This window comes from Notamacropus eugenii, chromosome 5, assembly GCF_028372415.1.
Source record: "Notamacropus eugenii isolate mMacEug1 chromosome 5, mMacEug1.pri_v2, whole genome shotgun sequence".
In the NCBI taxonomy this organism is placed as follows: Eukaryota; Metazoa; Chordata; class Mammalia; order Diprotodontia; family Macropodidae; genus Notamacropus; species Notamacropus eugenii.
The window spans coordinates 25,141,960-25,212,373 of NC_092876.1; the positions used below are offsets into that span (position 1 = coordinate 25,141,960).

Genomic DNA, 70,414 nt, shown 5'->3' on the forward strand with positions numbered 1-70,414 from the left:
CAACTCTTTTCATGACCCTACTGGGGGTTTTTGTGGGACATACCGGAGGCGTTTGCCATTTCTTGCTCCAGTTCATTTTACAGATGAGGAGTTGGAGGCAAATAGGGTGAAGTGACTCTCTTAGGCTCACACAGCTAGTAAGTGTCTGAACCTAGATTTGAACTCTGGAAAATGAGCCTTCTTGATTCTAGGCATGGTGTTCTATTGACTTTGGCATCACTTCGCTGCCCTAAGGTTTTATTTACTATGTTTCATTCACTGATACATACTGATCTAAACGGGAAACATTTTTCATTTTTCTCGGAGTGCTTATTGCTGGAGAATGAATACTGCATTTTATTCCATCTCTCAGGTATTAGGTATTGAATGATGCTAAAAATACTCCCTGAAAACAAAGGCATGAGTATCCGTGTCCTGTTGAGGGACTGCAGCAACCCACATACAGGCATAATATAAGCCATTTTCCTGGAACATCTGACTAATGGTGTTGTCAATAGCCAAGAGGCTGGGTGGGAAGCTTCACTCTTTAACCTTCAGGGTGGATAGAACTGAAATGTAGTGGTGGAAAGGTCTGCAGGGTAATCCAGATTTAGACAGACATTTCAGCTCTTTGCAATTCGGGTTCTAACTATTTTTTATGAAATGATGATTGTTACAAGTCAATTAGTATAAATATTCACTGATAGACCCATCATATGGGCTCATGAATTTTGTAATATACTTTTTAAACAAATTATTTTTATAGAAAGCCTCTCCTCTCAAAAAAAAAAAATTGCCCAGGGCCTGCACACCCTGGGAGTAGCCTAGGGCATAGTAAGAAAGTTCCTAGTTTCTTCTAATGAGTTCATGTCATTGGGCCCAGATGAAATACATCTGGAAAACTGAAGGAATTAGCAGATGTGTCTCATTGTTCAGCCATGGTCCAGTGTTTTGCAAAGAGTGTGGAGAATGGGGAAGGTACTTCAGGAATAGGGATGGACAAATATTATCTCAATTAAAAAAAAATGAAGAGAATAGAGTCTCTAAAACTATAAGCCAGAGAAAGTGAATTCAATTCCTGGCAAAAGTCTACAAGATGTTACTAAACAAATGATTAGTGAATGTCTAGAAAGGGATATGGCGATCACAAAGAGTCAGGTTGGCTTCTTAGCAATGTGCCCAGCTAGGTGGAACAGTGGAGAGATCACTGGGTCTAAAGTCAAGTCCTGAGTTCAAATATGACCTCGGACACTTACTAGCTACATGCCCCTGAGCAAATGGCTTAATCTCAATTTCCTCTTGGTATAAAACGGGGATAATAAATAGCACCTACCTCTCAGGGTTATTGTGAAGATCAGATGAGATAATAGTTGTAAAGTGCTTAGCACAGTGCCTGGAACATAGTAAACAATATATAAATGTTGGCTGTTATTAACATTATTATTAATATTTTAAATAATTAATACTATTATTTTAGATTGAGAATAAAGCTCGCTTCCCTCACGCACCTCTTCTCAAGACTGGCTCAATGGGTTCCAGGTGCCAAATGACACAACCATTTTTAGGCGTGGCTGATGTGTTGATGTATTTTCATTGATTCTGCTTGTGTTACGGGGGCAGAGGTGGAGACTCAAGAAATAGAAGGGAAAGATATCTATTAAACATTAAAAATACACAGAAGAAAGTAAAAAAAAAGTTGAGAAGGGAAAACAAAAATGGTAATTTTGTTGTTACCTTGTTAAATTCAATATACACATTAAGCTGTAGATAGAAGTTCACAGGTTCATGTAAATCTTATTTTTTAATATTAAAATGTTTGCGTGTGTTGATGATTGTAACATATTGTTGTTGTTTAGTTGTGAGCAACTGTCCTTTACTCCATGTGGTGCTTTCTTGGCAAAAATACTGGAGTGGTTTGCCATTTCCTTTTCAGCTCCTTTTATAGATAAGGAAACTAAGGCAAACAGGATAAAGTGACTTGCCCAGGGTCACACAGCTAGTCTGAGGCCAGACTGGAACTCTACAAGTGGAGCCTTCCTGACTCCAGGTCTGACACTAGTAGCCTGCCAATGAGGGTAAAGTTCAGACTAAAAAAGAAAATGGAAAAAGAAAAGAGGAACAAAAACCTACAAGATGCCCAAGTAACCTTGTGTTCTTGGACAGGGTAGTTAGAATGGAAGGTCAAGAAGATGACAGAAATACAGGATGGTTGGACTGCCACAAAATATTTGACAAAGTTTCTCAAAGTGTCAGCCAGTCAATAGTCATTTATTAAATACCTACACAATCCAGGCACTGGCTAAGTGCTAGGGGTACAGGGAAGGCATTTGACCTCAGTCTGATGAGGGAAATGGCATAAACGACTGTGTAATTGAAACTGAGGGGATGCGCTTCAGCTGGGAAGTGGCTAAACAAGTTGTGGTCTATGAATACAATGGAATGCTGTTGTGCTAAAAGAAATTAAGAAGAGAATGGGAAGCCTTGGGGTAGTTTAGACTTTCAACCTAAGTGCTTAATAAATAGAATTCAGATACCTCAATAGGACACTCAGAGCACTGTGAGAAAGCTTGGGAACCTCTGGGCTGAATCTTACAAGATGAAATTCAGTGAAGATAGATGTAAAGACACACTGAGGTTCAAAAAGTCAATCTTATCAAGACAGTGGGGGAGGGGAAGTATGATGAGGTGAATAGAAATGTATCTGGAAGAGATTTGGAATCAGCAAGCCTCTTAACACTCAACTAACATTATGGCATGGCACCTAAAAATGTGGATTCAGTTTTTAGATGGAATAAGCCAGGCAGTGTTCTGGAAAGGGTTGGGGGGCTGGGAGGGTGAGTAGTGATCTTTGGTGGTGGTGGTGGTAGTTGCTGTTGCTTCTAGTTGTTACAAAAGTTCTTCCATCATTCTTCCTCTTCCTTTCTCCTCACTCCTCAGCAATGTGACCTCAGACTACATCATTTAGCAGAAACTGTTCTCTCATAAGTTACCTCTGATTCCTTAATTGCCAAATTGAATGCCTCTTTCTCAATCTTCGTGTTCACGGTCAGACATTGAAGATGCCAAGGTCATCTACTGCATCCAGTTCATTGCCAGTCATCCGGACTTTTGTCTTGCTGCTGGACTTCAGTGTCAGCCCCAGGCTGAAGGGTTCCTAGACTGTAAACTCAGAATGTCAGTTCTGGTAGGGTCCTTAGAATATGTAATATCAGACTTGGGAAGGTACTTGCAACATGGGATGTCGGAGGTGGAGTGCCATTAGAATACAGACTATCCAAAATGAGAGAAAAATAATGAGGAATTTAAGAGCTGAGAAGGCTCTTAGAACCTAAAACGTAGAGAATGTCAGGCCTGGAAGGCTCCCTAGAACTAAGAGCATGGAATGTCAGAGCTGGGAGGGCTCTTAAAGCATGAGATATCCCAGCTAGGAGGCCTCTTGAACAGCATATGTCAGAGATGAAAGGTCCCTTTGAACACAGATCATCCAGTGTCAGACCTGGTAGGGCCCCTAGAACATGGAATGCTACATCTGGAAGGTCCTTGAAACATCAAATATCAGATCTGGGAGAACTCTTAGGAAATGCAGTGATGGAGCTTGGAGGACCCATGGAACATGGAACGTCAAAGCTGAGAGGCCCAATAGAACCTGGAACAACCAGTGCCAGAATTAGGAGGAAACCTGATCCACTAAGCATGGTTGCTAGGGAATCAGGAATAGGACTAGGGTGCCATGAGAAATTATGGCTTGGGGACTCAAGCCCACACCCCACCCCAAAAAGGTTAGTGGCTTCCAGGGAAGTTTTTCTGCCTTCTGACTAGCAGATGTTTGTTGGAAAAGGGGATGTGTTCTCTATGACCACAAGTTACTCAGTTCTGAGTAAGCCACAGGATGTCCTTTAACCCCTTTCCTTCACCCTGAAATTCACAGTTAACCTCAAAGAAGACGAGAGGCCACTACAGCATCAATACAGATGGTAAGTCTGGACTGGGGACCTCTGTACCTGGGGCATTGAGGGGGCAGGAAAATCAAGAAACACATATTCCTAAGAAGCTAAGGGGCTGAGAGAGTAGGACATCTAAGTCTCTGAGGGCCTGGAAAAATCAAGGTAGTTAAGTCTCAGAGGGAAAATGGTAGAGATAAGAGAGATGTTTAGAATGCACAATAAAGAGGGTATCACAGCTGAAAGAGTCCTTAGTATGTAGTAGCCAGAATTGTCAGTTCTGGGATGACCCTGAGAACACAGAATATCAAAGCTGGGAAGGATCTTAGAACTTGACAGAATGTCAAATGTGGAAAGGTCTCCAGAACTTAGAGTATGGAAAGTAAAGACTGAAAAGGAACTTAGTACATAGATGGTCAGAGTTGAGAACAAACTTTGAGCACAGAAAGTCCAAGCAGGGATGTCAGTGCTTTAAGGGCCCCAGAAAATGGGATGACAGAGCTTGGAGGACCCAGGGAAATGGGACCTCAGACTGGAAAGGCCCATTAGAGTACAGGACATCCAGTGTCAGTGGGAAGGGCCCTTAGAAGAGGGAATGTTACATGTGGAAGGTCCTTGAAACATTAGATGTCAAATCTGGGAGAGCCTATAGGAAATGAGATGGCAGAACTTAGAGGACCCATGAAACATGGAACATGGAATGCCAGAACTGGGAAGCCCATTAGAACATAGGACATCCAATGTCAGAGCTAGGAGGGCCTGCAGGACATGGAGTGCAAGAGAAAGAAGAAAAGGTGTAACTTAGAATTTGGGGCCCAGACCAAATTTCCCAAACCATAACCCAGGCAGGAAAGATAATGTTCTAACTCAGTAAGGGAGATAGGGCACTGACTCAACAGCCCTAGGAGAGGAGGCCAGGAGGCAGACAGACCACCATGGACAAGAAGGAGCCATTCCCCCTGATAATGTTTAATATAAAATTTTGGAATAATCTCTTTGTTCTCTCTGAAGTAAACTCAGAGAATGCCTCTTCCTATGTCAGCAAAAGCCAGCCAAAGCTGACTCTGCATTCCTTGGAGACCTTTAACCTATGACATACCTTGAATAATGGGACTTCCCTTTGTATCTTATTATCTATAGACACATACTATGTTATGGCATATTAATGATAAGGAAAAAATAGGCATCCTGGGTTTCTATTGAACATTGTTTGCCCCTTCCTGTGTCAGTTATCTGTTTAGGGCAGGAAGCCTGCCACTCACTAGTGGTGGGATTTCCTTCCTTGTCACCGAGACATGTGTTTGCCCAGCTTGGAATCCCAACGTTTGATTGACATTGCTTTGTTGGTTATCTTATCTTGCTGAATTTGTGGTTTGCTTGGTTGGGAGGGTTTCCTCCTCATGGCAAAATGTACTTAAGACAGTCAATTTCTGTACTAAGGCAGCCAGAACATTTCTGGCTCCATAATGCATTATGTTACTATTGTCTTTAATAGGGAATTGATCAATTAATTAATTAAATCATAAAATGTATGCATTTAGCCATGTTGCCTTTTCTCTAACAAAGTTTTCAGGTCAACACCCCACACCACCCCTTGGAGCTTCCCATCCTACCTGACACTTTTGTTCATTTCTCCCTTGACTCACCCATTCAATTCAAAACTCTAGCCTATCTTGGGTCACCCACCCTCATCACGGTCCTGGAGGGAAGGGACTTTAGAAGATCAACCAGAGAATGTCAGGATTGGGAAAGACTTTGGAGAGAATCTGGACCAATCCCTAGATTTTATCCATGAGGAAAATGAAACCCAGGTGGAGGAGAACAGACTTCTCCAAGGTTGGGCCAGAGACAAGAGAATGGCATGGTTCAGGAGACCTTGGACACAGTTCTTAGTAGTGGCAAGTGAGGGGAAATGAAGCAGGAGAAGGATCCTGGCAGGATGGGAAACCAGGCCCTGACTAGAGCAGACAGAGTATGCCAAGGAAGCAGGAGAGACAAGCTGAGAGAGGGGCTTAAAGTAGAGTCAAAGAATGAGTGCCAGGCTGGGAAATGGGGACGATGGATCCTGCCCGATGCTCTTTCACCCCCTGCACATACACTTCAGGAAGCTGTCTCAGGAACTATGGGCACACAACTTGGAAGCCCATCCTGGGTTTGAAGCCTGACTCCATTAAGCTACTTAAGACCTATGGGATTTGGGGGGAGGATTTCAGTTGTTTGGGCCTCAGTGTCCTCATCTGTAGCATGAGGGGTTTGGACCAAGTAGTCTCTAAGTACTCTCCAGCTCAGGTATCCTTAGACATCTTTGGATGTCTCAATCTAGGTCACAGAATGCACCACCTTAGTGGTCATTCTTTTCAGAAAACTCATTACATGACTGGGAAAACTGAGATCCAGACTGTAACCTAAGGCTCTCTGAGGGTATGTAAGAGGCTTAAGAAAGAAGAGGCCTGGGGGCAGTGATCCTAGGGCCCCAGAACCTAAGAGGGGAAGGGTCTGGGCAGGGTCAGCCATGGCTAACAGGGGAGACTCTCATGGGGAAAGTGACCAGAGTCAAACAGCCAGATCAGGGAGAGCATGGGCTTGAGTGACTGGAAGCCTGGAGGAAAATCCTTGGTCAATTCCAATCAAGTCAACAGGTATTGATGAAAGACCTATTGTGTGCCAGGCACTGTGCTTAGCACTGGGGGAGGGGAAAATAAAGGCAAAACCAGTCCCTGCCCTCTTCTAAGGGCCTTATAATCTAATGATTTTTTGTGTGTTCCAGGTGTCAGCATGATGGAGAACTCCTCAGTGCTCCCTTCAGAGGCTTCAGATGGCTTCTTCCCCATAGAACCACCACCATCTGCCATCTACCAGGCATTCAGGGTCATCTCTCTCATCATCTTCTGCTTCTCCTTTGTCCTGGGCATAACTGGCAATGGGCTGGTGATCTGGGTCACAGGCTTCAGGATGACTCGCACAGTCACCACTATCCTGTTCCTCAACCTGGCTTCAGCAGACTTCACCTTCACTGCCTTCCTGCCATTCCTCATCATTAGCACTGCCCTGCAGTTCCACTGGCCCTTTGGTGGGCTCCTCTGCAAGCTCGTTAGCTCCTTGGCCATCTTAAATATGTCTGCCAGTGTCTTCCTGTTGACCCTCATCTCTCTTGACCGCTGTGTCACTGTGCTCTGGCCAGTGTGGGCCAGGAATCACCGAAAACCTTGTGGAGCAGCCCTGGGGGCTGCAGGGGCTTGGATTTTTGCCCTGGCCTTCTCTTTCCCAACACTCATCTTCAGGACCACAGACACAGAGAATGGGACCACCTATTGCGTCACTGAATTTGACCCCTGGGATGAGGCAGGAGATGATGATGAGTACTATAATGCCCTGACTGAGAGCCGCCAATGGTCCCTGATATTAAGCCGCTTCATCCTTGGTTTTGTGATTCCACTTCTCATCATTAGCATCTGCTATGGCCTCATCACGGTCAAGCTCTGGAGCAGAAGTAAGACCATCAAATCCACCAGGCCTTTCAAGATCCTCACAGCTGTGGTGGCTGCCTTCTTCCTCTGTTGGCTCCCTTATCACGTGGTGGGCATCATAGAGGCTTCTGTGTACCGCCATCCACACCTTGCAGATGTTGTGCCTTACCTGAGCCCTCTCTCTTCTTCCCTGGCCTTCATCAACAGTTGCCTCAACCCCTTGCTCTATGTTTTCATAGGCCGAGACTTCAGGGAAAGACTGTTCAGATCCTTGCCAGCTGTGCTGGAGCGGGCCCTGAGTGAGGAGTCTACCCCAACAGCCATCACAAGCAACAACAGTTCCACCCTCGCCCCTCCTGCCACTGATGCTGGAACTTAGGATCTATGAGGAATTGCCTTATCTTCCATGGTCTTTCTGTGGGGCCTGTTCTATTAGTGTCTGACTCTCTCTCTTCTTCTGACAGTCTGTGGTCTGCATTTCAATTTCTAAAATGCTTTCCGGCTCTTAAGCTTCATTATTGGCTGTCAGTGTTCTAGGTACTCTTTTGATGATAATTTTCTATGCTCTAAGCCAACTGACTCACCTGCTCCCACTTGCTTGATAAACTATGCTGTCAACTCCATATAAAAGCCTTCCTGAACAAGGCATAGACCTAGGTCCCCATTGGGTCTAGTCATCCTCAACTCAGTGCTAAAAGAAGGGCTTTCCCCCTCCTCTCTGGCCCCCTGTGACAGGTAGAGGTGCCACCCTGTATTCTAGGAGCCTCATTCACCCTCTCTTGAAACCCTCTTGTTTGGAAATCTGTTCTCATAATCACTCACCTCGTCTTTCACAAAGTTCCTTCCTCCTGTTCCTTTGCATCAGCAGAAATTGCCCCATTCCTTCCATCAGTACAACAAACACTATTGAGAACTATGAGCAATGCTTTTCCTTCTCCCTCAGGCCCCTGCTTCTGCTTTGGGGTAGGAGTGGAAGGAACTCTACAAGGAACTAGGACTGAGAGGGGGAGGGAAAGAACCTGTGGCCAAGAACAAAAAGATCTGCGATTGAATCTCTCCCTGTTCCATCCCTGTGAGACCTTGAGAATGGGATTTTTTCTCTCTGCACCTCAGTTTTCTCCTCTGTAAACTGAGGCTGGGCTGTCACTCAGTGATTCTCTGGGAACAGTTTCTTCTCTTTTTTTTAGTTTTTAACATTAACTTTTATAAGATTTTGAGTTCCAAAATTTTTTCTCCCTCCCATTCCCCCCTCTACGAGACAATAAGCAATCTGATGTAGATTATATATATATGCAATTATGCTAAACATTTTCACATTAGTCATGTTGTGAAAGAAGAATCAAAATAAAAGGGAAAAATCATGAGAAAGGAAAAAAAGAGAAAATAGTACTTCAATTCACATTCAGACTCCATATTTCTTTCTCTGGATGTGGATGGCATTTTCCATCATGAGTCTTTCGGAATTGTCTTGGATCATTGTGTTGCTGAGAAAAGCTAAGTCTATCAAAGTTAGTCATCGAACAATGTGCATGTTACTATGTACAATGTTCTCCTGGTTCTGTTCATTTCACTCAGCATCAGTTCATATAATTCTTTCCAGATTTTTCTGAAATCTGCCTGCTCATTATTTCTTATAGCACAATAGTATTCCATTACATTCATATACCACAACTTGTTCAACCATTCCCCAAGGAATGGATATCCCCACAATTTCAAATTCTTAGCCACCACAAAAAGAGCTACTATAAATATTGTTGTACATGTGAGTCCCTTTCCCTTTTTTTATGATCTCTTTGGGATACAGACCTAATAAAGTTATTTCTGGATCAAAGGGTATGCACAGTTTTATAGCTGGGCACTCTTTCTAATCATATTCAGTTCCCAGTGACTCTCTGGCTATGGGAGGCCTGAGTGAATTGGGTAGGATCACCTCCTTCAGAAATGTGACCTATAGGATGTAAAGTGAGGTCACAGTCAATAGTTCACACCTAGGCCTAGTCATTTTACATCTCACAGAGATGATAATTGTATCCATGGGAGTTGATGAGTTCAAAAAGAGAGTTTGAGAGCCTAGGACAGAGCCTTGAGGGACCCCCACAGAGACCTGGATGAAGAACCAGAGGTCAGATGGGTAGGAAGAAAACCAGGAGATCAATGTCACAAAAAAAAAATAAAAAGGAAAGCATATTGAGTGGGAAAATGTTTTTCCTCCATGTAAAAGGAAAATCCAGCAGCTGCTAAATTATTATCTAGTGGGATTTAGCCTAATAGGAACAATCGTGGTGCACAATTTGTAAACCTTCTGCCATAAAGGAAATATTCCTTGAATTTATCGATTCCTTTACATTCCCTACAAGTGAGGAGGTTTGACACCTAGAGCTGCTATCTCTGATCTTGACTCCCACTTCATCCAAGTTACTGGTAGAAATATCCATTCATGGGAATTACACCATATTCCTTAAAAGCCTCACATGTAGAGAACACTTATAATACCTTCCTGTGTAGGATACACTCGACTTGGTTTCCCAGTTCCTGCTTGCATTAGCAGGCCAGGTTTCCAGAGCTGCTCCTTCCTCTCTCAGAGTTCTAGGAGTTAACTTTGAGGGATTGGCGATATTTCTAAGTCCCCACTGGTGAGTTTCCCCATGATCAATTAACCAGCTGAACTCCATTAGCCTTTTTAGAAAAGTATTTACTGAGAAGGTATAGCATGGACAATTGTTATTTTAAAAAAAATCCTCCTACCTCACACCCTGAAAACTGACAAAGCTGACAAAAGATGGGAATGGTCAATGTTGGAGGGGTTATGGGAAGACAGGCACACTAAGGCATTGTTGGTAAAGCTGTCAATCAGTACAATCATTTTGGAAAAGAATTTGGATTATGTAAAGTGAATAAAAAATGTCCATACTCTTTAACTCTGAAATTCCACTATTAGGAGAATACCCCAAGGATAAAGAGATGAAGAGATTGTCCTTATAGATTGATAAGGAGAAAGTCCTCATACGTACACCAAAATAGGGAAACATTTTTTATGATAGCAAAGAACTGGAAACAAAGCAGATGGTCTTCAATTGGGGAATGGCTAAATAGTACATGAATGTAATGGAATATTATTTTGTTATAAGAAATGAAAATATGATACACATAGAGCAGCATGGGAATAGATATAGGGTGAAATAAGCAAAGCCAAGAAAACCATATATAAAATAACTGGAACAACGTAAATAGAAAGTATACACACACACACACACACACACACACACACACACACACACACACACTCAAAAGTAAATATTACAAATTACAAAAAACAAGAATGACTGCAAAAAAGAGATATAAGAAGCCATCCTACCCCATCCCTTTGTAGAGATCGGAAGTCCACAAACATATATGGTACATTGCATATATTTTCAGACTTTTTTTTAATGTATAAGTCAGATATGCTGATTTTTTCTCTTCCTTTTCTCTTTCTCTCTCTCTCTTTTTTTGGTCTTTAAAAATTTTGTTTGTTAAATGGAATGACTTTTGGGGAGGGGCAGGAAAGAGATACTAGGGGAAAATACAATGATGTAAAACATTGATAAAAACAATTTTCATAAAATGCAAATTAAAATTTAATTTTTAAAAATTCAATTTTTTTTTAATCCTCTGAAACCAGGAGTATACTCCCTCTTCCACCATGTCCTGGGGAGAATGAGTTCAAACTTAGAGCCAAAAGGCAAACTTGCAACTTCTAGTGACTGGATGTTTTTTTCTCCCTTTGTAGAGAACTCACGAACTTTTCCTTAGGTGTAATGTTCTGCTGGGCTTCAAGCTTCAGTGCCGCTTTGGAGCCCAGAGCCCAAGCAAAGTATGAATCAATTCTCTGATATTTTTCCTAATTTTGACCTAGAAAACAGAGTTTCTCCACCCAGCACTGAGCCATCCATATGTGGAATGATTGGTTACAGTAAATGGAGAAAATTTTGGTGCTGCAGTTAATTTCATTTTCCTTGGCAGTATTCTTTCCAGGGATGTACACATAATGAGGCACACATCGCCAGAGCTAGCTCAGTGTTTGGGAGGCTCTAAAGGAAAGTATGGGAGAGAATAGATATTAGGCTGCCTAACAAACTGAAGAGCCATTGCACTGACCTCATTGTTGTATGCCTGTGAAATCTTGGCAGTATACTAGTGCCAAGTCAGGAAACTGGATCACTTTCATTTGAATTGTCTTAAGAAGATTCTGAAGATCACCTGACAGGATAAGGTACCAGACAATGAGGTTCTTTCTCAAGCTGAACTGCCAAGCATTCAAACTCTACTGTAGAGAGCACAACTCTGATGGGCTGACCATGTTTTAAGTGCCAAACATGCATTTCCTTAAGACTGTTTTATGGAGAACTCATACAAGATAGGTGCTCACATGGAAGTCAGAAGTGATACAAGGACACTCTCAAGGTCTCTCCGAAGAACTTTGGAATCCATTATGAGACATGGGAGACACTGGCACAGGACCGTCCAGCATGGTCTGCCTGCACCAAAGAAGGTGTTGTGCTCTATAAGCAAAAAAAGAATTGTAGTAGCTCAAAAGAAACAAGAGATGCACAAACTTGAAGACATCTCCCCTCTATCTGTGCCCAATCTGTGGTAGAACCTTCCGAGCTCATATTGGTCTGATCAGGCACAGTCAGACACACTGTAACTTGACTCCAGCATGATGACGTCATTTTAGTCCTATGCAAGAATGAAGGACAAAAACCAACTCAAGTCCTTGAGTGCAGGGACTGCTTAGCATCGGCCTGGTGCACAGAAATCTCTCAATAAATGCTTTTTTATTCTTTTCATTCATTCATTCAAGTAGCTCATCAGCTCCACCATCACTTCCCCAAAGGAGCTGTCCAGGGTCCTCTCACACAGTTCTAAAAAGCCTCCCAAAGATTTATGGTACATCCCACCCTGGAATTTTGATTTCTCCTGAAAGTCTGACATGTTTTAGAACTCATTGAACAAGCCAATCTCAGACCATCAGAGTAGATCCTGAATCAAATAGCACAGAAAATGAAAAATTTCCCTTAAAGAATCAGGATCTGCATCTGGCTCCCATCCCTGCCCAATGAGCACTTGATTATAAGACTTAAAGAAAATTCTAAGTACTCCCATCTAATGGGGGAAGGAGGGACAACCAGTGGAATAAAGGAATAACTCTAGCTTGATGGAGTTCTGTGTTATCATGGGAAAAACTATGCCTTGGTTTCTGCCCACAAAAAAAAAAAACAAAAACAAAAACTCAACACCAAACTGGAAATAGAGATGCACTTGGAATCAGGGATCCCTGGATTCAAATCCTGCCTGAGGCACTTTGTGTGACCTTAGGCAAGTCACTCACCTTCTCCGAACTTCAGTTTCCTCCTCTATAAAATGGGAGGGTTAGACTTGATGACCTCTAAGGTCCCTTCGAATTCTAAATCAAAGAGCAGAGCTCTTCACAACCTGACCTCTTATTATCTTTCCAATCACCTTACACTTTGCTCCCTCTATGGGCCTTTGCTCCCCCAAAATTCTGGCATCCTAATGTTCAAACAGGATGCTCCCCAATTCTGTGCCTATTCATGGGCCAGGTCACATGCCGGAAATCATTTGGCATGGTGTCTGACATAGAGTAAGCTCTTAATGTTTGTTGACTGACTGCATGGCACACAGAGTACCAGGCCTGGAGGCAAGAAAACTCATCTTCTTGAGCTCAAATCTGGCCTCAGACACTTGCTAGTTGTGTGAGCCTAGGCAAAGTCTCTTTACCTCTATGTACCTCACTTTCCTCATTTGTAAAATGAACTTAATAAGGGTCCTAATGTCTTAGGGTTGTTGTGAAGATTATCTGAGAAAAAATATGGATGTAGTTATAAATATAGAGCTTTGCCAACCTTAAATTGATAGATAAGTGCTAGTTTTATTATTTTAAAAGATGCTTTTTTTCACACAGTTGTCACTTCCTAATAATCTCCTACCTAAAAATACACACACACACACACACACCCTAGCCAAGGGATCTGAAATTGTTCAGTGCTGAATAAATTCTGAATTCACCACCAGGTGGCATGCTACTCAAACGGTTTTTCTTGCTCTGTTTGACATATATGAGCAAAGATCAATAACCTTCTGGTTGACTAGAAATGACTGTCTAGCTGTTGGAATGAGACCAAATGCCTTTCCCCAACCTCCAAATGGTGTCTCATGGCTTTTTCCTCTGGCTCCTAGTTTCTACTCTAGTCAAAAATACAAATATTAGAATTCAAATTCTAGAGATTTGAACTAGAGATTAAAATATTAAATTTAAAATATGCCATTTGTAGTTTGACTCAACCCTCGTGGGGGGTTTTCATCTTTCATGATTTTTTTCCTCAGGACCGATAAATTCAGGCATTTGATGTACTGCAATCGCACAGTTTTTCTTCTTTTAAAAAAAAAGAATGTATTTTGTTTTTACACCACCTCATTTTCCAAAAGACACATCTATCCTGCTCCTCCAAGAGTGTTTAAGACAAGGAATAAAAAAGAGGTGTGGGGAGAAGGAGCAGTTTAACCAAACCTCTCAATCAAGTGTAACATTACACACGGTGTTCTTTCTACAACTCTGTCATGAAAGAAGGGAAGTTCATTCTCCTTTCTCTCCTTCAGTGAAATGTGTGGTCATGATCATCTCATGGCTTTCAGTTTTGGGGTTTGTGGCTCTTCTTTTCATTGGCATCATTGAAGTCATTGTGTATATTGTCTTCTTGCTTCTGAAAACCTCCCTTTGCATTTACTCATTTAAGTCTTCCCATATGGCTCTGTAATCATCATTTCTTACTGGACAGTAGTATTTTGTTATATTCATGTGCCACAATTTGGTTAGCCCTTCCCCAATCAAAGAGCATCCATTTTGCTTCCTGCTCTTTGCTGCTATAAACATTTGGTGTCTTGTCCATAGAACCTTTGTCTTGGTCATTGATTTCTTTGCGAAGTATGCCTACCAAGTGGGATCTTCTGGCTCAAAGGGTAGGTCTGCTTTAGTCACTTTTTAAAAACATAATTCTAATTGCTTTCCAGAATGGTTACACCAATCCACAGGCCAACCAGAGTGCCTTAGTCAATCATATAACTTTTAATATTAGGGGATTTTACCGGACCTGTGATTTTGCTGCTATTGGGAACCCCTGGATGAGATGTTCTCTGAAACTTCTAGTCTTAGGTTTGCTGGAGAGGTTAGGTGTCTATGTCAGAGCCACAAAATCAGTATGTGTCTGAGACAGGACTGGAAACCAGGTCTTGGCTTCAAGACTAATTTTCTATCCATTATACCAGTGGTTCTCAAAGTGTGGTTGATGGATCTCTGGGGTCTTGAAGACCCTTTCAAGGAGTTCCTAAAGTCAAAATTATTTGGTGGTGGTAGTCTGTTGTTTTTCAGTCTTGTGCAACTCTTCATGACTCCATTTGGAGTTTTCTTGGCAGAGATATTGGAGTGGTTGACTATTTCCTTTTCCTGCTCATTTTAAAGATGAAGAAATAGGCAAACAAAATAAAGTGATTTGCCAAGGGTCACACAGTAAGTGTCTGAGGCCAGATTTAAACTCAAGAAGATGAGTCTTCCTGACTCCAAGTCCAGCACTCTATACACTGCACTACCTATCTGACATTATTTACCTATTAAATATTTCCCCTTTTTCCCCACTACATATCTGCATGAGACCAGATTTTCTTTACATATTCCAATCAAAGCAACATATTGTAACAGTCTGAATGTAGAAGAAAATATGAGAATTCAGCTATCTTTTATTAAGTCAGACATCGAAGAGCTTTGCAAAAATATACAAAACACGGCCACTCTTCTCAGTAATGTTTTATGTTTCTGAAAAGTTATTTTGGAAAAATATTTACTTTCATTAAAATGTGTTAGTTATATTAAAACATAATTGGATTATATGGAGCAGCTAAGTAGCACAATGGATAGAGTATCAGGCAAGGAGTCAAGCAGACCTGAGTTCAAATTTGGCCTTAGATATACTAGCTGCATGACCCTGGGCAAATCACTTAATCCTGTTTGCCTCAGTTTCCTCATCTTTAAAATGAGCTGGAGAAGGAAATGTCAAACCACTCTAGAATCTCTCCCAAGAAAACCCTAAATGAGGTCATGAGGAGTCAGACAAAATTGAAATGACTGAGCAACAACGATTTCTCCTGTTCCAGGCACAAAAAGGGCCATGGAGATGGGGAAGGAGGAGGGAGTGATCTTTTGACTTTTTCAGTATTTCAGAATTTATATAGACAGCCTCCTGTCAATGAGGTCAAGCAGACTCCTTGAGACATTCACCTAGGCTTTAGATAAGGCAGATTCACCTGGTAAGGCAACAAGCCTTTATTAAGAACTGATTATAAGTCTGGCACCGTACTCAGTGCTGGGAATACAAATGTAAGAAAAAGAAATACAGCCCCTTCCTTCAAGGAGTTCACATTCTAAGGAGGTAAGGGAGTGGGGGAAGGGGATTGTGAAGAAGGTTCAGTGACTTAGCCAAACATCTTCCTGATTTTGAAGGCTGCCTTTTACCCACTGCTCCATGCTTTCAAGTATGAGGGCCTTCCTCCCAAAATTATCTTGTCTCTCTTTGGTATGTGTTCCATGTATACCTGTGTAACCTAGGGCTCCAGCCCATTTGTATAAGGAGGTGGCAAAAATGTGAGTGATAGCTTTGTGGTGATCAACCAGAAACCAGAAAGCATTCACTGCTGGTAGTTACGGGAAAAATATTTTTCAGTGTATGAATTCTCAGGAAAAGAACTACTGGCTGAGGTACAAACTTTCAGCTGCTCGAGGAAATACTGGCCTTGGCAGGAATCAGAAGGTTGAGAAGTACTCTGCATCCTCAAGGAGACAGAGCCTGAATTGTTCATTTCCATATTATTGAACATGTGAACTTTAAATCTGCAGCAGAAATCTCAGTGGAGCCAACAGGTATCACTCTGTATTGTTGTTCAGTTATTTTCAGTTGTCCAACTCTTTGTAACTTGATTTAGGGTTTTCTTGGCAAAGATACAGGAGTATTTGCCATTTCCTTCTCCAGCTCATTTTACAAATGAGGAAACTGAGGAAAAAAGGGTGAAGTGACTTGCCCAGCTAGAAGTGTCTGAGGCTAGAATTGAACTCAGGAAGTCTTTCTGACTTAAGGCACTATGGCACCACCTAACTGACCCTTTCCATCCATTTCACTTTGCAACAATTCATTTAAGTCTTCCCAGGTTTCTCCGAAACTAATTTCTTCACCATTTCTTACAGCACAATAATATTCCATTACATTTATATGCCATAACTTGCTCAGCCATGGTCACACCTTCAGATTCCAATTCTTTGCCACCTCAAAATAACAATAAAAAAAGTTACAAATATTTCTGTACATCCTTATAGTTTGTTTTGCTTAAGACTAATCCCTCTTTTAATTTACCCTCCTATTCCCCTCTGTCCCCTTTCCCTATTTCCCTGTTGACTGAAATGTATTTGTTCCCAATTCTATTTCTCCCTCTTTAGACCAGTTTAGATAAGAGTGAGGACTAAGTCAGCTGCTCCCCCATCCCCTCCTAGCTTGTATAGATGTCTCTTTGTGTACCCTAATTAGGAGAGGATTTCTCCGTTCTTCTCTTAAGCTTATTAAGACGTAACAAAATCACTCGCAGCACTTCTGTCTAATTAGATTCCCTCTACGACCCTTGATAATGATCAGATTCAGAAGGTCACATGTATCATCTCCCCACATTTGAATGTAAGTTTCTCTGCTTATCCCTTGATTATTTATTCATGTTTAGCTTTTTTTTTTAACATTCCTCAGCTTCTGTGTTTGAACTTCAAAGTTTTATGCAGCAAAGGTCTTTTCATCAGAAATACCTGGAACTCCTCTTTTTCATTAAAGATCTATCCCCCCTCCTCCCTGTTTTGTGGGGTAAATCACTCATGGATATAAGCATATATCCTTTGCCTTAGAATAACATATTCCAAGGTCCTTTCTATCAGTGTCTGAAAGTCATATATGATATATATATGTATATAGATTTAGATATAGATATATCCTGACTGTGGTACCAGAATTCTTTCCACGAACCCATTTCTCTCTCTACACCAACCCGGGCTGGGAAAATGAATCACTGTGACTTTTTGATTTCCCCACCAAGGTTAGACCTCTTTGAAGGGAGCTCTCTTTCCTGCTTCCTGCCCCTCCACCACCTTGGATTTAATCCAACTTTCCTGGTACTAGTACAAGGGTGCCACCATCCTCCAAGTCATGCAGGCTCCAAGTAAGGAAGTCATCCTCAACTCCTTACCCCTGCAGCCCCCAGATCCAATCAGTTGTCAAATCCTATTGTTTCTACCTTCACAACACCTCCATCTATGCCCCCTTCTCTCTTCTGATGCTGCCAACAACCTGGTTCAAGGCCACATCTCCTTATGCCTAGACTTTTGCAACAGCCTGCAGGTTGGTCTCCTTGCACCCAATTTCTCCCCACTCCTTCTCATCTGTCAAACTGATCTTCCCAAAATTCATAGGCCTGACTTTGATGGTGTGGTTGAGTCCTTTTCCAGTTGCATCCAATTCTTGGTGACCCCATTTAGGGTTTTCTTGACAGAGACACTGGAGCGGTTAGCCACTTCCTTCTCCAATTCATTTTACAGATGATGAAACTGAGGCAAACAGGGTGAAGCGATTTACTCAGGATCACACAGCTGCTAAGTGTCTGAGGCTGGATTTGAATTCACAAATAGTCTTCCTGACTCCAAGTCCACCTTGCTGCCAGGTCTGACTTTATCACCCCTCTACTCAATAACTCCAGGGACTCCCTATTACCCCCAGCACAAAAGACAAAGTCTAAGCATGGGGATACGAAGACAAAAGACGGTCCCTTCTGGGGCACACAATTGGATTAAAGGGAGACACTCCCAGAGAGAAAGCACAGAGGTGAAGAGGGGCTGGGGAAGGCCTGAAGCCAGGGACGCTGGGAGGCAGAGGCGAGGAGGGGGCCAAAAGTGGAAAGGAGTGACAAATGGAGAGGGAAGGGCTTTCCAAGCCCCTCAGAGCCTTTCTGGTGGAACCCTGGGTGTGTCCAGAGTAAGAGCTGGGCCTTGCTGAGGGAGGGATGGACTGGAGAGGGGAGCCTCAAGCAGGTATGCTGTCAGAGAAGACAAGGGGGCACGCTGTGAGGTGAGAGGGGAGAAATGACAGGATTCTACAACAGACTGAAGGGTGAAGAGTGAGGAGCCGAGGATGCCACCTCAGCTGGAAATCTGGAGAGGTGAGAGGGTGGGGGGCCTCAACAGCAACACTGAAGGTCAGGAGAGGGGAGTGTGGTTGTGACTCAGATATGCCAAGGTATTGAATAGCTAGGGTGGCGCTATAGTGTAGAGCACCGGGCCTGAGCTCAAATCTGGCCTCTGGCACTTCCTAGTGGGGTAACCCTGGGCAAGTCACTTCACCCTGTTGGCCTCAGTTTCCTCATCTGTAAAATAAGCTGGAGCAGGAAACGGCAAACCCCTCCAGGATCTTTGCCAAGAAAACCCTAAATGGGGTCACAAGGAGTCAGACGTGACTAAAATAACGACAACAGATGCTGAGTTGTAGAGCTCAAACTAGAAAGGAGCTAATCCAATCCTCTCAATTTACAGATGAGGAAACTGAGGCTGTGTTTCCTGAGTTCAAATTGCTATGATTTGAACCCAAGCCCTGTGGCTCCAGAGTCAGCTCTCTACACTTGGGCCCCCTGAGATCTTTGCTCCAACTGCCTGCTCCATAGATGAGTTACTTCAGGCCCAGAAAGGGGAAGGACCAGGTCTTTGCTCCTCGGGCCTCCCCGTCCAAGGGCAGAACAGAATCTGTGCTGTATCCCTCCACTTCCCCCAGGCAGCATTCTTGTTCTGGGCCCCAAGGAGGGGCAGTGAGGAAGTCACCACAGAAGAGGACTGGGTCTGGCCATCCACAGATACCTGCAGCACATTTTGAGGAGCAGGATGCCTGAGACCACTCGCGGCTCTGTCAGCATTCTCTGAGAGTGTCTCAGGGATCTATCTTGAAGGACCCTTCCTCTAACGTGCTAAGTTGACTTCATACAACTTACCACATGAAAAGTACCTTCTAAGAAACTGTGAAGCGCTCAATACCTAATGAATGGGTCAGAGCTGGGTGGCTCAGTGGACACAGCACCAGGCCTGGAACCAAAAAGACCTGAGTTCAAATCCAGCCTCAGACTTATTAGCAGTGTGACCCTGGGCAAGTCACTTCACCCTGTCTGCCTTAGTTTTCTCATCTGTTAAATGAGCTGAAGGAAATGGCAAACTACTCTGGTATCTCTGCCAAGAAAATCCCAAATGGGGTCACAGAGAGTCACACAAGACTAAAATAGCACTGAACCACCACCACCTAAGGAGTGTTCATAGGACCCTCCTGTCCTGGCCTTCTGTGCTCAGGGTGGTTCTCTAGCCCATCCCTCCTGCCCAGCCTGGCCTGATGTATTTACTTCTGCTTGGGTCCCTCCAAGGGAGGTTGAGGGGGCTGGTGCTGGGAGGACAGGGGAGGCCACAGCACATCCACTGTCCTCTGAGCCGTGTCTCCCAGCTCATGTCCTCTGCTAAGGCTGCTATGCACTGCCCTCCTGCTCTCATCCAAGATGCCAACAACCACAATGAACACAGACACAGAGAGTCTTGGTTCTGTATCCGTGAGGCCCTGACCTCAGATGGGGGTGCTAGGCCGTGGCCCTGAGGCACCTCCCAGCTCTGAATGCTGTGCTGCCCAAACAGGGCCAATCCCTAGGCCCGAGGACTGACCAGGATCATTCATTCACCTCCCCTGCCCTCCAGGACTACCTACTCTGGAGGGACCATCTCTCAGCTCATTCCAATGTCCTTAACTCCACCAGACTGTGCCTCAGCTGTACTGTCCCCCAGAGAGGCTGGAGCCACGAAGGAGGGGGAGGTGACCCCCAACAGAGATGAGACACCCACTGGTCTCTAGTCAGCTCTTTTCTCCATAAAGTACAGGGCTGGGGCTCAAATGGCATCTAATAGCCTCTAGATAAGTGGGACAATGAAAGGGTAAGGTCCAGGAAAAGTCCTTTACCACCCTCTCCCCTACCCCCCAGGGCTAGAGACACAAACCCATGTATCTCCATCCATTTATTTCTCCGTGAAAAGAAAAAAGGAACAAAATTAAAACCACACAGTTGACACGATAAACCACCCACTTTGGGGGCTGAGGGGAGAGCAGAGGGAAGAAAGGGGCCAGGGAAGGGGTCCCCATTGCAGGAGCAGGGACCTGGGTGCCCCCCATCCTGCCCTGTTGCTCCTACCCTGCAAGTGGGCTGGCAGGCCACTCCACTCCTTCTGCAGGTCACTCTGTCCATCCCCCCAGGGCCCCTAGCCTGGTGCAACCTTCCACCTCCTGGGAGAGCAGGGAGGAAGGAGGGGAGCCGTGCTGGAGAGAGGGAGGGGAGCCAGGGGTCAGACCATGCACTGGGAGTCAGAGCCAACGGTGCCACCCGCCACCCAGGGCGGGGGGGCAGAAACACCAGCTCTTTCCTCTTCCATCATCAGGCCAAAGACAGAACTGGGTGACAAGAGGGAGAAAGAGAGAGGCACTTTAGTGAGCTTGAATGCCAGCCTCAGTCTCCCCAGAGCCTACCCCCAAACATCCCTGCAGCCCCTCTCCCAGGGCCATACCACTGAGCGCCTCCTGAGCGAAGTACTTGACGTCCACATCTTGATCCTGGGTCAGCTTCTCCAAGATGGGCTTTACCTCGCTCTGGAGCGTGCTAGCAGGAGAGGAAAAAGGGAGTGAGGAGGAGGCACACATGCACCTCCGTGGACTCAGGGGCCACGACAGGGGAGGGACACTGAGAGATGGTCTCCTAGAGCCCTGGAGGACACACATAAGGCTGGAGGGGTAGGGGTACACACAGAGGTCATGGGTCACAGTCTCAGATGGCTGCAGGGGACATATGAAGAAGTCAGAGATCTTGGAACTAGGGGAACACCAGATGGTCAGCAGTCTCAAGGGCTGGGGCACACATTCAGAGATGAACAATCTCAGAGGCTGGAGGGGAGAGGACAAAGAGGAGTTGGCAGTCTAGAAATCCCGGAGGAGATGGATATGGGAAGCTGGGGAGCTATACTGGTCATCAGTCTCTGCTCCTGGTAGCAGGGAAGAAGCTGGCAAAGAAGGGTAAAGAAGAAGGTTTCTCTTCCCTCCCCAAGTTCCCCTGCCTCCTCACCTGTTGTCCAGGATGGGCCCAATCTTCTGCAGAGACTTGGCCACGTTAAAGCGAACATTGGCCACAGGGTCACCCGCCATGCGCAAAACTGTGGGTAGCATGTGTTTGGTGGTGATGTCCTGCCCACAAACCTCCGATAACACCTGGGGAAAGGGGAGGCCTTTGTCTCTTTTGTGCTCGAGTACCTGCCAGCCACCCCTAACCCCCACCCCCACTGACCATCCACATACTCAAGACTCTCCAAGGAGGCTTTCCAATAGTTCCCAGTGAGCCAGGCCTCATGCCCCCCAGCTCCCTCCATCTTTTCTCCCCCAAAACCCATCCTTTCTCCTTTCCAATCTCACATTGATACAGAAGAGTGTGGTCATCCGATGCAGATAGTTGGGGTCTCCAGACATGGCCAGGACCTTGGGGATGATGGTGACATGGGCCCAGTCCTTCCCAAACTTTTCCACCAGCTTCTTGAGGTTGCTGGTGGCTGCCTCACGAATGGCGTATACTGAAAAGGGGAGGAGGAGGAAGATACATGTGTTTGTACTCAAAGTAGAGGGAACTCAGAGCCCAAAGAAAGATACAGAAACAAAGAGGAATCTCAAAACATCACGAAGGCAGGAGAGTCAAGCTCTGAAAGAAAGAGGGGGCCACAAAGCAGTCCACAAGGATCCTTGAAGGCACAGATTACCTTAGAAAACCACGTATGAACAATCTCTTTGTCATACTGTATTTTTATTGTTAAATATTTTCCAATTACACTTTAATCTGGTTAGGACAAACTCGGGAGTGCTGTAGACACAATGCGGGCCCATGTTTGACATCCCTTCACTACAGATGAAGAAGCCAAACCCCAGAAAAGGGGAGTGTGACTTGTCCAAGAACACAGGGGAGGCCTCTCCCCATGCCAGCTTCCTGACTTGCCCGGCCATCCCTCCATCTCCCTCCCCAGTTCTCCCAGTTCTGTCACAATCAAATCAACTCTGCCTTGAAGGTGGCCAAAGGAGGGTCAGCTCACTCCCCTACTCCTCTGACATGCCTGTACCTTTCCAAATCAAGATACCACGCCACTGCCACTGCCTCCACCAATGCCCTATACACACTGCCCTCCCACTAGACAAGTTTCTCTGTGCACTCAGCACTTAAAGGAACACTTAATAAATGCTTTTTTTCCTCCCTTCCTCCCTTCTTCCTTCTCTTCCTTCTTTCCTTTGCTCCACAAAGCTAAGATTCAAATCCAGTTCTTCCCACTCCAAATTCAATAACCTTTCAGAGACAACTACACTGGGTAGGTGTGGAGGCATATTCCCTAGCAAGGACAGTAAAGGGTATGCAGGGCTGTCCCAGCAGGGGTCATTCTGCCCATCTGCCTTGAATACCATGAAGTCAGTTCCTAAGCCAACTATACAGGGATCTGGGGAAAGTCAGAGAAGGAGGAGAGAGATGTCCCCTCCCTTGAGGCATCACTTGGGGCCCAGCACCTTGGAGAGCTCTCTTACTTTGCTGTACTCTCCCCTCCTCTGGCCTAGTCTAGCTGCTAAAGTGGGTCAATAACACAAAGATGGTGGCAGAGCCATCCCCTAGCCCAGCCCCACCCATGTCACCAAGGCACGACAGTCCTTCCACTCACCATGATCCACCAGCCAGGCCATGCACAAAGAGTTCAGTTTCTCATCAAAGAACTCTACCCCCTGAAAGAGAGAGGAAGAAGGAAGGAATCAAGAGGAGTCCCACATCCTAGCCCTAGGGACGGACATGTTGTCCTAAGTTAAGCCAGGACCATCCCAGCCTCACAGACAAGGGTCAGGAGTACTCTGGGATGGAGCAAGAAGAGAGGCAGGCACCAGCATCAAGGGCGGAAAGGGCTGGGCTTTCAATCCAGCTCTCTTCTTTGCAGAGGACTATGGGTATGAACGCTACATACAGCATCAGACTGGGATTCTGTTGATTTTTTTCCCTTTGTTATAAGGAACAGTTTTCTGGGAAAAGTATGTTGGGAAAACAAAGATTACGTAAAAACAAAATAACCATGCAAAATTTTTAAAAAGAAGTGACCTTGGCCAGACCTCCCTGGACACGGCCCTTCACATGTAAAGGTCACATCTACCACACCTGAGAGGCTCTGTGACTCTGATCTAGAAACCCGCAACTCAAACAACAACAGGACTTTTTTTTGCCATTTGATTTAAGCCTCTAAACATCCTTGGGAGTCATAGACAAATCTGATAGCATGGCTTCCTGCCACTACTGCCCAGCTCCCGTCAGATAGCTTAGGGCTTCACCATCGACCCCAAGCCCAGCAGAGCATCAAAGACCTGGAAGGGAACCAGGGCCATCCTGTCCAATAGTCTCCTTTTACAGCTCAGGAAAACGAGGCCTGTGGAGGCCCAAGGTCACCCCCATGGGCCTGGACTCCTCTCCTCAGCCATTGATCCATCCCAAGGAGTGACTCCAAATGCCTCTTAAGGCAGCTCCTCTGCTTCATCTTCCTCCTTCCATCACAGCCTGGTAGCTGTCACTCTCACACAGATAGCTCCAGATGCAAACTCAGCTTCAATCCAGTGAGAAGTATTTCCTGGCCACGTGCTACATGCCCAATGCAATGCCAGACACGTCAAGGGGCAGGGACATAGTTTATGTGGATGCCCGGACAGGTCTCTGTACTCAAACAGGAGGGCCCCAGAGGCCCAAGCACATCTCCTCCTCGGTGAAGTCCCTTTAGCAGTGCGGATGATCGGCCTCCCCTCAGACTCACCAGCTGCCCAGCCAGCAGGGGCATGTACTCGATGATGGCCAGCCGCACACGCCATTTGGCATCCTCTGCCAGCTCCACGATAGCAGGGAGCAGGGACTGGGATAGCTGCCGGATTCCAATCACCTCATTCACACAGTCCAGGTTGGAGATAATGTTCAGCCGTACCTCAGGGCACTAGGGGGAGACCAATGCATGAGATGGGGTAGGCTCAGAAACAGCAGGCAACCTCCATCATGACCTCTCTTCCTCCCCTCACTCTTCCTCCCTTCCTCTACACTGACCCAGGACGAGAAGGCAGATGTGCTTCCAAGAATCTGCCACTAGACAGAAAAATTCAGCCCCTGAAAGCTGCTCACCATCTCCCTCCACCCCCGCCCCACCCCACAAACACCTGTTCCCTTGGAAGGAGTCTGTAGAGAGCCCGAGAGAAATCAGGGAAATTCAGAGAAATCACTGGGTTACTGTCCTATAAATGTGCTCCATTCACATCCTGGAGCATTCAGAGCAGGGCACTACTCCAGATGGGATGGGAACAGGGTAGCGGACAGCAGGGCCATCTCCTCCCTCACTCCAGACCCTTAATCTTGAGATCAGTGAGCCTGTCATCTCAGGCTTCCCAAAGCCAAACATCTGGTCCTTGGCATACTGACCTCATCCTTCAGCTGGGCCAGGAAGAGAGGAAGGAGGTGCTCAATGGTGTTGTCTTTGCCCAGAATGGGCGACAGACCCATGATGACTGAGGCCAAGGCTGACTTCACATGCTGGTTGGCATCTGACACTAGCTCCTGAGGGGTGGGGAAGAAAGGTTGAGACATGGGTCAGAAGAAATACACCAAGCAGTTCCCTCCGGTCCCTGGGCCTCACTGCCTCCAAAACTCAGGAAGCCCTGGGGCAATATCCATTCCTATCCTTCCCCACCCCTCTGGAGTTCTGAGAAGCCAGTAATCGCCAGGAGTCACAGGTCCTGTTCTCCTACTCAGAGGTAATCAACCAAGGCAGGTTCCCATGTTGTCTCTGGGTGGAGTTCCCAGATTTCCAATGGGTGAGGCTGTGCCACCACTAACTCTAGTTCCCCAGGATGTGAGAGCAGGAGTGGTCCTAATTCACCTGGTCACCAAGTCAGAGGATATCTGAGTCAGAAAGGAACAGAGGAGGGGAAAGGACTAAACCTTTAAATTAGAAATGAGGCTTAGGTCTGTGAGAAGACCTGCCCAAGGTCACCCAGACAGCAAGTGCCAGGGCTGAGACTCAAGCCCCCAGTATTCCTTCCAATCTCCCATGTTCTCTCTTCCATTCATCCCAAACACACAGCATCAGATGCTTCAGTGTCCCCTGAAAGGGTCAAAGTTGGGCCCAAAGGTCCCTCAGAACCTGAGTCCAAGCCACCTCTTACAGGGCACTCCTCACCTCCTCCTGGCTGCTCAGCTCCACCCCTTGCCTGGTCACAGTCAAGTATCCCATCCCCCACTCCTCCACCCCGAAGCTCCAGCCATCTTCATTTTAGCAGGCCACAAGGGACCCCAAAAGTCACTTCTTCTGGCCAGACACACAGGAGGCTCAATGAATGCCTGAAATCACCAGTGATGCGCCCTGCAGTATCTCCCATGCACCCACAGACCCTGGCTTGGCTCCAGAGCATCTCCTGACACAGCATTGGTCACCTCCCCATCAAGATTTCTCCTCTTCAGGCCATGTATCCCACTTCTTTCATCTGATCCTCAAATACTCCCACCCAAGGTACTCTCCACTCAGTAGTCCCCACTGCCAGCCTCCCAGGCCCCTAAACAGGCACAGTACCACTCCCCAGGCCTCACAGAACCACCCCCAACCCCCAATGTCCTGCTCACAACAGATAGACCTCTTGGGCAGGCAGTCTGGTGAGGCCTAGGGACCCCTGCCCACTAGCATGCCTTTAAATTCATAAAGTAAATTACTTTAGATTAAGATTACAAAGGAAACAAATTATACTGAAAAGCTATTATCAAAGCATTTTTTTAAAAGGGGAGGGAAGTTCCCAGGCCCCAGGTTAAGAAGAATGCTGGGTCTGAAAGCAAAGATCTCTTATCAACATCCCCCCACAAGCAAGCTCTGGGCCTGCTCAGCTCTCTCAGGCCCTGGGGAGGGAAGGGACAAGTCCCCGGGCTCCTCTGACCCTCAGCTACACCATCTGGAAGATAGGAAGAGCAGCGCTTGCCTCATCTATACTCACACAGCCATGGCTGTGTAAACCCAAGAGCTCTACAGGTGAAGCAGAATGGCTCATTTTTGTTTTATGAAAAGGCTGACAGGAAGAATCTAGCAATTCTCCTTGGCTGCTAGAACTAGACATATGGAAATGCTCGTTTTCTTTGAGGTTTCCCAGTGAAAAAATGCATTTTAATGGACACAAAGGAGGCATAAAAGTAGCTGGGCCCTAATGTCAGAGGACCTGGGCTGGGCCCACTTACCTGACTCTAACTTTCTGAGGCTGTTTCCACATCTATAACATGAGGATCACAGAAGTGGGAAACCAAGTCTGAATCCCTTGTACAGATAAAGAGAATGAGGCCCAGGGTGGGGAGATGACTTGAAAAAAATGCCTTCTACAACACAAAGCTGGAGAAAAACAAGCTATACCCTTGGCCCAACGCCCCCTTCAGCCACCCCAGCTACCCACCTTGATGCAGGGCAAGATCTGGGTCATGATCACATTCTCCCGGCAGTCTGAAGAGAGATTCTCACAGAACTCTGTGGACAGAGAAAGGAAGGAGAAGCCTGAGCAACATCTGTCCCTGCAGCCCACCCCCTCCTTACACACTTGACCTCCACCCCACCTCCCCGACAAAGCCCAAGTCCCCAAGCACCAACCTTTGACCTTGTGGGAGGCCGCTGCCCTCACCTCAGCCTCACAATCTTTCATGAGGTTCTGAAAGGCAGGGACCAAATCTGTCTTGGTGATCTCTGGGCCAACTGCCTTCTGAAGCTGCCAGGATGACAGAGGAAAGCACATGAAGGTGAGGAGAAGAGATTCCCCCCAATTCTGGGTGGTCTTCATGCTCCCACCAACCCCCATGTGGGAGGGGCTAGAACCCAAGGCTCATGAGACAAGGGTGATGGGATCTGATCCTTGACCAGCAAAGGCCAGGCACCAGCAATGCGCCAGCCTGCTCCGTTCCTCCCCACTTACTCTTCTCCTTTCGGAAAAAAGTGAGTGCCAAGTGAGAATTCTGCAATTCTAGACCTAATTAACGCAAAAGAAGGCAAGGTCAGAATAGACGGGCTACTTATTAATGGGGACCAGGGCCACACCACATCCCCACGTTCCTGGCCTCCATCTGCCCCTCTTAAAACAATGGGACACCCGTGCTACCAAGCTCCCACTCCCTCAGCCACCCTCTGAGGGAGGGAGGGCAAGAACCACAGAGGAAGGAGCTGGGCCACCCAGGTAGCAGGCCAGAGTCCACAACACACTTAGCCAGCAGCAATCCAACCACTGCTACTGGTGTTCTGCAAAGGAAGCAACATGGCTCCGCTCACATTCCCTGGGACTCCCCAGACAGAAATGCTACCATTCCCTGAAGGCAAAGACACTGTCTCATTTTTGCCTTTGTCTCCACACTGCCAGGTGCAGAGTAGGTGTTTTTTCATTCATTCTAATAATAACACTGCTCGAACATTACACAAGCTTCCCAAAATCAATGCCATCTGTGACAAGCGCTCTCCTCTCCCTTCTTCCACACCTCAAAGGCCTCTTTATAGTCAGTCAGTCTCTCTCTCCTCTTCCTCTTTCTCTCTCTCTCTCTCTCTCTCTCTCTCTCTCTCTCTCTCTCTCTCTCTCTCTCTCTCTCTAATCTAAGAAAAGAAGGCTCTTCATATTACCCACAGAAGTAAACAGGAGAGAGAAAAGTCCCAAACATCCATATTTCTGTTTATAGCAGGATGGAATCCTATCAGATGGCAAGTGGCTAAACAACTGTGTTATATGAACATAATGGAACAAGTATTATGGTGCCATATATGAAGAATTTTGGGAAAACCGTAAGACTCATCTGAACTGAGGCAATTTAGGCAGAACCAAGAGGCTACTTTACACAATAAAAGGAGAATCAGGAAAGACATCAGGACTCTAGGACTTGCAGGGACTCGTCCTGATATTAGAGGACTGAGTAAAGAGGAAGAGGAGTGCCTTCTTCCCATGAGAAAGGTGGGAATCTTCAGATGCGAGAGGAGGCAGCAGCTATCCAACATGGCCAGCACGCAGGTCTATCTTGCTTAAGTAGAATCACTGACTCCTGGGGTTTCCACAGGCCACATCAGCCAGCACAAGGACGCCCCCTACAAGGGGTCAGCGAGGGAAAGGTGGCCCATTCCACTCTACGTGACTCCATTAGTGAGAAAGGGTTTCCTGAAGTCAAGCTTACAATTTGTTTCTTTGGTAATCCCTGCTCTAGTGCAGAGATCTGCCCTCTGGGACCACGCTGACCAAAGGGGTTGAGACCATTACATCCACCTTGAATGTTCTCTTCTCTAACCATCTCCAAGTCTCTGAGCCAATTCACACCTGGCTCATACCGACCTTTGCACCCTTTCATTGTTCTGGGCTCCCTCATCTGCTTGCCCTTCGGCTGACCGATGTCCTTCCTTCCTAAGTTATGGTGCCTGAAAACAATCACCAGCCACCAGACCCAGTTGACCTTAGTGCAGGTCAGGTTGGAACACGAGGCTGTCCCAAGGCAGCCTTCAATCACATTTGTGCCTTTAGCTGCTGCCATGATACAAGACGACCAAGAACAGAGAGGAACAGCAGCAGCAAGCCACACTTGTCCCGGGCTGCTCCCACAGGTAACTAACCTCCTGCTCCAAGAATCCTGAGTAGCTCCCCAGTGCCCCTGAGATAACACGCAAACAGAGCAGCCTAACATCTACGGCCTCCACTATCTGCCTCCAGCTTCTTAAGATCAACTCCATATTATTCCCTTTTATGTATGCTTATGTTCCAGCACAAAAGAGCTGTTAGCTGCTCCCTGAACTGAGTCTCCTATCTCTGGTCTCCACACCTTTGCAGAGGCTGTACTCCTTCCCTGGAACTTTCTTAGAAATCTCACGTTCCTTTGAGGCCCATCCCAGGACAACTCCTGCTCAAAGCCTTTCCCAGTCTCCAGTTGTTAATGCTCTCTCCCTCTCAAATGGCCACAGAGTTATCTCTGAGGGTGTTATAGCCACCAGCTAAATGTTCTCTCCCTAAGGCAAGGACTTTAGGGACTTCTATAGGCCCAGGACCCAGCTGGAATGGTGCCTCACATAGCAATCAATACTTGGTGAAATAAAATAAAAGTTTTTAGAAAATATTGGTGAGATTAGTTTAGAATGATAGTTTTTGAACTGGAAGAGGCCTCTGAAACCTAATTCAACCCTTTCATTTTACAGGTGAGAAAAAAGGCTCTGGGAGGCAAAGGAACTGGCCCAAGAGAAAGTGAGTCAAGCTCACAACCCCTAGAAGTCGGAGATGCATCCAGGGCCCCGGGCCCCAAACCCCGCATTCCTCCTATGTCTTCCCTACAGATGATTCAAGACCACCCCAGGGCAGCCCCTACAGCTCTAGGGCCCCCTGCATTGTGACTGTGCTCTTCCTGATATCCCAACGTTACAAGGCTCCTAAAGGAGCCAATCTCCCATTGAAGGGGACGGGTCCCCTCCTAGCAGGGCCTCCTGTTCAGCTACAGGATGGTCTACAGGGGGTTCTCCTTACTGACTGGGGGAAAAGCATGGACCGGGCTAAGAGCCTCATTCATCACTTATTCCATCTCCCCAGAAGATAGTGAAGAACGGCATAAGAAAACAACACATTTTACTGTGTGTGCTGAGGCCTGGTGCAGCTGGTGCAGAGCAGCTCTTGGCCCAGGAGGCTGGCAATATGGGGGCACACTGGGAGCCAGTCTTATTGGAGGCTACAGCCAAGACCCAAATGATGAAGTAAGAAAAGCACAGGGCTGTGGGACACTGGGTCGGTCACTCGACCTCTCTCGAGCTCAGTGTCCTAGAGCTCATTTAGAATCCACTCTGTTGGAAAGTCACCAAAATGGCTGGGTGTTGTTGTCCTTCATTCTCAAAGAGGACTAAACAATATCACTATGCTAGAGATGAGTTTCAGTGCGCCAGACTAAGGTTGGTCAGATCAACGTGACCTTGGGATGCTCTACCAGAGGTCAGTCACAAATACAAGATGAAATGGCAAGAGGCTGATGTCTTCTGATTCATGCATACGCTGGATTTAACTGAGACAGTTACACGAAGCAGTTGGCCTTGCTCTCTCCTCCAGAATCCTCACAGTCCAGTGGTATCAAAACATTTATCAATGAAAGAGAGACCGCACTGACACGATTAAAGTTTCTCCTGCTCCTGAAGTATTTAAAGACAACATCGTCTCCAGTGCCCCCAGAAAGCACTTAACAGGTCTGTGTGACGCTATCCTCAGAAAAGAAGCAAGAGGAAAGCCCAAGAGCAAGCTCACCACTGGGCCTGCAGCCTACAGCACAGCCCAAGCTGGCTCTTGGTGTCAGGGGGCACAGGCACAGTAAGAAGGCCAGAGCAGATCAATCTGGCTGCCTTGTGTAAGCTTGGATTATTCAATTAGAGCTGCCCAAAAGCAGAGCTGTCTGCCTCCAGAAGGCTTCATCTGCTCCATCTCCCTCAGGCCTGTCCCATGCAGTATTCTTTCATTTCACATGATGACAGTCCAGCCCAACCTGCCAGCTTGCTTCCCTCTCACACAACATTCTATCTCCCATCTCCATGTCCTGCACAGGTTCCCGTACCTGGAACACACTCACAGAAAAGTGAGAGGCATTTATCTCCTCCAGCTTTTCCCCAGCTAAAATGATCCTGGCTCCATTCTGCATCTACTTCTCTGGGTCTGCCTGCCGAGGCAAGTACCTTAAGGGCAGGCAGGGGCCTTGTTTTCATCTCTATATCCCCAGTGCCGAGCATGGAACAGGCACTTACTAAATTCTTATGAACTAATCAATCCACTCCACCAGAGCTCTTCCATGGATGGGAAATAGCTGGTTAATTTTCAGACATCATACAAATGGTGGCTACTTGCCAGGTGGCAGCTTGTCAGGGACTCTAACAGGGCGTTCCTGGCACAGGTTAGTGTCCAGGACCTGTCAACTGCTTTTGAACTCTGAGATTCTGTAACTGATCCTCTAGACTCCTATGACCATGGAGAGGCCAATAAGGGATGAGTCTGTGCTACGGGATTTCCAAATCTCTTCAGCCACTGTTCTGAATGGTGCTTCTGCCTAGGATGTCTGGAGAGTTCGGAAGTACCAAGGAGAGGCAGGGTTGCATCAGCCACGTTAGAAACACAGCAAGGGAAGAGGCGGATGGAGAATCAAGCCAATGGGACTGAGGCTCTGAATCTAAGGGACAAAGACATCATGGCCTGGAGGGGACCAGAGAGCTCCCTCCAAGGGGTGAACTTCCGTGAGGAATTCTTGTTGGGAGAATAAATGCTGATAATAATTCAAGTTGCAACTTATCTCAGTGCCTGCTGGGTAACACTCTATGTGCTAATCCGAGAAAGGACTGCTGAGGAATCTAGTCCTTGGCCTGGGATTTGGCAACCTCTCAGAACTGGCTCCAACCACCATTCCGGTGGTCAGAGTCACACCAGATCCAATTCTCATAAATGGGAGGGAGGCTATTACCATAAGGATAACATACTTAATGAGAGCAGCACTAAGGTATCTGAGACCTACCCACGTGAAAACCTGTTAAGGCAGGCATTGGAGTATAACATATGGCTTATTAAAATGTAATATTATTAGCTTGTATTTCTATAGTACTTTAAGGTTTTCCTCATAACAGACTTATGCAGGAGCTGAATCAGCCAGCCCAGTTTTACAAAACAAGAAACTATTCCCCACTTGATAAACGGTCAAGGAATATGAACAGATAATGTTCAGATGAAGAAACCAAAGCTACCTATACAATCATATGAAAAAATGCTCTAAATCACTACTGATTAGAGAAATGAACATTAAAACAACTCTGAGATATTATCTCATATCTATCAGATCGGCTAACATGACAGAAAAAGGAAGGGATGTGAGAAAACTGAGACACTGATACACTGTTGGAGCTGTGAGCTGATCCAGCCATTCTGGAGACCAATCTGGAACTATGCCCAAACGGCTTTAAAACTGTGCGTACCCTTGCATCTGGCAATACCACTATTAGGTTTGTAATACAAAGAGATCAAAGAAAAGGGAAAAGGATCTATTTGCACAAAAATATTTATATCAGCTCTTTGGAAATTGAGGGGATGTCCATGAACCGAGGAGTGGCTGAACCAACTGTGATGACTGTGATGGAAGACGACTGTGCTACAAGAGATGGTGAGCAGGCGGACTTCAGGAAATCCTGGGAAGACTTCTACGAACGGATGCTGAGTGAAGCGAGCAGAGCCAGGAGAACACAGTGCACAGCAGCAGCAACACTGCAAGAGATCCACTGTGGATGACTTAGCTGTTCTCAACAATATAAAGAACTAAAACAATTCCAAAGGACTCATGATGAAAAATACTGTTCATCTCCAGAGAAAGAACCGACAGAATCTGAATGCAGATCAAAGCATGTTATTTTTCAATTTCTTTTATTTTTTATGGGTTTTTTTCTTTTTGGCCTATGTTTTTTTTTACAACATGACTAATATAGACTGATTATCCATAACTATATCAGATTGCATAACATATCAGGGAGGGGGCAAGCCCTGAGGGAAGGAGAGAATTTGGAACTCCGTATTTTAAAAAACAAATGTTAAAAACTGCTTTTATGTGTAACTGAGGAAAAGTGAAATATTAAATAAAAAATCAACCAAAAATAGTTTTTATATATAATTGGGAAACATATATTTTTTTAAAATAATGTTTTTTTTTTTAAAAAAACAGCTTCAGAGAAATAGATGACAAGTGGAAATAAGCATAGAACAGTATGACACATACAAGTACGAGTATATATGTGCATATGTGTATGGCTACAGATATTTATGCACATGTGTATATATCCACACTTAATTATAGCCTTTTTTAGAGTGGGGAGAGGAAGGCAGGGGGAAAAATATAAAGTAAAAAGTGCACAAGAGAGAACAAAAGAAAGCCTACAAGGAAGCCAAGGAAACCTAGGCAATGTTGAAGACAACGTGTAGTATTCATCATAGAGGTTTTCCTGAAATGGACATTTATGGTTCTGTACTGAGTCCTCTCATGATCTGCTGTGGACATGGCAGTATGCTTTTTTTTCTTTTCTTGTTTTACATTCAAGTTTAAATTGAAACTTTATAAAAACCATAAAACAGGAACATATGGCTCAGGGAGCTCCATGGATTGGCCCTGGCTGTCGCAGCTATGGAGGGGCAAACCCAGAAGTGCAGATAAACAACTGGCCTTGCAGAGCAGGAGATCTGTCCTCAAGTCCCACCTCTGGTGGTGGTGTGACCCCAAAACAAGTAACTTAACCTCTCAGTGCTCTGGACTAGAGATAGTAAATAAAGGCCAAACCAGATTAAAACAAATTGGGAAATAGTTGACAAAATAAATTTTAAAAATATAATAAAACGTAGATAACATCACATTTTAAAACTAAATCACTAACTAGCCCACGAGGATTCTTATGTATGGACTTGATCAGTCGTGCCTGACTCTTCCTGACCCCACTGGGCGTTTTCTTGGCAGAGATACTGGAGGGGTTCGCCATTTCCTTCTCCAGCCCATTTTACAGATGAGGAAACTGAAGCCAACAGGGTGAAGTGACTTGCCCAGGGTCACACCGTAGTAAGGTATCTAAGGCCAGATTTGAATTTAGGAAGATGAGCCCTCCTGAGTCAAGGCCCTGTGCTTGGACCATGATATACACTACGGCCCCCCCAGCTGCCCATGGATGGAGTAGTGATCTCCACTTCTCTCTGAGTTTGACACCACTGCTCTGAGGTGACTAAGGTCCAACAAAGCTGCTTCCCACACTCATGCAAGGAGTTTCCTCATCTGGGAATCGCCTATTCCAATGAAATCACAGATCCAGTCCCCCTCAACCCTTCTGCAAAGCTCTGAGGTGTCAGTACCCAAATAGGAACCCAGGGCACTGAATTTCAAGTTCTAGGTCCTTTCAATTGTGGCCCACCTCCTCCCAGAAAGGTGCAGGACTGGCAGTGAAGTACAATGTGCAAAGGCGCCCAGCGTACCAGATGTGTCCAGGGCTGACTGACTGTAGATGGGCAGGTCCTTGCATTATTTCAACATCCCAGTACATGTTGTAACCTGCAAATACCTTCCTGCTAGGTAGGGACATGGATGACCTAGCAGTCACTCTAGAGGAGGGTGTGGAACCACATAAAAGTAGAGCAGTCACTTGGATCTCGGCCCAACAGTCACTGAACCGCGCATGCCCGCTGACCCAACAATATTAGCACAAGGCCTGTGCCCCAGTGAGAGCAAAGAAAACAGAAAAGGACCCACGTATACAAATGTATTCATAACGTTGCTCTTTTTGTGGTGGTAAGGAACTGGAAACTAAGGGAGAGCTCACTTCCTGGGGAACAGCTATGAATGTGAGGGACTATTACGAAGAAGAACATGTTCCAGGAAATGATGAAAGGGATGGCTTCAGAACCACCTGAGCACCCGTATGAGCGGCTGAGAGGAAAGTGAGCAGAACTGGAACAATGCATACAGTAACACTACACATGAACAGCTCTGAAAGCCCCAAGAGCTCTGCCCCACACCCAACGACCACCCATGAGTCGGGAAGACTGAAGATGAAGCAGGCCGTGGACTTGACCGCGCAGGGAGGTGTCTGTGGCTTTCGTGGCCGGTGCAGGTGTGTTTTGCTTGACTACACGTATTTGTCCAACCAGTATTGTTTCCTTTTCCTAATGTGACGAGGGAATCAATTTTTGTTACTTGAAAAAAATTAAATTTAACGAAAAAAGAAAAAATGGGGCCACAGTATTTCCAGTAGTCATAGTAACACTGCCAGAAATTGTATATAAAACATAGAGAGCTGGGCTTGGAGTCAGAAATACCTGACTTCAAATCCAGCCTTAGACATTTACTAGCTGTGGGACCCTGGGTATGTCACTTCACTTCTTCTTGCCTCAATTTTCTCACTTGTAAAATGAGGATGACAACAGCACCTTGTTCCCAGGATTCTTGTGAGGAAAAATGAGATCACATTTGTAAAAGTGCTTAGCCAATCTTAGAGTGTTCTCTAAATGCTAACTATTATGGACGTGTTCCTACGACTTAGAGCTGGGAACCTAAAAATCAGCCAATCCAACCTCCTCATTTTACAGATGAGGAAACTGAGGCTGGCCCTGAGAAGAAACTCAAGCAAGGTCATACAGTCGGCCAGGGGAAAGCCAGGGTTCAAACCTCAAATTCCCTGGTCAATAGGATGGAATCACCAAGACAAGAAACCAGATCTGGGGCTGTTCTAAGAGAGCCACAGGGTCAAGGACTGTGTGGGGAGAGACTTGGTCAGACCATCTAAGTCAGTGATATCAAATACAAATATAAACCAAGGCCACCAACCACACAGAGGGATCCTTGCTGCCACACCCTGACCTGGCTGTAAAATGTAACATCATCTATGTTTTGCTGTGTTTTTACTTAGTTTGTGCAAGATTTTCCTATGACATCCAGGGGAGTTTGACGCCTCTGGTCTTGAGGCTTGTATTCAGGGCCAAGTCAGTGAAGGTCACAGGCAAGAGGAGGGGATCCACAGCAGGATCCGGTGACGGGCCTGAAGATCACTTCCGAAAGAAGAGGTGAAGCAGGTAGGGAGGTACAAGGCTAGGGGAAAGGCTGCCACAGGGAAAATGGGTTAAAAACCCACTCAGTCCCAAAGGGCAGAGTGAGAAGCCAAGAGAGGCCTAAAATAAGCAGCCACTCCTGAATGCTTCCAGCCGTCCCCCTTGGAAGGGGGGACAGCTTCAAGAAAAGAGGACCACACCTCACCAGCCACCCTGTAGGCCAGATCCTCATGCAGATATGGATGGGATGAGTGAGATGACCTATGGTCCCTCCCAACTCAGGTTCTCCATCTGGACCTTCTGACAGCACATCACCTGCACTCCCAAGATTCCACCAGATTTTGAAAGGAAAAACTGACATATGTATAGACCAGCTGGGGTCACAGGTCACACTCAGGCTACTACAAGTCAAAATGGGATGGAGGAGTAGTGGTTATACTGACAGCAAGGAGAAGGCTATCCAGTTTTCCTACTTTCCTCAGACCTAATAAATTCTTGCTAAAACCCATTCCTAGATGGAGTAGGCAAAACAGGATTGTGGGAAAGGAGAGAAGGGGGAATATGGACAGGGTGGTCCTCCAAGCACCAAGAACTCTTGGGGGTGCCAGCTGGCATCTCCGCAGGCCACCAGAATAGCTTGCGAGACCTCGTGCATGCTGTGCGCCAAGCACTGCTCCTGGCCTTACTGGGACAGCACACCAGGGAAGTGTTCTCATGGGGAAAACAAGTCCCCTCTGACTCTCACTATTCCGGCAGCTCTGTGCCCAGAGCCACACTGAACAAATCTAATCTTTCTCCTCAGTGGAGGCCCAGAAGATGCTGGAAGACAAACCAAGTCTGCATCGCCCAGAAAACCTGCCGCTCTCTGATCTAAAAATGTCTTACTCATCACACAGTCAATCACTCAATAAGCATTTATTAAGTCCCTACTGTGTGCCAGGTCAGGTTAAGTCCTGGGAACTTAAACAAAAGAAGTAACGTATAAACAACTCTACATTTACTATAGGGAGCAAATGAAAAGTAAGCTGAGAGACCCTGCACAAGCAGCTACGAAAGGCCTTTGGCAGAAGGTAAGAATGAGGCTGAGGCTAGAAAGAAACAGGGAAACTAAGAGGCTGAGGTAAGAAGACAGAATATTCCAGGTCTGGGGAGAGCTGGGACAAAGAAACAGAGAGAGGGAGGATCACTCAAAGCTTTCACTGCCAAGGAGGAGCTGGGACACTTAATCCTGGATATATCTGGGAGCAGCAGAGCTCCTGAGCAGGGGGTGCTGCAGCCAGAAAGAAAAATCCCCTCGGCAGCTGACGAGGATGGAGATGGGGAGCCCTGGGGCCGGGAGACCAATTAGGAGGCTAACAGCGATGTCACAATGGCACCAGCAAGACTGGGCAGTGGCCAGGCTACATGAGCTCACTCTCCCATGGACAGCAACAAGACTTCAAGCCTCAGTGACTAGGACAGTGGTACCCCTGACGAAACGGGGAAGCTAGAAAAGAAGGAAGAACTTTAGGGCAAAGAGAAATGAGTTCTGTTTGGGATATGCTGAGTCTGAGACACCTCTGTGACAACCAGGAGTCCAAAAGGCAATGAGGGATGTAGGACTGTGGTTCAGAAAAGAGACTAGCGCTGGATATAGAGATATGAGAATTGTCTACACAGAGATGCATGGATCCATGCATGGGATGCATAGATCGGATGAGATCACCAAGTGAGCTAGACAGCATAGAGTGAAAAGATGTTCCAAGATAGAGCATTAGGGTCTTAATGGGTGCACCATGAATAGAAGAACCAGCGAAGGAGATTAGGAAGTAGTCAGATGGGTAGATGAACTGGTAGAGCTGTGTCACTAAAACCTAGAAGGGACAGAGAATCAAGAGAGAAAAGGTTTTCACCAGCATCAAAGGCCATAGGGTCCAGAAGGCTGAGGGCTGGCAAGCAATGATTAGGGACTTTGGGGAGAGCAGTCTGGGCTGGTTTTCCATCCCCTCTCCATCCTGGCCAATCTCTACCCAACTTAACAAAGTTACTCCCTAAACGGGGCCTTTGGATGGGCATGTGCCATCCACACAGGCTTCTCTAGTAAGACAAATAATCATTTCCCTCATTCAGAATATCAGGTTCTTATGAACTAAGTCTAAAATTACTTCTGACCCCAGACCTTTTTCAAATGAAAAAGGCCTCTGAAATGGGAGGTGGGATGGGACTGTGATGAAATACTTCTGTATTGAAAGGATTAGGGCAGTGTGGCACTATGGAGCAGTCTCTGGAAGCAATGGACCTGAGTTCAAATGCTAACATGAGACCTTAAGCAAGTCATTTAACTTCCCTGAGCTGTGGCCACGACTTAGAAGAGAAGGGGTTATTTATCTAAGATGCTATAATGGCAGAAACAAGAAGATCTAGTGAAGGCCTCAGTTTCCTCATCTGTAAATGAAGGAATTGGACCAGATGGCTGTTGAGATCCCATCCAGCTGTACTCTATGATCTTTGGACCTGGGTAATAATAAAACCATAGCTAGCATCTACAGAGTGCTTTACAACATATAAAGACCTTGCCTTTCCACCACTCACCCAGTTAAGCAGATGGCTGGCAGTTGTATTGTGGTCTAAAAGCACTGGTTTCACTCCTAGGACTTTGCCACATACTACCTAACTGGCCCTGGGCAACTCTCCTCATCTGTAAAAGGGGGACAACAGTGCCTATGCTATTTACATCACAGTCTCAATGAGGTAAAAGCATTCTATGAGTCTTAAAATGCTCTAGAAATGTAAGCTACTATTATATTAACGAGAAAGAGGAAGAGAAGGATGAATCCTTTCCTGGCTGGTGGGGGCAGGGCAGCAAAGGATGAAGCTCACCAAGGAGACAGAATGGCTGCCATTGCCCCAACAGATCCCAAAAGGTAGAAGACTCGGAAGGGTGGCCCATGACCTGACTGTGAGTTAGAAGTACAGGCTTAGTCAAAAACCGGGGAACAATAAGGACTGTGAGGTATCACTCTACCAAGGGTGGGCAGGGCTCTCCAGGAGAGACTGAGCTCTATTCTTGAGGATCTCAGAAATGTCCCATGTTACCTTCTGCAAATCAAAGTCAGGCTTTGCCAAAGTGCTGAAGGCTGGCCCCAGAAGTGAGGAAGTTATCCATCCCCAAATAGGAAGAGAGATGTCACACCCAGCAGCTCCTTTCCAAGAGTCCCCAACTTACCTCTGTAAACTTGTCAGCCACCATGTATCGAACTCGCCAGGACTTGTCCTCAGCCGCTTGGCGTAGCGTGGGCATCACCAGGGCTTCCAGGTCCTCTTGGGGCAGCAGCTGGGCAATATTGACGCAGGCCTCCACTGCCAATAGCCGCACCGAGTCCTGAGAAAAGAGAGGAGGGTGCCCCAAGGGAAGGTTACTGGCCATGGTGTGCCTCAATTGCATGGTGTGCAATATGGGAAGCTCTAAGTCAAGGTAGATGCCAGACCACCTCACTCAGGAATCCCCTCCATAACATCTCTGACAGTCTCAGTTTAATCCTGACTCCTTCACTCTCCCCAGCTCCTTCCAGATCCAAAATTTTTCATTCAGTGTTTTAAAGGTCCTTCTAGTACTGATGTAATGATGAAAACAAGATCACCAGCAACCTCCTAATCACTTCACAAGGTAACTCACTGCACCAGAACAAAACCTCTTCGGAGGAGGTCACAATCTGCCTTCCTGAAACCTGCCCTTGCTGAAACTGAGGGTGACCTCTAAATGCAAGCAGAACCCTTAGAAGCCCTCTTCTTCATGACAGTTATTTAAACATAGAGCTCACATCCTTCAGAAACCTTCAAATACCACAAGTTCCATTCCACCATTCCTCATATGACATGGGTAAATGATGAGGGAGGGGAAGGAGAAAGAGAAGTCATCTGGAGGTCTCATTCACTCTACCAAACAATAAGGCTCTGTTTGCCTCACTGCGTGCCTCTGGCCATGTCATTTCCCCTTTAGATCTTCAGTTTCCTCATCTACAAAAGAGGAGAAGGAGCAGAGGAGGTGGTCTAGACCACTGTCCCAAACTCAAAGGAAACAGATCTTTTCAGGCCATACTGACTTGGAAAACCACAAATTAACATTATCTATCATTTTCCAATGGCACTTTCAGTTGGTTCCCACTCTGAAAGTTGTTTTGTCTCCTTCCTTGTAAGAGTTTCCCATCTTCGGTCTAGATCACTTCTAAAATCTCCCATACCGGAAGGCCTTCTGCACTGTCCCTGCCCTATGCAGCGAGTAGGTCTGATCCCTACCCTCCTGCCAACCTTAACTGATCTGGTATCCCCCTTCTTTTGGAGAATCCCACCCCTGGGGAACGAGTAAGAGAAAGAATGATGTTACTGCAAAACCCAAGCTTCTACCTCCCCCTCCCCAGGGCTACTCCCACAGACACAGATCCATGGATGGTGCGTGAGGTCAAAGGCTCCTCACCTGCTCGTCAGAGGCCAGGTTGGAGAACATGGGGATGATTTCGCTTTTGACATTGTCCAGCTCAAGAACCTTGGCAAACTCTCCCAGCTTGGAGGCAGCAGCTCGTCGGACCATAGGGGTGTCATCAGAGCACAAGTTCCGGAAGTACCTGTGAGGAATGTATGAAAAGAAGCTGAGGATTGCAGAATCCCCCAAAGAACTTTCAGTGTGTCTCTTCAAGACTGGACAACTCTGGGCAGTTTAAGAAAGCTGACATTTGCAAATCAGAATTACCAGAAAGCAAATATCCCTAATCCAAAAAGATCCCTTCCTACCTTAATTGTGAATGTCTGTTTTCTGCCCCAGCTGGTATTTCCCTCAGGCTCTTGGCATTTTTTTTGTGCTATTCATGGAAAGAGAGGGGCACCTGAGTCCATTCTCCTCCAAGGCTACCCTGAATCTGCTCGGCCCATATGCACAGGCACATATGGTGTTCCTGTTAGAATGGAAGCTGGGAGGAGGAACTGACCTCGTCTGAACAGGAATGACTGAATCCTTTCTACTGGAAGGCCCATGCCCAGTATGGTGTCCACCACATGGTAATTGAGTGTTTAATTAACACTCATTTGATTGGCTGATGGCAGGTTTTCCCACAAGTACCATTTTGCAGCACATCAGACAGCTCTGCATTTCTTCACCGAGCTTTGTTTTTGGAATTTAAGCATTTATTTATGACTCATTTCGGAGCTCTCCTCACATAAGCCCATGTTTACAACGTGCCAACTCTTGAGAATCTATCAACCATCCCAGGGCTGCTTTTAGGTCCAGACCTCAGGAAGAGTACAGTCAAACACCACTGATAAAACCACTAGAGGTGGTGAGCTCCAGCACTAAGCATGGAGAGGCATGATGCACACAGTAGGCAGGTACCTAGTTAGTCCACCTTTCAACCCAACAAAAGTACAGAAGTACCTATTTTCAGTTCCTGAGGGAGCTCTCCTTGGTGCTGTTTCAAGCATTACAGATCTGAGACTAGGTGGAAACAGAGTAAATCAAAGTTCACGTCAGGAGGCCCTTGTCTACTGCCTTTTCCATGAGAAATGGGTTCAAAGTACTTTCTTTGTCAACACTCTTTACACACCAACAGTAAAATATGTACATTTTTGTCCATGGGAGGCATGCCTGGCCAGCCCAAAAGGCGTCAGACTAAGAGTCAGGACACCTAGTGCAAGGCCCATTCTGCCACAGCTCACCCGAGTGGCTTTCTCCTGACCCCTATTCCCTAATGGATAAAATGAAGCCCTTAGTCCATGTGACTTCTAAGGACCCTCTGGAATCTGATTCACAAACTACAAAAGGACCAAAGTGCAAACCAGGCACGAAATAATCTAAGACCAATCAGTCATCTGGGACCTGGAAGGATGGACAGAAACAAGCAGCTTTTCAGAAAGGAACACCTGGGGGAAGCATCTCAACGTAGTACACTGTGGACATATGTAAGCCTTGTGACAAGGCCTCAGTTTCCTCATCAGTAAACAAAATAATAATGTCTGTACTCCTGACCTCAAGAGCAGAGTCCTAGAGAAAGGTGAATTATCTGAGGCCTGGGACATAAGAGGTTACAATTAAGGGGAGAGGCTAGGACTGGGGGAACAGAAATAATATCAGGACTAAGGAAAAAAGAGCTGGGGGGAGCTGATGAGGGCGTTGAACCCAGAGTGTCCAAAGGAAAATCACACTCACTGCCGTAGCTCTGCCTTGACAGCACTGGAGACCCGGGGATAGCAGACGGAGAAGAGTCCACAAGCTGAGGTTCGGGAAGTGAACCAGTCACCACCCGCCAGCCGCTTCACAAGGGGCACAAAGTGGGCCTCCAGGTCCGAGGGCGAGTGCTCATGGGAGATGATCCGGAGGGAATCCACTGCTTTGTCCCGAACAACTGTCTCCTCTACTGTGGCCAGGGACTCCAGGGGGGGCTGTGGTAGGGAACAGCAGGGTCACATTAGCTCTGCCATCTTTCCTGCTGCTGAAACCCTCCTCCCCCATCCCTCAATGTTTGGCTCAAGCCCTACAGCCCCCAGGAAATCTCCACTGGCCCAACCTCCTCAGGCTCTCCCAGGTCAAAGGGAACTCTCCTTCCCTTAGATATGCGGTTCTAGATTACAGCCCTCATCACATTCTGCCTCCTATCCCAGGTACATTTCCCACCATGCCTCTCCCATGCCCCTAGGCTGTGAGCTCCATCAGGGGTCAGCACAGTGCAACTCAAGGGGCAGGTTCTGGCTCTCCTATGCACAATCTGGGTGACTTTGAGCAAGTCCCTTCTCCTCCATGGGTTCGGTTCCCTCCCCTGTCAAACAAAAGGTTGGGCTAAATAATTTCTAAGGTCCATTCCAGTTCAGATTCTATGGCCCCACACGTAAGTAGTAGAGAGGATACTGGACTAGCAGGCAAAAAGATCTGGGTTCTAGGCTCATCTCTACCACTGCTCCCTGCTTGAGGGGTGAGACCAACCCAGCTGAAGGTCTCAACTTACTCCTCTAGAAATTGATAGGCTTTCTCTAGATCTGGGATTTTTATCCTTTCTTGTGTCACAGAGTTCTCTAGCAATCCGGTAAAGCATATCATCTCCTTCTAAGAATCAGATTTTTCCACAATTAAAGGAAATGCTAAACTTCAAGAAGCTAGTGAAAATTACGATGTGATCATTTTCCATCCAAGTGCATGAACTCCTTGAAATCTAGCCACAGACTCCCAAGGGATACTTAGGTACCCCAGGTTTAGCATCGTGGGTGGAGATGACCTCTGCCCTTTCCTAAAAGTGTGGCCAGTCCCTTCCCCTTCTCCAAGCCTCAATTTTCCATCTGTAAGATGAGGGTCTCAAATTAAATGATTTCTAAGTTCTATTTCAAATCTGACTCAACAACAAGTTCAGCAAACACTTATTAGGCACCTCCTGTATTCCAGGTGTCAGATGACACAGAGCCAAAACGGCCCCGTCCCTGCCCTCACAGAGCTCCCTCTGGAGCTACTCTTGAATTGTATTCCAGGTACCTGTCTTCTGGCCAGCTCACTTTACCCACTGGGCCTGTCTCCTCATCTGTAAAATGGGGATAATAGCTCACATTACTTACTCAACTTGACCTGCAGGAGGTACACACTATGTGTGTGAATCGGGCCTATGGTTCTTAGTACTCTTAGCACTCTGGTGATCTCTAACAAGAAGGGCTGGGGCCAAGCATGCTCCAAGGAACCTCCAGATTCTCCCAGGTGAGCACAGGCTCTTCTCTGCCTCTGATCCCCTCAGGGGACTTGCTGTTATGGAGCCCCAGAGAGAGGGACTTCACCAGTGAAAGGGGTCTCACTGCTTGGCCCTCTGGAATCCCGAGCAAAATCAACATGGCACAGCACAGGGAGAGATCTTTGGCATGGAGGCAGAGAACTGCAGCCCTGTGGGGAGTTGCGGCAGCCTTAGTATCCTCTCTCAGGTGTAAATGAGAAGGCAAGTCTGGCTGGTCCTTGGTCCTTCCAGGTCTAGAGCCATGCACCAGAGTTTCACGTCACCCGCACTTGTGGGCAGGCCAGTCTCCTACTCTCCTCTCCCATCGAACTCTATTAGCCTGTAAGCTCCATTAGAGTGGGGATAGTGTTCCTTCAGCCAGTATCCCCAGTCCTGACCACAGGGCCCACAATGGAGGTGCCTGCTAAGCATCTGCTGAACTGACTGTCCCTGGGCCTAGAGTAGGGACCTCTGCTGCTAGCCCAGCTCAGCCCAGACTCACCAGCAGGCAGTGGACATACTCCGGCCCACCCACCAAGGTGGTGAAAGTCCCCAGCTGCTCAGCCAATGCCAGGAGTACTTCATCCTCATCGTAGATAGTGTCTGTGGAATAGAGTCAAGCTCATCATCCTCCCTCCTCCCTGCATACCCTTAAGGATCCCCAAGGACCCCGGGAATGGGGGTTCCAAGAAGCCACCATTCTCCCAGGCCCACAGCCCAGGGGTCCTGCCCACCCATTCCCCTCTCAGTGCCACCACCCCCCACAGCTCTGCAGACACCACCATAAACCATCTCCAAGCTCCAGGTCTGACACCCCTCTGTAAAGCAGACACTCTCTAAAAGGCCTTTCCAGCTGAGAAGTGCGAGAAAATATAATCAGAGAAGAGCCTCAGAAGAGGCCAGCTAGTGCACACATTCTTGTGCACAAACCTGGTCCTGCAGTTTGTGTCTGAAGACTTCCTCCCTTTCACAAGAGCATACTCTGCCAATGGATAACCGTACATAAGAAGACTTTCTTTTTCTGCTGAGCTGGAATCTGCTTCCCCACAAGGGCCGCTGGCCCTGCACCATACAAATACTTTTACCCAGAAGGAGGCTGCTGGTGCTGCCCAGTTTTCCAGGTTCAGTAGAAGTGCCACAGGCCCCAGGCTTCATAAACCTGAGTTCATTAAGCCATCAGGTCCCTTTGGCCCCAAGAGCACCAAGGGACATCAATCTTCTGTATCACATAAGAGGCAATTCATAAATATTTACTGACTTAAATCAGCCCCCCCCCCCCCCCCCCCCCCCCCGAGAACAGAGCTCACCATGGCTCACAGATACAGGGAGGCAGAGGTCAACACAACATGAAAAACTTTCTAACCATGAACACCTGGAACAGATGGCCTTGCAAAGAGGCAAAGGCCCCCTATGACAAGGTACTGAAGCAAGGGAATCACAGAATCACACCAAGGTCAAAGAATTGATCTTCTTCCCTTGCACAGGGGAAGGAGAAGAGTGCTCCCAGCCTGGAGAGTTGGCCTGAGGATGACCTCTCACACCCCTTCATGTCCCTTGCCTGGTGAGGGTCTTCCAGGCTCCAGATCAATGAAGTGGAAACAAGACCAGCCTCAGAGTCAGAAAAGCGGTGTTCAAAAGGGTGGCTGCACAAGGGGAAAGTCCTGCAGAAACATGAGCTGTTCCAATGGGTTAGAGGCCCAACTCCAGGGGGGCAGGGGAGCCCAGGTTTCCCCACTGCTACAACTTTCCTCAATCTATTCCCATCAGCCCTAATGCTTCCCACAATTCTCTACACCTCTGTTTGAGCCACTCCCTCCCCACCCCAGTATGTCTTTCAAGGCCTCAGGATGCCTGCCAGACCATCCCAGCAGGCAGGGCCCTTTTCTCTCAACAATCTCACAGCACTTCCCTCTTCCCAAGACAAGGCCTGCCAACTAGAATCATGTAGAATCAGCCTATTTCCTCCTCTCCAGATTGCTCATAGGTATTTAATGATTGCAGCAATGCTCCACCCCCTCAAGTCTCTTTCTTCTATAGGCTAAAAATTCACAGCTCCTTCCACTATTCACTCTCCATTTGGCCTGATCCCCAGACCTACTCTGGTTTGTCAATGTCCTCTCTAAAAAGTGGGTCCTGATCCCAACACAACCACCTACATGGGGTCTGGCCAGGAAACAGGAAAGGAGGACCACCACCCCATGGATTTTGTTCTCGTTGTTGTTATTTCAGCTGCTTCTGACTCTCTGTGACCCTATTTGGGGTTTTCTCAGCAGACATGCTGGAGCGGTTTGCCATTTCCTTCTCCAGCTCATTTTACAGATGAGGAAACTGAGGCAAACAGGGAGAAATGGACTTGCCCAGGGTCACCCAGCTGGTAAGAGTCTAAAACTGTATTTGAACTCAGGTCCTCATGGTGCTCTATCCACCACACCTCCTGCCTGCCATGTGGATACCATATTTCTATTTGTACAAGTGAAGATTACATCCCTTTTACTAAAGTCCTCCCCAAATGCCTCTGAGGGCACAAAGGTAAGTGCCCTCTCCAGGATTCTTCCAGCAAAGAGCAAGCACTGACAGGTCCTACTGAGCCAGCAAGGGACTTCGTGCCTCTCTCCACACCCATTTCAGCCAGAGATACACACCAACAGAATAGTGGCCACCAAGGGATGGTGCAATGTTCAGACACAGACGCTCCAAGATGGTTTTTCTGAGATGTGATGGAGCCATGCTCTGCATCACCAGAGAGCACCCACACAGACTAAAGCAAGAAGATGCCTGGGAGGTACTGATGATGGAGGTCACCTGCCAAATCACTGACAGTGAGCTTGCAGCCCACTAGGACCTCTGGGTCTGCCTCACGGGAATAGCTGTCCTAGCACTTCTATCCCATTCCAACCTTGGAAAACAGAACCCAAAGGGTAGGGTTTCCAATTCATCCCCATTAAACAGCTTCTTGTTAGATCTAGAAATTGGAGGAGATTCTAATTTGGACATCCACTATGTCTTTATTCCTGACTAGCTACAATGCCATCCACAAATCTATGCCTTCATCCAAGTCCTTCATGATGTTGGTGCCCAGGGCAGGGCCCCAGGCCTGCCCCGAGTCTCCTTCCATGCTGACACCAATCCATCACTACTCAAATGGTCTTCTGGCTCAGTCAGTCAAACCCACCCAACCCAGAGCATGCCCCATCTCCTCTATAACCCAAAGGAAAGCTGGATACAGTCAAAGAGCTTGCAGACAATCAGATACACCAGTCTTTGGCAAGTCATTGATCTGCCTAGTCTAGTGGAGGACTACAGAGGCTGCTCTCTTGGCACCCAGAATGTCCCAGCCCTGGATAAAGTCCCACCATCCCCTTCCCAAACAGCCACCTCATCATGTATCAGTGGGTTCCTTCCCCTCATCAGCCTTTTCCTCAGCACCCAACGCCCAGAAGGTCACAGCTGTCTGTGCAGTATTCCTTACCTGTAAGGAATGGAAGGAGTTCACTCCGGGTCCTCTCCACACCAAGGGCCAGGGCAATGGTGGACAGCTTCTTGATACTGTTGAGCCGGAGCTACAGAGGAAAGCAGAAGTTAATAACCAAGGGCCTGGGAAAGTAGACCACTCAGCAGCCTGGCCTGTTCCCACCAATCTTCTTGGTCTGCCAAGGGTGCCTGGGGAGGAGGAGCTTTCAGGCAACAAACATTTAGCATGAGGAACACAGAAAGATCCCCAATCTGGCCCCAGCCGCAACCTGTACAAAGAGTATAAGGCTGGAATCAGGAGACTAGGGTTCTAACCATTCCATGTTCATTGGTTAAAAGGCCCTCCCAACTCTGAGATTCCATTTTCTATGGACCCTCCCAGCTCTGAGGTTCCATGTTCTATGGGCCTGCCAACTCTGAGGTTCCATGTTCTGTGGGCCTCCAGCTCTGAGGTTCCATGTTCTATGGGCCTCCAGCTCTGAGGTTCCATATTCTATGAGCCTTGCCAATTCTGAGGTTCTGTGTTCTGTGGGTCCTCCTGACTGAGTACTCCTAGGGTTCTACCTCTAGCTTTTGCTCCCCCAGCTCCCACGATGATCTGTCCTATGAAATGCCCTGAAATCACTCCTGCCCCATTTCTGTCACTGATCCAACTTCTCACGTTTCTCCAAACACAAACACAGAAACCCAAGCCTTCAAGGCTCTGGTCAAGCACCACTAAGAAGAGGACCCTGAACTCCATGACATACTGAACACACTCCCGCCTTCCTCACAAGACCTACAGGCCTTAATTTCTGGGGATGAGCATGGTTTGTTGCACAGGGTAGATATTTAATAAATGCTTGTGGCTGCTCTGAACCACTTAAATGACATACATGGCTTGGTATCAATTCAGGGAAAGTGCTCCCACTTCAAGTGCAGGCTCCAAAACATTCTAGCTCTGTGACCCTGGGAGAGTCAATTCCTCTCTGAACCTCAGTTTCCTCTTCTGTAAAATGGCCACAATAATACTTAGTCTATCTAGGTCATAGGGCTACCACAGGAAAAGTGCTTTATCAACATTAAAACACGCAAAGAGCTGTCCAAAAGGTCAAATGAGATCATGGATATAAAACACTGCACCAAAACAGCACTGCAAAATGTTTGCTTTCATCATATACACATTCCATTCCCCTCCTAAACATAGGCTGTCCTTGAAGGCAAGGGCTACACAAGGTCTACTACACTGTGGCGCTCAGCTCGGTGACCTGAACAAAGGACTCCCTTAATGATGGTCTGCTTACCGAGCTAACTCTTGATGAGAGCAGAGGGAAGAGAATGAAAATCGCTGCCAACACTTGACACCCCTAACCTCCCCCCTCTCTCCCCCTGCTTATTTACGCCTATAACATGCGAAAGAGATTGTGAAGAAAGGGAAAACACTGGGCAAAGAGGGCAGAAAACTTGGCCAGGTGATTTCTAAGGTCCCTTTAAAGGCCTCTCTTCTAAACTATTTCCATGTAACAATTCAGTTGCCTCATTTTCCTTAACCAAAAAACAGAACAAACAAATCTATGCATTAGAAAAATTAATCTAGCAGCCCATAAAGTCTGGATTTGAGAGGGGAAGAGGCTAGAAGCAGGAAGATCTCTTAGGAGCCCCCGCTGATAGTAAAAGCAGTCCCATCTACGAGCCACATTTTATCCTTTCCTGTGGAAGGAGATTAACAAAGCTATTACCTGCTGGCCACCACTTCCAGGAAGTCTTTGGCAAATGGGAATTAACTCTCTCTCCCATGAGTGACTCATCTCTCCAGATGAGCATATAGTCTCTGAGGACAAGACTGTTATTCATCAGTGTCTCAGGAGCACAGGGCTTAGCCACACAAGCCTTTAGATCAGAGCTGGGAGGGCCTTCACAAACCATGCACACTCCCCTGACCTTGCAGATGGGGAAACCACTGAATAAATGAATAACTGGCTTCCAGCCTATTTCCCTTCCAAGATCCCCCCGCACCCCCAGCACCATGGTAACAATGCTCCCTGGCACTGGTGGAGAGCTTTAAGGTTTACAAAAGGCATTTCATTCCCATTCGACTCCGCAAATGTTCTCCAAGACTGAAATCAAGCAAAACCATATCATTCCAGGCATCAGCTGCAAAGATAGAAAGGTGGGAGAGCATAGGCTGTCAAGAGAAGATGGTGAGTGAGGGTGACCACTTTGGCCAGGGCCTAAGGGTACATAAAGAGAAGTAATAGGAGATTGGCTAGAAGGGTAGGATGTGGTCTAGCAGGGAAGGCCTTAAATAACCAGAAGAGTTTGAACCTTGGTCTTTGGGCTGCAGGAAGTCATTGAAGGCTTTTGAGCTCAGGAGTGCCATGAAAAAAAAATCTACTATTGGGAAGAGTAATGCTTTCCCTCTGTTAATTATATCCTATTTAGCCTGTACATAGCTTGCTTTGTGTATAACTGCTTAGATGTCATCTTCCCCATTAGATTTTAAACTCTGTGTGCGCAGGGACTGACTTTTGCCTCTTTTTGTTTTCCCAGTGCTTGGCACATAGTAGGCATCTAATAAATCACAAATTTAGGGCTGGAAGGACTTAGAGACACCAAGCCCAACCACCTCATTTCAAAGATGAGGAAACTGAAGGTCTCAGAAGTCAAGTGACTTGCCCAAGATCACACAGCTAGTAAGTATTTGAAAGAGGATTTGAGCTCAGGTCTTCCTAAGCCCATGTCTAGTACCATATCTACCATTCTTAAAACCATTAAGACCTAGATTCTAACCTCAGAGTACTATCTAGGTGGCAAATTAAAAAGCCAACAATTATAATGGAAAACAAACTCTCTAAATGCCTAAGATAGAGAGAAGCATGAGGTCAAACACGGTTTTGGAGAAAGAACAGATCACTTCCAGCTAAAGTGACCAGAGCAGGCTTCCTGGAAAAGATGACTTTGAAGTTGAGCTTGTAAAAACACAAAGCATGGGGAGCACTTCAACAGATCTAGAATGGTAAAGGGAAGGAAGTAAGGCCACTCCAAGCAGAAGGAATGGTCCATCTAGCCTGGCTGGTGGGGACAGGCGAAGTATATAAGGGAACTGGAAAGAGACTGTAAACTCCTTAAGAGCAGGCACTGTCTTTTGCCTCTTTTTGTATCTCCAAAGCTTAGCCCAGTTCCTGGCACATAGCAGGCATTTAGTAAATGTTTATTAATTGATGATGTGATTGAAGAGATCACAGGATTTAAAACAGGAAGAGGGAGAGGTAGTATCTTAGGGATCATCTAATCCAAATCTTTCATTTTGGAGAAGAAACAAAACTCAAGGATGTTGAGCGACTTGTTCAAAGTCAGGAGGGAAAAATTAAATAAGAGCTGGGATGTGGACACGACCTCTAATTCCAAAACTGGTGCTTTCACTATATCAACTACATGGCTCTAATAGGTTAAAAACCCTAAATCAGATCCTCTTGGCCTGTGGGAAAGCTAGGAAAGGTTGCTAACCAAGTGAAAGACTGCTTCATGGCTCAGCTTTAGGGAACAGCCCTGGAAACTGGAGTCTGAAGACTTGGATTCCAGTTACTGTTCCGCTACTTAGGAGCTAACGACATGACCCTGGGTGAGACCTTTTCCATAACTCTTTGGGCTGGCAAGGCTGAGGGGCAGAGGGAGGAACTATCCAAAGACCCTCTGCTCCCAGTGTTCCCCACTGTAAGCCATCCTTCGTGGGGTGGCCTCCCAGGTTCATCCTCCTAATTGACATCCAGATTCCATGGCACTCCTGAGCTGAAAAGCTTGTGGTTATTTCAGACCCTCCCGAGTCAGGCCCCACACTGACTGCCCTTCTAGCTTCCCTCACGTTATTCCCCTTTATTCCCTCAAGCCTCCACAAAGCGGTCCATTCCCGGTAAATTCTCTCTACTCTCCCACCTCCACGCCTTTGCAACCTATGCCTAGAACGACCTCGCTCTTCTTGACCCACAGAATTCCCACCATCGAGTCCGTCCCACCTCCTCCAAGAGGCCTTCCCCGACACCCCCCCCCTTCTTTCCCCCTCGGGCACACAGCATACTATCGTGCTTTAGTTCTCCCCACACTAGGGCAGGAGCCCCCCTGGGGGGAGGGGGCGGCCCCGCAGCCTCAGCAGGAGGAGGACCCTAAGGGAAGGTTGTTCTGGATTGGAGATTCTTCCCCGTTGTACAAACAGGGAAACTGAGGCCCAGGGAGGGGCTGTGACTTCCCCAAGGTCATGCAGTGGTCAGTCAGAGTCACGGGCACAAACAGACGTCCGACTGCACTACGCCCAGCCCCCAGAGGCCCGGGTCCGGGTCCCACCCGGCCCCAGACCCCGCGGAGGGAGCAGAGGGGCCGGGAGCCCAACCTGGGCCTCCGAGCCTCGGCCTGGCTCTGTCCAATGGAAAGCCGCCAAGGGGGCGGGCTCTCCTCGGCGATTGGCTCGGCTCGCCGTTCAGCATCACCCCCGGAGGGTACTTTCTCTACCCAGAGGGTCATAGGCTTGAAGAGGGGTTGGGGGAGAATCAAGATGGAGAAATGGGGGGGGCCCCAAAAGCACCACGGCCTAGGCTCCCTCGAGAGGCCTGGACCCAGCTGGGGATTTAATCCCCAAGCCACCAATTAGGAACCTCGGAGGAGCTAAGCCCCGCCCCTTGCAGGGGCCGCTCCCCTGCCTTAACCCACTGGGGGGTCCCCGCTTTCCGTCCGTGCCCAGAGCGAATCGAGAGGCTCTTTGCTCGCCGCGAACCAATTAGGTGGCCCCCTGCGCGCCGTGAGAACCAGGAGTGCCAGCCAATCAGGGGTTCCGGAGGCAGCCCCCGCGCCCGCGCTCCCGCCCCCTGACAGACCCGCTTGGCCTGGGGTCCCCGGGCCGGGCGCCCCCTCCCCAGCGGCACCGCTGTCCAATCAGAGATGCTGTCTCAGCGAGCCACGGAGGCGCGAGACAAGCGACGCGGGCGCTGATTGGTCCGCTTTCCCTCCCCCCACCCCCAGCCCTCAGATGCCAAGAACGCCGAGCCAGCCGCCCGCGCCGCCCGCAACCCCAGGACCCCCGGGCCCCGATCCCGGCCCTGACCTGGACGTCCTCGTTACGGAGCTCGTCGATGAGTACTGCGATGGGATAGAGCGAGTCATCGCCGTCGGCCGCCGCCATCTTGGCTCCGTCCCGCTCCCGTCAGGCTTCGGCAGCCGAGCCGAGCTGAGGGAAGGGAAGGGAAAGGAAGGGAGTGGGACGGGGCGGGGCGGGGGAGGGGCAGAGACACAAGCAGAAGGGGGGGGGGGTCTCCCAAGCGACTTTGCAGGGGTTTCTGGGCTTCCATTGGCCAGTCCGCACGAGGCACCGCGCGCCCATTGGCCCGAGTAGACAGGGACACGCCCCCTATCCTCTATTGGCCAGGGGAGAAAGGGGCCTTCTCTCTAGCTGGCCCACTTCCCGTAGAGGGGCGGAGGAAGAAGGGGCGGGCTGCTGCCACTGGCATCCTAGCAACCGAAGTGGGCCCGCCTCCTCCTAATCGATCTCCAAAATTTCATTGGTCATCGCCCCTAGCGACAGACCGACTGCAGCACATCCTGCCAATAGGAGGTGACGGACGGTGACGAGACTCGGCCTAGAGGAGGCCGGGCTCTTGGAGCGGTGCGATGACGTCATCTTCGGGGACTGAGAATGCGCGCTCCCACCCTGCTTCTCCCCCTGGTCCGCGCTGCCAGGTGCAGAACCTCGGCATGGGCGTGTCTGGCTTCTCCCAGGAAGCTGACGTCAGAGCGGGAAGGGCGTTTAGAGATCACTTAATCTGATTACACCTGAGCCCTAAGGAGTCGAGCTTCGTGATTTCACGGAGTATACCCTCAGTTGTCAAAGGCAGCGTGTTGTAATGGAAGGAACCCTGTGCCTGGGTTCGAATCCTGCCTGTGCCCCTAGTTCTCTGGGCATCCCCGGTCAAAAGCCCTCCCTGGGTTTTCCCCTCTGTAAAACGGACTAGAGAGACCCGAAGGTTCATCTCAGCTCTGGCCCTCAGAGCATTTACTGAGTGACTGCTGAATACAAAAGAAGCAAAGAAAGTGGGTCAAAGAACAGGGCCTCAGGAAGCTTCCAGGAGCTAGCCAGAAGGGCAGCCTATGGACACGAGAAAGTATGATACTGGGGCAGAGGAAGGAGGTGTTGGACCTGCTGGCTTCCCCAAGAACGGGGCCTCAAGAAGCTTCCAGAAGCTAGCCAGAAGGGCTAGCCTATGGACACGAGAAAGTGTGATACTGGGGCAGAAGAAGGAGGTGTTGGACCTGCTGGCTTCCCGGGTCCCTTCCAGCTGTCAGAGCCTGAATCGAGCGTAGACTGTCAAGCCCATGGCCACCTTAATTAATGGCAGTGGTACAGGGAGTCCTCAAACTCTCAGGGCCATTTTCTGTTAGCAAAGGTGTCAAAGCTTCCTGTTTACAGAACAGGACCCCTTCTCATTACAGATGAGACTCAGAGACAGAAAGGGACTTGCCCAGGGTCACACAGCCACAGTGTCTGTGGCAGGATTCCAATATGGGTCTTCCTAAGGCCAAGTCCCACATTCTACCAGAGTGCCAACCCCTCTCTGCTCAGGTCCCATGTTTCTGCTTGGATAGAATCCTAGACCTGGAGTGAGGTGAGACCTAAGAAACCAACTCGTCATTTGTTGTTCAGTCATTCAGTCTTGTCCAACTCTTGGTGACCCCATTTGAGGTTTTCTTGGCAGAGATACTGGATGGGGTTTGCATTTTCTTCTCCCTTTTACAGATGGGGAGACTGAGACAAACAGGGTGAAGTGACTTGCCCAGGACCACACAGCTAGTAAGTGTCTGAGGCTGGATTTGAACTCAGATTTTCCCAACTCCAGGCTTGGTGCTCTGTCTGCTGCTCCTCCTAGATGACTATCATCTCATCGTAAGAGCCTAGATTTGGAGCTTTAAGGGAATCTTGGAGGTCTTCTAGTTCAGCCCTTTCTTCTTTCAGATAAGGAAACAGAGGCCAGAGACATGAAATGATTCTTCCAAGGCCATACAGTGAATCAGTGGAAGCACCAGGATCTGACTCCAAACTCAGTGGGTTTTCCTGTTGTTTTTTGGAGAAGGTGGTCCCTGAGCTGGGGTTTGAAAGAAGATAAGGTGTTCAGCAGGTGTGGGGGAAGGGGAGTGGCTATGCCAGGCATAATGGAGAGCATGAGCAAAGGATCATGGGCAGGTGAGAGTGGAGGTAGGCAGCCTGGCTCAGGGGAAAGGTGCTCTGTGTGAAGGGAATGGTGAGAGAGAAGACTGGACAGGTAGGCTGGATTGTGGGAGGCTCTCAGTGCCAGGATTGAGAATTTAAGATTTTATTTGGGAGACAACCTTCTAAGGTTCCTCCCAGCTTTGACCTCCTACATGCTGAGTTTTGCCCCAGCCCTGACATCCCATGTTCCAAGGGCTCTCTCAGCCTAACATTCTGGGTTCTAAATTCCCTGTGATATTCTATGATTCCATGATGTCATCTTCTCCTTCATTCACACTGACCTTTCCAACTATCCTTTCCTCCTATCTTTCCATATTCCCCTAGGTCCTTGTTCTCGTCAATCTCTTCCTGTACCCTGCCTTCTCTTCCTCGGCCTGTGTATAGGTGTAAGTCTTCCTCAACCTACAAACCTTTCCACTTCCATCCATCCCCTCTTTGTCATAACCAGACTGCTAGAAAGAGTCATCTGTACTCCACTGCCTGCCCTTCCTTACTGTCCATCAAACATCAAGCATTTATCAGGCCTCTAAAATATGCCAGGCACTGTGCTAGCCACTAGTGATTCAAAAACAAAAATCAAATGTTCCCTGCTCTCACAGGGGCTGACATTCTGTCAGAGTGCTAGGGAAAGCCTAATGCCAACACCTATAGTTCACGTTCAAGAGTGGGACTAAATGAGACACTTACAAGTCATTGAACAGTTGACCAAAGGAGGTTTCCTTTGCTATAACCAGAAAGGATAAGCAACAAGAAGATTGACTTCTTTGGACTCAGCCCCACTTATCTCCATATGGAAACACATTTGGTGGTCAAGGCAGGCTATGATGATTTCAGAAACCTACAGATTCAGAAGGTCCTGGCTCCACTTGGACAGGATTTTCTATGCCCTTGGGTACCTAGGAAACTGAGTAGGGAGGAAGGGCCAAACAGCTGCTAGGGGCCATTTAGTTGCCTTTTAGAAAAACTAATCCTTGATTCTAGGAATCAGGGGAAGCAAGGTTGTATCACTCAGGGAAAGGGAGAAGTGTTTGTACAAGTGCAGACAGACTAGAAATGCACCAGTCTCTATGCCCTTACAATCTGACTTCCACTCAGCCCACTGAAAATGCTTCCTTCTGAAGTCATTCCTCGTCCTTCTTGTCAACTTCTCTGCAGCATTGCTACACGCAGGAAGCTCCCTCTTCTTCTGGATCCCATCCCCTAAAACTCCTCTTATGCTCCTCCCTGACAGTTCTGCCCCTCTGAGCACTGTGCCTCTGTCTCCTTGGCTGGCTCATCACCAGCCTCAAATTCCCCAAGTCTGGAGCTTCCCAATGGGTCTGTCCTTGGAGCAAGTCTCTCCATATTCTCTGCCTTCTCCATCATTCCTGTGATTTCTGTTATCACCTCTGTACATTGACCAAGCACAGTGCCTGGCACACAGTAGATATGTGGCAAATGTCTGTGCACTCCGATCGTTAAATCTGTCTGTCCAGCCCTCTGTGCCCTGTCTCTGACTGCTGTGATGGTTGTCTGGTATGTATGTGCCCAGATTTCTTCAACTTACTCAGTTGATGCAACGTGGAGAACCTGAGAAATGAGGATCTTTCTGGGAAAACAGTGAAGACATGTATGAGGGAGCTCTGGTGGGGGGGGTAGGGACCAGATCATGCATGGTCATTCTGTGACTGGTTCCCACTGACTAACCAGATCACAAGGCCAAGGAGAGCCTTCTTCAGACGTGCTGGCATTTCCAAAAGGCAGGCCCCAGCAAGCTCCAACCACCTCCACTTGCTTTATTCACAACATGGGGAGTGTGGTGGTCATAGGGCCCCAAGACACCAGCCTTGGTCTCTGGGCCTTTTTCTTTGTTCCTTTCTGTTCTAGGTCTGGGAAGCAGAGTTTCCCACTCATTTAGGGGCAGCAAGCATTCGGATTATGAGAGTCACAATCCAGGCCAGATGAGGCCACCAGCCCCATCAGTTACCCCAGGAGCAAGGAGAGATTTGGGGTAATGAACTGTGAGAGAATTCATCCAGCACTCTGGACAGTAACTTAGTGGGCCCAGAGCCAAGGAGGCCCCCAACTAAGATTTGAGCCTTCTCTCTCAGAGAACAAGGTGATGTAGGGAAGTGTCTGTCCCGGAGGGCTTGGCAGGCCACAATATAGAATTTCAAGAGTGTCTACTAACAAAGTGGGTCAGTGGTGACCTCCAGAAGGCCAGTGAGGCTAAAGCATGACAAGGTATTTTATAGCAACGAACAAGATTCCTGAACAAAATTTCAAGCTGCAGAAGAGTCTTATTCTGAAAAGCCAGAAAGTCAAAACCCCTAACCTCAGTTTGAAAATACCATCTCTTGGATCTCTCTTTATAAACACCGCCCCCCCTCCACTCCCAAGATCACCAGGCAAAGATATGACAACCCCACCTAGAGAGATGGAAATAGTCTACAATTTAGTTTAAGCCTGTTCTTTTCCCACCATGTGGGTGGTATGTGAAGTTATAAGGGTAAAGATACAAGTTACAAGATAAGAATTGTAACTCAGGTGACTTGAAGTTACCTGAGTGAAACTTTCAAAGGGGAATATTAAATCTAATTTGATAAACTATAATAATAGAATTAAAATCAATTTTCAATTTCACAATTTCTTCTTACTGTACCTTTGAAGCAAAAATAAAAAATTCCCTTTGCAAAAGCCTGTGTTAAATTGTTCAAAGGAACTGGGATGTTAGATACGAACTCCCTAACAACAGAGGGAATAACAGCCTGAGGGGACTTAAGCCTCAGGGTTGCCCTGGAAGCCTGAGGTGAAATGGAATAGGCCTGGCCCTGGTTACAGGACATCCCCTGTGCACCTCCATAGAACCTCGAGCTAGATCTCCCTCTCAGTCTGCTCTTTCTAACCTCAGTGTTTCTTTTGAGGGCATGACCAGGTTCTCAGACTCCTCTCGTCCTAAGCTTGCAGTGTTGCAAACCTGAAAGGGCTAAATAAATTTTAATCTGATTACCTTGACTTTTCCTTCTTGTATTTATTGTAGTTGTTCAGTCCTATCCAACTCTTTGTGACCCCATGGCCCCTATGGAGGTCATTCTATCCTCCACTGTATCCCAAAGTCTGTCCAAGCTCATGTTCTTTGCTTCCATGACACCGTCTACCCATTTCATCCTCTGCTGTCCCCTTCTCCTTTTGCCTTCAGTCTTTCCCATCATCAGTGTCTTTTCCCCTTGAGTTCCATCTTCTCATTATGTGGCCAAACTAAAAAAGCCTGAATCAATTTCTTTAAGTTTTAACTGATTTGATCTCCTTATTATCCAAGGGACACTCAAAAGTCCTCTCCAGCACCAGCTTTCAAAAGTGTTGATTCTGCAGTGCTCAGCTTTCCTTATAGTCCAGCTCTCACAGCCATACATTACTTCTGGAAAAACTATAGCTCTGACTATACGGACCTTTGTCAGCATGGCGATGTCTCCCTTTTTAGTACGCTGTCCAGATTTGCCATAGCTTTCCTTCCAAGGAGCAAATGTCTTTTAATTTCATGGCTGCAGTCAGCATCTACAGTGATCTTTGAGTCCAGAAATATAAAATCCAACACTGCTTCCGTTTCTTCTTCCTCTCTTTGCCAGGAAGTGATGGGATCAGTTGCCAAAATCTTAGTTGGTTTGCGTTTTTGGTTTTTCTATGTTAAGCTTTAAGCCAGCTTTTGCACTCTCCTCTTTCTCCCTCATCAAGAGGCTTCTTGGTTTTTCTTCACTTTCTCCCATCAGAGTGGTATCATCTGCACATCTGAGATTGTTCATATTTCTCTCGGCATCCTTAAATCCAGCTTTGAAGTCATCCAGTCTGGGATTTCCCATGATCTACTCTGCATCTAAGTTAAATAAACAAGGTGACGTGTGCAGCCTTGTCTTATTCCTTTGTGAATCTTAAATCAATCAGTTATCTCATGTTCATTTCTAACTGTTAATTCTTGACCTGCATACAGCTTCCTCAGGAGACAAGTACAATGATCTGGTACTCCAGTTTCCTTGAGGACTTGCCACATTTTGTTGTGATTCACACAAAGGTTTCAGTGTAGTCAATGAGGCAGAAGTAGAGGTTTCTCTGAGACTCCCTTGCTTTCTCCATAATCCAGCACGCCTCTTTGAGGACCATCCTACTCTTCTGATAATTCTTAATTCACATATTCCCGAAGCCTAGCCTGCAGAATCTTAAGTATGACCTTTCCAGTAGGTGAAGTGAGTCCATTTCTTCAGTAATTTGAGCAGTCCTTGGTGTTATCTTTATTTAGGATTGGAACATAAAGTGATCTTTTCCAATCCAGTGACCGCTGCTGAGTTTTCCGAATTTGCTGGCCTCTGGAGTGCAGCGCTTTACCAGCATCACCTTTCAGGATTTTAAATAGCTCAGCTGGCATTCCATCCCCTCCACCAGCCTCACTACTAGCAATGCTTCCTGAGGCCCACTGGACTTCACCCTCCAGGATGTCTACCTCTAGATCAGTAACCACCCCATCATAGTTATTGGAGATGTTAAGATATTTCTTGTGCGGTGCGTCTCTGTATTCTTGCGACTCACTTTCTGCCAGAGAGGGGAGAGATATAAAATGCAGACTGGGACCAGCATCGCTGCTTTGCTATGAAAAATTTTTTATTGTTATGAAGGTCTCCTCCTTTTCTTTTTGCTATTTACCTCTCCCTAACCCTCCCGAAAAAATAAGACACAAATGGAGAATAATCATAAACAAGAGGCATTTGGCACTCAGTTGGCATTTAATGAAAGGTTATTTAGTGAATGAATACTTAGAATTTGGGATCACAGAACCTCAAAGTAATAAACTCTGTTATTTTTGAAGCCCAAACCATAAAACTATAGAAGTCTTGAACTCAGGACCCTTAGATCCCTAGAATTCTCATTCCTTCTAAGACCTCTTCAAAAAATCTGGCCTTGGTCAGATGGGTGTGTAAAGAGAAGGGAGGACCACCAATTTCTGTTCTGGAGGATTCTCAAAGAATGGAGACTCTCACCCTCCCACAGGCACAAATGCACTGCCCCATGGGGAAGAAATCCTTCCCCATCAAGCATCCAATAATACTTGTTGTCCCTCCCTCCTTCCTTCTGTCTAGCTCCATCACCCAGAGTTGAAACCAGTAATCTTTTCAATTGGGACCAAAGAGAGAGTGGTTTGCCCAAGGTCCCTCAGTGTTCTGGGCCAGGCCTGGCTGAGACCAGGTTCAGATTCAAGATTGGAATAAAATAAAACACTCTTAGATTCCATAACCTTAAAAGAAGTTTACTCAACCATAGTATAGAAAGAGTATCCATCTAAGGTACAGTATTGGTACTCCAATCAAGGACAGCATTGATGCCCCTCTTGTCTCATTACACAATCGTCTACCTAGAGTCAGGTATTCCAGACTTTGTCACCATCACCCACCTGCACAAGTGCACACGCTTACATGTGCATGCATCCATACACATATACACACACTGAATACCAGTAACTCCTGTGAGAAATGATGATTTCTCTCTTGTATTAATAACTAATTATTGAATCAGAATCAAAATTTTTATTTCTTCATCCAGAAATCATCCAATGTGGGAAACTTTCCCAAAGGTTTACCCAGGCCAAGATCTAATCAGAAAGTAAAAGATATTCTAAGTTTGGGTCAATGAGAGGATTCCAGCTCATTATGTTTGCTCAGACAGGTCTGGGAAAATGTGGATCCTCTCTTTTGTCAGACAGGTATGGGAATTGTTAAGTCTCTTTGACCAAGACTTGGGTGATCCAAGTCATGTCCCCCAAAACCCTCACTGTACTATAGCCCAGGTCCCATTATAATATTCATTCTCTCATTAATTGTTAACCAATCACAGCTGATCACCCCTCTCAGGAATGATCTTTCAATGGTGTATAAACTGTGAGCCCACTGTGTTTAGCATTCAAGGGTGTCATTGACCTTTTATTAATAAGCATGCTGGTGTTATTCATAAAATAATTAAACTACCCAGAAACTATGTCTCTCGAACTTTTTAAATGTCTCCCATTTACCTCCAGGATTAAGTATAAAGCCACCTGGTTAGCACCTGCAGCTCTACGTAAGCTGAGCCTTTCCTCTCTCTCTGGTTTTCCTACACTGACCGCCATCTTCTTGTTCTATGCCCCAACTGCACCCAGCCTCCTTATTTTTCTCATACACAATACTGCATCTCTAGTCCCTTGGCCATGGTACTGACTGTGCCTCATGCCTGAAATACTACTGTCCCTCTACCTCTAGATTTAGCTCTAGGCATTGGTAATGGGGGAGCAGGAAAGGCCTCTTGTAAAAGATGGACCCTTTGCTGGTGAACTTGCATCCACTTTGTATGTCACCTGGATATATGTACTTATTTTCATGTTGTCTCCCCCACTGGAATGTTCATTGTTACTATGTGCCCTTTGTTTTCGAAGGGAACTTCTGGGGTAATGTCTTGACTTGTGCATGAATGGGATTGAGGTGAGGCAGAGCTGCACAAATTCCTCAGCCTTAGTCTCTCTTCTAGAGTCCTCAAAGTCCAGTGGCAGAATGACTAGCAATGGCCAGGACACAGCAGATGACCTTGGTGTCTTTGATGCCTGACCCAGTCTCCTTGAGGTAGAGACCATGTTTTTGTATTCCTTTGCATCCCCAGAACTTATCTAGGCACGTAGTGAGCATGTACTAAATGCTTGTTGACTGACTGAGTAACTGCTCTGATTCCAATTCTGCTGTTGCCTGACCAGATAGATTTTCTGGACCAGGGGTGGGGACCCTGCAGTCTCAAGACCACATGTAGCCCTCTAGGTCCTCAAGTGCGGCCCTTTGACTGAATTCAAACTTCCCAGAACAAATCCCCTTTAGAAAAGGATTTGTTCTGTAAAATTTGGACTCAGTCAAAGGCCCACACTTGAGGACCTAGAGGGCCATATGTGACCTCGAAGCCATAGGTTCCCTACCCCTGGTCTAGAGGTTGGGGCTGGGTCTTCTGCCAGCCCTTCCAGTTAGAGGAGCACAAATGTGGTTGACTGATAAGCCAAGGATAAATTCTTATTAATTTGTCTGTCAAGCATCCTCTCCTCACTCCCTGCATACAGAACCCTTGTTATTTTAATGACAGTAATTTTAAGATTCTGGAATTAAGAGGTAGACTCTGTCCAAGAAGACCCCTTGGTTGAGACTGGGAAACAGTGGATCTGAGTCAACTCTGTGATGTACTGGTTGACCATAAGCTTGGGCCTTTTCCAATCTGGGACTCACTTTCATCATCTTTACAGTAACAAGGTTGGTCAGTGTCACATAGTACCTGATAAGGTCCTTGCTGACTGGCCTTGACTAAGTTCCAAGTGACATATTAGAAAGAATGTTGGTTGTAATCCCAAATCTCTTACTGACTAGCTGTGTGACCTTGGACAAGCCTTCTATGGGTTCTCAGTTTACTGCTCTGTAAAATTAGGGTCTTGGACTAGATCATCCTGAGGTCCTCTATGTCTCTAAACCTTGTAATCCTTTGACCAATCCCAGGCAACTCTACATAGGTGCCTTGAGATCCTGTAGCCTAAGGAACAGATTCACAGACTGGATGTTAGAAAAGTAGACCTCAGCTAAAGAAGAGAGCCCTGGGGATTCTTCAGGGAGCGGGGACTGAAGGGGAGAAGCACCAAACATTTGTCCAATGACCGAATGGATGAACGTGCAGGCCTCTCACAAAGGGGCAGGGAACTCCTTCTAAGATGCTACCCTCACCCTGAGGTTGATGTCCATCTCTGTGCCCAGACCGTAACTATGTCCCAGATTAGGAAGCCCTCAGATGGGGAATGGGGAGGCACTGCTTGGTGTCTACCAAGAAGGTCTGGCCAGGCTGAGGCCAGGAAGAATGAGGGTCTGAACCCAGGTTCTGTCCCTCTTTGGGACTGCCCTGCCTTCAAGCACTCAGAAGATGGGTGCTGGGCTGGTCCTTTCTCCTCTGTCTAGGAGCTGGTCCACTGGACAGTCTGTGGAAGCAGAGCTGCTTGGGCCTTGGGTTCCGCATTGTCCATCAGGTGTATACATTATCACTGGATCTGTTGATTATCATAAGCATGGGTTCATATTTAAATAACATTTGGTTCATGTCTAAATGTTGTCAGACCCTTAAAACCAAAAGGCTACTCCACCTGTTCTCCAACCCTGCCCAGTCTCTAGAAGCATCCTTGATTACAATCAAGCAAGGAGTAAACAAGCCTTTCTTAGGCCCTTCCCTTATCTAGGGCACTTGGAGAACTGGGAGGAGTAGACATATCAATAGATAAGTATGTGATAAATAGCAGGAGGGGTGAAAAGAGAGCTCCAGACAAAAATAATAGCTGGCATTTAGACAGTGCTTTACACATGTTGTCACATTTGACTCTTACAACAACCCTGTGAGGTAGGTATATTTTATAGATGGGGTAGCTGAGGCAGACAGGGAGTGAAGTAATTTGTCAAGGGTCACATTCTCATCTAAAGCAACTTTTTAACTCTCTCGCATCCACTATGCCACCTAGCTGCCACCAGGCAAAAAAGCTTGGAAAACATAAGAATGGAGGGATGATTTCTTTCATCTGAGTGAGCAGGGAAAGCCTCTGGCACAAAGTATCTTTCTGAGTTGAGCCTTGAAGGAAGAGAAGGTGTTCCAGGCAGGTGATTCAGCCTTTGTGAATGCATGGAGGTGGTAGAAAGAAGACCGGACAGGAGAATGACAGTCATCCTGTTTGGAGGGGACATAGAGTACATGAAGTGGCTGGAAAGGGAGATGGCAGTCAGATTGTGGAGAGCATTATGGTCCAGCCTCAGGGGCTGCTATTTTATCCAGTGGGAACCATTGAGGGTTATTGTCTAAAGGCCCAACAGGGTCAAACCTGTGCCTTTGGAGGCTCTAGGAAAAGAGCATGGATTCAAGTTAGAGGACTATGGTTATAAGAGTTTAGTCAAGGAGTGAAGAAGGCCTAAGCTTGAGCTGTGGCCCTAAGAGTGAAAAGAAGGGGATGAATGGGAGACGGGTGGAGGAAAAAGTAATAGGATGAACATTTTGATTTGATTTGTTCAAGGAGAGAGAAAAGCAAAAGGTATCCCTGAGATTTGGAGCCCAAATGTCTGAGAGGAAAGTGGTTCCATCAAAAGAAATGGGAATTCTGGGAAGAGGGCCAGATTTGGGGTCAGAATGATGAGTTCAGTTTAAGACATTGATTTTTGACACCCCACAAGCTGGTAGAGACACAGGACTGGGGCTTGGAGAGAGGTCAGGAATGCACATATGCATGTTCACACTATCTCTGTCCAGCCCTGCTGCTGCCTTCCTAGATCTACCCTGGAATCTCCTGCTTGGTCCCGGTGGAAGCCCTAGGAACAACAGTCCCACCACATGGTGACTGTAGGTTCAGCTCCAACCCTTCCAGGAGTAGGGAGATCCTAGATCGTGGTGTGAGGTCTTCTGAATAGGGAGGGCTCTCTCCCCCATCATGACCCCTGCAAAGGATCATAGGCAGGAGCTGGAGGTACCTATCAGGCAGACAGTGAGGTGAGTGATATAAATGCCCCCAGGCAATTGTGGCTGGGTCCTCCAGGAGCCAATGGCCTGAGTCAAGGATCCAGGCCTGTGGACCCTCAAATCCTCACCTCCCCTAACTTCAGGGCAGCCAGCTCTGAACCACATTCCTCTGGGGATAGGGCTCACAGAAAAGAGTTCCCTGGCTCAGCTAGTGATGATGGAGGGCTCCTTGAAGGAGGCAGGACCTCAGGAGAGTACCAAACACCAGGATGTAGAGACTGCCTGGGAGGCTGTGATGATGGGACAAGGAGGGAGGTGTCCAATGAGATGTCATCTATGTGACCTCAGGTGCATCCATGAGAACTACCTAGGAACATGGTTGGACAGGGCTTTCTTCTCTCCGGATACAGTGGAGGATGAGACAAAAGGGGAAAAAAAAGAAGAGGGAGTTGTCAAGAAGGGAAATAAAGAAGGAAGAAACAGAGATAGGGCTGGAGGAAGGAAGAGAATCAGAAACTCCCTTGGGGAGGGGGCAGCAAGTTTCAGAAAGCAGAGGAGAGACTGGGCAGGCAATAGGGACCTCCCTTGCCCCTACTCAGGAACAGATATAGAGTGGAGACCCTATTATCATCTTAGACCTGGGATAAGGAGGTGAGACCCATAAAGACAGAGTTGCTCCCTAGTCCTCAATCCCCTCAGGACTACAAGCTATCTGATCTTCTAGCCCCTGGTGGCTATTCAGCTTGCTCAGAGGCCAAGGTACCAAATCTCACCCTCAGAGCACCCCTAGAGAAGCCCAGCCCTGAGAGGGAAAGGGGGAGGGAAAAGAAGGGTGGAGGATAAAGGAGACAGGAAAGAGGAGAAGAACCTGCTCCCACACCTGAAGGAGCACTCAACACCCCACTGCCAGCCTCTCCAGCATCATGATCCCTCTCTGGTTTCTGCTCAGCTTATCCGGGACATGGACGGGTATTGAATAACAGGGTAGAGATGGAGGGAGGGTGGGCAGAGACCAATGCTTTAGGGTCCTTGGTGAGCATGGGCAGGGGAGAGAAGAGGGATCTCTGTTCTTCTCCCCTCCATCCTCTGCTTGATCTTGCCCCTCCTCTCTCCTCCTCCAGGCATAGTGGGGCCAGGCTTTTTGAGGGAACCAGGCAGGGAGGGAGGACTCCTGACTTTCCTCTCTGGCAGACATGGTAATGGAGCAATGCCACCCCCAGAAGTCAGTGGAGCAGGAGAAGAAGGCTCTATCCTGGTGCCCTTTGAGTTCCTCAATCACCCCCCCAACCCTGTTTGTGCCTGGCCGGGAGGGAAAGAAAGGAAGAAGGGGGAGGGAGGGAACAGGTTCCCCAAGCCTGAGATGAGCCTTTCGTGGGCTCTGCATATGTCTCTCCTATTGCTTGGCCTCTGTGCCTCCCCAAGGTCTCGGTGATGTCTTTGAGCTCTCTCTGTGGCTCAGTGGGAACTAGGAAAGGTGATTCATCTCTCTTGTTTGAAATCCCAGAGGGCTTCCTGAAGGAATAAAGGGATTTGCCATCAGCCTAAATGAAGAGAGGGAGGGAAAGGCTTAAGAAAAGGGAAGGACAGAAAGGACTAGATGAGCTGGTGTGGCCAGTTCCCTCTCAGAACACAAGGAGATAAGATCAGGGATGAGACAGTAACCTAGCTGGTCATCCCTCAGCCAAAATGATGTCTCCTATCTCAGCGGGGAAGTTCAGCAGGGCAGGACCCCGTCTCCTTCCCCTTCCCCACTCTCTTGCCCATTCTTTTTTTCCCACAGTCACCTGGACTCTTGAGTGCTACAGTTTTCAACGTTCCTTTACTGGTCCTTTTGATCTCTCCGGACTCCCAATGCCCACTGTAATCTGTGGCCCAGGCCAAGATGCCTGCCTGGAGGTGGTGACTTCCTTGAGTACAGGTAGGGATAGGGGTACAGGGAAAGGGTGGGGAACTGGGGAGGGAAAATAAAAGGCCAGGGAGATAATACCGAATCTTGCCACAGATCTTGTCATTTGGTTATCCAGAGTTGAAAGGGACCTCAGAAGGCATCCAGTTCAACTTGTTCAATATCCCTGACAAGTGATTCTCTATCACTGGCTCAAATTCTCCCAGTGATTGAGAGCTTATTACCTTATGAAACTTGTTTAGTCATTTCCAGTTCTCAATGACTCTCTTTGCAATCTTCTTGGAAGAAACACTAGAGTGGTTTGCCATGTCCTTCTCCAGCTCATTTTACAAATGAGGAAACTGAGGTAAACAGGGTGAAGTGACTTGCCCAAGGTCACCCAGCTAGTGTTTGAGGCTGGATTTGAACTCAGGTCTTCCTGACTCCAGGTCTTGCTCTCTATCCTCTGCACCACCTAGCTGCCACCTTATGAAGCAGCCCATCAGATGAGAAGAGATATTCCTGCAAGAGCTCTGCTTGCCCATAGTCCCTACTGCTGGTTCTTCATTCTGTCCTGTGGGGCCACAAAACAAGACTAGTCAATCTCTCTTCCCCATAAAAACCCTTCAAACAACTAGACAGCTATCATGTCTCCTCTGGGCTAAAGACCCTTAATCCCTTCTCTCAGTCTCCATCCTGGTCACCTGCCCCTCAGCATGCTCCTGTTTATCAATGCCTTTGGTAAAATGTGGCAAACAGAATGGGAGATGTTCCTCCAGATGTGGTCAGACCATGGCAGAACACAGGAGACCGTCACCAACACCCTAGTGCTGGACTCTATGCCCCTACTGAGGATCACATGAGCTTTAGGCTGCCAAATCATACCTTGGCACACATAGGACTTGTGGATTTCCAAGACCCCCAGATCATTTTCAGATGAGCTGCTCCCTAGCTGCCCCCTAAACTTGTGGGGCTGACTTTTTTTTCATTCAAATATAAGACATTATATTGATCCCGTTGAATTCTGAAAGGAAAAAAACTCTTACGACCTTAGAACAGGGAAGATCAGAGCTGGGAGGCATCTTAAAGATTATCTAATCCAGTCCTCTAGGAAGGGCAAGATGGGGAAACTAAGACCCAGAGTGTAGTTGCTTGAGAGAAGGAGTGATATACTAAAGGCCACATAAGTTGGGAGAGAGGTGACCTGGTGTAAAATGGAGTCAGTTAAGGTCTGAGAAAAACAATGAGTCAGAACAGTAGGGCACTGAGATGGCTTGTGGGGAACATGTTGGGGCTGGAGGACTGCAGATCAGACTCGGGGATGAGGCAGAGGGGCCATGGCTGAGTTACATCCTTCCTCTTTCCCCTGCTTCCCATCTCCAGGTTATAGAAACTCACTAACTATGGTGAAAAAGGGTTGCTCTTATGGGACAGGCTCAGGGGAGATGATCTCAGAGGGAAACTCATTGCCCCCTGACTACACCATGGTTCGGCAATGCCAGGAGAATCTATGCAACCGCCAGATTGAGAACCATGACAGCGTTCCCAACCTCAGCCCAGGTGAAGTGAAGGAGGGACAGGGAAGCCGGGGAGGCCTCCAGAGACCCCAGAACCCTCTGAACCCCTTTTGTTCATCAACAGAGACTGACCAACTGAGCTGGAGGGCCTGTTAGAAGGGAGCCCATAGGGTGTCAGGGCTGGGGGGCCTTAGAACAGGCAATGTCAGGACTGGGAGGGCCCTTAGTAAAGGGAATGTCAGAGCTGGGAGGGGCCTTAGTAAAGGGTTGGGAGGGCCTGTAAGGATGATCTAATTCAATTCCTTCATTTTAAGGATGGGAAAACTGAGGCCTAGACATGTAGTTCTAAGTGCCTGCAGTAGGGCCCTCATTCTCAGGATATTTGAGAGATAGAGTTGGGGATACATATGTGCAAAGCCACCAGTTTTAGGACCTAGTGACCAATGAGGAGGGAGGGGTCCACCCTGACCTGGCAATGTCTGTTGTTCCTTCCCAGCACCAGACCCCCCTGAGCTCAGTGGCATTGAGTGCTGGGCCTGTGTCAGTACCACTGCTGAAGGCTGTGAACTCCACAAAGCCCACAAGATCAAGTGTCATGTGGGCCAGAGTGTTTGCTACCAGGGTCAAGGCTTTCTGGCCATTGGTGAGTAGGAACGGGAGAGAGCAGGTTGGGGAGCCCTGGTCCTGGGAGAAGCCTCATTCTACCTGCTAACCTCTGCCTTCTCCCCTCTTCCCAGACAATTTCAACAACTCTGTCTACGTAAGGACATGCCATGAGCCCACGTGCACTTTTACTGGGGCCGCCACTCACTGGTCGGACAACTATCTCAAAGGGACCTGCTGTAAGGGCAATCTCTGTAACAGCATCTCCAATGTCCCCCAAATTGTGTACTCCCATGCTCCTGCACTCCTGGCCCTGCCCCTGCTCCTTACCATCCCCTTATTGTTAGGGGTCTGAACAAGTCCTGGCTTCCCTCCAAGCTTAACCTTTCAGTCTGTGGCTAGAGAGCCTTAAAAACTCAGGCAAGGGATCCGGTACCTATGTGTGTTGCTGGACAGGGCGGGGAGGGAGGATAGGGGCATGCTTGGTTAGGAGTGAAGAAGCCTGGAGAGTCACCAGTTTGAAAGAGGCTTCAGAGGCCTCCAGCTCAACCTTTCCTTTTCCCAATCCCTCAAAAGCATTCCTCCTGCCTCCTGGTGAATACATTCTGTGAAGGGGAACTCATTGTCTCTCTAGGAATTCTAGTCCACTTTGGACAGTGCTGATTATTAAAAAGTGTTTCTTTACATCAATGTGAAGTCATTGTCTCTGCAGTTTTTCCACCACCACCCCCCCACCCTGTCCTCCCTTACCCATCCTCCAACCCCTGATACATCACCTCTTCTCCTAATTCTGACCTCTGGGGACAAACAGGGCTGTGTAATCCTCTTCAGTCTGACACCCTTCAGATAGTTGAAGTCAGCTCTCTATCACCAGCCTACCACCCCAAAGTCTTTCCTTGTGTAGGCTAAATATCTCCAGTTCTTTCCCCAGATCCTTGCTGGCTCTGTTCCCCAGGCTCCTGAGGGCCTGATCCAGCTCAGCAGTATTCTTTCTTGGGTTCATCTCTCAATTCTCTCAGCAACTCTCTAAGATTATAAATTTAAGAGAAGGTGCCAGTCTGCCTTGGTGGAGAACATTTCCTCACCTCAGAGTTCCCTATATCAGTAGAATTCCAGGTCCAACTCCCATCCCTAGCAGTGGGAACCTGTAGCTTCAAGGCCACATGTGGCCCTTTAAGTTCTCACATGCAGCCCTTTGACTGAATCCAGACTTCACAGAGTAAATCCCAACTTTACAGAACAAATACCCTTAATGAAAGGATTTGTTCTGTGAAGTCTGGAATCAGTTAAAGGGCTGAATTTGAGGAACCAGAGGGCCACACGTGGTCTCAAGGCCACAAGTTCCCTACCCTTGGACTCTTGAGTATTAAAAAATCAACCAAACATAGGTCAATCAAGAACACATCTCATAGTTTATCTGGTAAAGTAGTGATAAATTAAGATTCAATTTACAGAACCTTCACTTAGACAAAAAAATAAATTAAATTCTAAAGATTTAAATCTGGAAGGAACCTTAGAGGCTATTACCACTTCAAGTTACATTTGAGGAAACTGAGACTCAGGGAGGGAATAGAACTTGACCAGGATCATTCAGATAATGAACAGAACATGTTTTGATCAAAAAATATGTTTCAGAAATTGTCCTGTAAAGTAATGAGGAATCAATATTTGAAATACAAAATTGGGAGAGGCATGCCTGGACTCCTAGGCACACTCTCTCCTAAGACTCCAAGGTATACTGGGGTGGGGTGGGAGTATATCTGTTCTTTCTCTGTCTTTATCCCTCCTGTCTTTTTATCTACTCCTAACCAGAACTAGGGCTGGCATACCTTGCTTTCTCCATCTGTAAGATGAGGTTCTTTGCAGCGCTGATTTTCTTGTGATTGAGTGAACTGATATCCTTCTTACTGACCCTATGTAGCAGAGCAGCATGCCAAGTTTGCCCCCTCTTAGATCTGGGGGTAGCAACAATTGTGACTAAGTACAGTACTTCCCATGGGACATGTGACATCAAGCAATTGGGCCAGCCAGGGAGGGTCAGAGGAGGGGGCCATAGGGTTGGGAAAGTGGAAAGCATGTGTCGAGGTCAAGGATAAGTGGAGGAAGGCCAAAACAAGTCCAGAGCCTACAACTTGAGTCAAAGAACATAGAATGTCAGAGCTGGGAGGGGCCTGAAGAACATGGAATATCAGAATTAGGAGGGACTTTAGAAAAGAGCTGGGAGAGACCTTAGAACAGAGAATGTAAAAGATGTTAGGGTCCTTAGAGATAATCTAGTCTATCCTCTCATTTTACAGATGGAACGTTT

General features: G+C 47.2%; 3 protein-coding genes and 1 long non-coding RNA gene across 5 annotated transcripts in view; 2 read left to right on the forward strand and 2 right to left on the reverse strand.

Annotated features, from left to right (window-relative positions):
• Positions 1-1,572, reverse strand: part of LOC140503665 (uncharacterized) — a 2,993-nt gene extending 1,421 nt beyond the window's left edge. The window contains exons 1-2 of the long non-coding RNA XR_011966843.1: positions 1,488-1,572; positions 1,313-1,372 (exon numbers count right to left, since the gene is read on the reverse strand). This is a non-coding gene — a long non-coding RNA (uncharacterized lncRNA). The remainder of the gene's footprint in view (positions 1-1,312; positions 1,373-1,487) is intronic.
• Positions 1,573-6,692: 5,120 nt separating this feature from the next.
• On the forward strand, positions 6,693-7,843 carry LOC140503664 (N-formyl peptide receptor 2-like). Its single transcript, XM_072607813.1, has one exon. It carries the CDS (start codon positions 6,696-6,698, stop codon positions 7,764-7,766), a length of 1,071 nt encoding a protein of 356 aa, XP_072463914.1. The 5' UTR covers positions 6,693-6,695; the 3' UTR covers positions 7,767-7,843.
• A 12,700-nt stretch (positions 7,844-20,543) lies between these two features.
• Positions 20,544-52,633, reverse strand: PPP2R1A (protein phosphatase 2 scaffold subunit Aalpha). Its single transcript, XM_072607811.1, has 15 exons — positions 52,441-52,633; positions 47,368-47,458; positions 44,401-44,501; positions 42,362-42,594; positions 40,640-40,787; positions 39,392-39,547; positions 27,246-27,360; positions 27,055-27,125; positions 25,049-25,183; positions 24,399-24,572; positions 23,274-23,334; positions 21,997-22,151; positions 21,653-21,795; positions 21,102-21,193; positions 20,544-20,988 (listed from the first exon to the last, which is right to left on the reverse strand). Exons 1-15 carry the CDS (start codon positions 52,516-52,518, stop codon positions 20,972-20,974), a joined length of 1,770 nt encoding a protein of 589 aa, XP_072463912.1. The 5' UTR covers positions 52,519-52,633; the 3' UTR covers positions 20,544-20,971.
• Positions 52,634-64,974: 12,341 nt separating this feature from the next.
• On the forward strand, positions 64,975-68,796 carry LYPD5 (LY6/PLAUR domain containing 5). Of its 2 annotated transcripts, none has more exons than XM_072607814.1 (5): positions 64,975-65,070; positions 65,882-66,019; positions 67,370-67,546; positions 68,000-68,146; positions 68,241-68,796. In XM_072607814.1, exons 1-5 carry the CDS (start codon positions 65,025-65,027, stop codon positions 68,459-68,461), a joined length of 729 nt encoding a protein of 242 aa, XP_072463915.1. In that variant the 5' UTR covers positions 64,975-65,024; the 3' UTR covers positions 68,462-68,796. The 2 variants fall into 2 exon arrangements, with proteins under 2 accessions (XP_072463915.1, XP_072463917.1); XM_072607816.1 differs by having other exon boundaries at positions 65,062-65,085.
• Positions 68,797-70,414: the final 1,618 nt, after the last annotated feature.

Bases quoted from the DNA above. Each gene is read 5' to 3' on its own strand.
- LOC140503664 (XM_072607813.1), top strand. From the start codon at position 6,696: ATGATGGAGAACTCCTCAGTGCTCCCTTCAGAGGCTTCAGATGGCTTC.
- LYPD5 (XM_072607814.1), top strand. From the start codon at position 65,025: ATGATCCCTCTCTGGTTTCTGCTCAGCTTATCCGGGACATGGACGG. The intron at 66,020-67,369 runs GTAGGGATAGGG...TCCCATCTCCAG, and splicing joins GGTGACTTCCTTGAGTACAG to GTTATAGAAACTCACTAACT. The intron at 68,147-68,240 runs GTGAGTAGGAAC...CCCTCTTCCCAG, and splicing joins TCAAGGCTTTCTGGCCATTG to ACAATTTCAACAACTCTGTC.
- PPP2R1A (XM_072607811.1), bottom strand. From the start codon at position 52,518: ATGGCGGCGGCCGACGGCGATGACTCGCTCTATCCCATCGCAGTACTC. The intron at 44,502-47,367 runs GTAAGGAATACT...TCTATTCCACAG, and splicing joins ACTCCTTCCATTCCTTACAG to ACACTATCTACGATGAGGAT. The intron at 40,788-42,361 runs GTGAGTGTGATT...CATTCCTCACAG, and splicing joins GTCAAGGCAGAGCTACGGCA to GTACTTCCGGAACTTGTGCT.